Source organism: Engystomops pustulosus, chromosome 1, assembly GCF_040894005.1.
Source record: "Engystomops pustulosus chromosome 1, aEngPut4.maternal, whole genome shotgun sequence".
NCBI lineage: Eukaryota > Metazoa > Chordata > Amphibia > Anura > Leptodactylidae > Engystomops > Engystomops pustulosus.
The window spans coordinates 79,901,549-79,973,637 of NC_092411.1; the positions used below are offsets into that span (position 1 = coordinate 79,901,549).

General features: G+C 43.0%; 1 protein-coding gene across 1 annotated transcript; it reads right to left on the reverse strand.

Annotated features, from left to right (window-relative positions):
- Positions 1-13,225: 13,225 nt before the first annotated feature.
- Positions 13,226-43,286, reverse strand: MAPK1 (mitogen-activated protein kinase 1). Its single transcript, XM_072144556.1, has 9 exons — positions 42,931-43,286; positions 23,157-23,339; positions 22,301-22,490; positions 21,527-21,643; positions 19,699-19,813; positions 19,486-19,617; positions 18,058-18,167; positions 15,674-15,801; positions 13,226-14,097 (listed from the first exon to the last, which is right to left on the reverse strand). The coding sequence occupies exons 1-8, from the start codon at positions 43,059-43,061 to the stop codon at positions 15,691-15,693; spliced, it is 1,089 nt and encodes a 362-aa protein (XP_072000657.1). The 5' UTR covers positions 43,062-43,286; the 3' UTR covers positions 13,226-14,097; positions 15,674-15,690.
- Between the last annotated feature and the right edge of the window lie 28,803 nt (positions 43,287-72,089).

Sequence of the window (72,089 nt, forward strand, 5' to 3'; positions counted from 1 at the left end):
CCATAAATGTGTCAGCACAGGTCAATAAACGGATACTTTTAATTTGCTTATCTATGAGAATAAAGCTGCACGACTGGTGGATGAAACAACAGAAAATAAATGTGTTTATTTCTAACTGAATGCTCCGGAGTAGCTGTGAGCTTGCAGTATTACTAACAGGCAGCAGATAGCAATAGAGAATAAGCAGATATAATGAGCAGGTTACAAAGCGCTTATTACATTACAGAGCAGCTTCCCACATATGGTGGGTTTGAAATCGTGTCTAAAAGAAGGCGGACGAGAGAGATTTTTATAAGAGCTACCAAAGGAAAATGTGTATACACATAATGTACATAATAAAGACAATACCTGAATACTATTGTGTTCAATATACTTAGCATTGAATACAGAGGAGAAGACTCTTAACGGTAATGTTAAGGTTCTAGTAAAGGACTTCATAGCCCCACGTTAATGGGGCCCACAGGGAGTATAAAAATGAAGCAGAATGAAGGAATTGTGTACCCATTGTGTGGCAAAGATGCAATGCTGGATGTTTAACACTTTAAAAGCCATGGCCAATTGTTACTGTGGCACCTAAGATTTAGAACAAAGAAAGGAGGCTCCTTAAGTCACTACAGAGGAAGACCCCAAGACTAAACTGCAGAGCGCTGATGTAATGCTCTAGGCCAGACCCAGATGACCTGCAGCTGAGAAACTGCATATGTAACAAAGCTGCTCCAGTTTTTAAAGCTTCCTTAGAAATCGATTTTTCATTGTTAATGCTTGCCTCATTCTGAGCAGAAACCTAAAAAAAATGTATGTAAATGAGCTTCACATAAATGGGCAGTAAAATAACGGTTACTGCAGCTCTTGTTTCATACCGCACACAACTTTCTAGGTGTCTCTTGACCACATAGGGAACAATAGAAGTTACTCAGCCAATCACTGACTAAGGCCACTTTCATACATTTACAAACTCACAAACGTAAGGGGAACCGATATACAGCAGCACCATTTGAGGCCGCATATTGGTCTCCATTGACTTCTGTTGTACATGTTCACAGTGTGGTGAGCAAACGTCTCACCGCACTGTGACCATACATGGCTAAATATAGGACATATCCTGTATTTCGCCATGTTACACTGCCAGCCCTGCGCTGCCCAGTGTGAACCTGCTTTCATCTGTGAAGAGCACAGGGCGCCAATGGCGCATTTGCAAATCCTGGTGTTGTCTGGTAAATGCCACGCGTCCTGCACGGTGTTGGGCTGTTAGCACAACCCCCATCTGTGGACATCAGCCCTCATTCCATCCTCATGGAGTCGGTTTCTAACCGTTTTACAGACACATGCACATTTGTGGCTGCTAGAGGTCATTTTGCAGGGCTCTATCAGTGTTCCTCCTTGCACAAAGGTGGAGGAAGCGGTCCTGGTGCAGGGTTGTTTCCCTCCTACAGCCCCTTCCACCTCTCCTGGAAGCACCTTAGCCTCAGGACACTAAGCTGACAGACACAGCAAACCTTCTTGCCACAGCTCACATTGATGTGCCATCAAGGAGCTGCACCACCTGAGGCACTTGTGTGGGTTGTAGAGTTCATCTTATGCTACCATGAGTGTAAAAGCACCACCAACATTCAAAATTGACAAAAACATTAGCCAGAAAGCATTGGTACTGAGAAGTGGTCTGTAGTCCCCACCTGCAGTACCACTCCTTTATTGACAGCGTCTTGCTAATTGCCTGTGAAATTGTTTGTCAATCCTTGTTGCTCTCTTAGTGGACAGTTTGATTTCACAGAAGTTTGATTTACTGGGCGTTACATTGTGTTGTCTAAGTGTTCCCTTTATTTTTTTTGAGCAGTGTATATGATTACACCTCCAGCAATGTAAGCAGTTCTTTTTTTTTTTTTTTTAAACATTTTATTTGGTTTTCAGTACAAAACATAAAACATTATGACATAAACGTCGTGCATATCTGAGTACATTTCTTAAAATTGAAAATTATTTCCAACACTCCAGTTTTTGCTGATCTTTGTGCTGTCAGTTTCCGGTTGACAATAAGCCATTAGAGTGTGTTGGCCATGGGGGAGACGGCCCTATGAAACACCCTACTTGATCACCCACGAGGAGGGCATACTCATAATGTAAGCAGTTCTGACTCCTGACCCACACTTTGAGGAGGAATTGTCCTAGACTAAATTTGTGTTATGACTAGATGGTTTGTTATTTTAACCTTGGTTATGTAGATTAAAATAATCGCTCTTTGTTTTTTCATGATGCAAAATGATTTAATTTACTTTTTACACTGAGTGTAGAAGAATCTGTAAACGCACATCTCTCGATTCATAACTAGCGGACTTGTGAGAAGTGCCAAGTCTCACTCCCTGAGAGACCAGCGCATGCACAATCACTAGTCGGTTCATAGCAGCATAGTGTAGTGCGCTCATGGCAATTAATCTTCATTCTAGGGCTGGAATAAATGCTGTGTACCACCTACACTATGCTAAGAATTATATAACCTAATCCATGACCTTTGAGGAAATTGTAGGAAAAACACACAGGGTCAGCAGCAGTGAATCTAGGTAGTGAATAACTAGCAAGTCACTCCAGCAGAGTTTGTCCAGTCATTGCAAGGTAATGAAGTAACTATCTAAAGGGGACTACAACTGAAACAACTCTTCAGAAGAAGCTGAATCCAGTAGCTGAGAGTGCAGTTGTCCAGGGTGAGCTTTTACATAGTATGTCTGTGGTGTGTGGTTTATATGATTTATTTTTATATTTGTAAATGAAAGTTCCTCTTTAGTAACCCTGTAAACGCCTCTACCCTCTGAGTGAAAGAATTGGTATTACACAAATCTATATGTGAGACACAGGGACATATATTAAAAGTGTCAACCAATGAGACCAATATATGGCTGCACCGTTTACTGAGCTCTCAAAAGCTGAGATCTGATTGGTTGTCATGAGCAACTAGACATTTTTGATAAATGAGAGCCAGTGAACTTTTTGACACTATCTATATGTTGCTAAAACGCTGGTACATTTTTGGTGGATGAGGCACATCCCACTCGTGGAACAATGTAAAAAAATGACTTTGTAGATGTGTAACAAGCCATGTAGGCCAGTTATTGGGGCACTCCACCAGAATTATTTACATTTGACTATAGAGCAGATCTAAGAAGTCTTTAAAAAACTGCAGTTCTGTGATTTTAGTTTTTATTTTAAAGAAATGCTTTTCTGCATTATGAACCAAACATACCATGAGAATACAGGAGCTACAATGGTGTAGGAACATATCTTGTTTAATTCCTGAATTGAGTGGTTTTGCTGATAAAACAATTATAAAATCATGAGAATGAGGCTCTGTCGCTCCTGTGGCTGGCTTTTCCTCTTTCATATGTTATGCACTGCACCAGAGAATGATGTAATCACTGTGTTGTCCCTGACAGGCAGAAGTAATCACTCAATGCACCATCCCCAGCTGCTCTGTATGAGTCATCCAGCTCAGGTTGATTAGTCCTGTCTGGACAGTTCAGGAAGCTCAGTGTAATGTGTTTTTGAATGGCAACCAGCATGTAACCCAGCTTTCCAAAGGTCCTGAATTTTATAATTGTTTTTTGAGAAAAACCACTCGGATTAGGGATTAAACAAAATATGTTTCTGCATCAGTGTCGCTACAGCATTCACAAGGTATATTTGGTTCACAATACATAAATACAAATGGTATATTTCCTTTAAGCAGTTTCATAATTTTGCCCTTGTTCATTTTTCAAAACAGCCTGAACAGTGGTAGGGCACTATCATGATGTTAGTGAGTTTGTATGTTGTATAACTGGGAAGGAAGCTCTTAAAATATTTTTCTTGCTGTGTCTGCACCAAGATCTCCTAAACATTGGATTAAAAAAAAGGAACTTGGTGCTGTACATCATCATTCAGGAGGTCATCTGTTGCTATCGAAAGGACGGATTATAAGGTGGGCCCAATGTCGGTCATGTAGGCGATCGCATGGCCCCCCGAATCCCCCACAGTATCTACAGGTCTGGCTCCCGGGCGGTATCCAATAGACTTCAGTCTTTAGTAGAGCAAGAGAACAATAATTTCCCTGCTCGGCCATAAACCATCGGACCGTATTGCACCTGCATTCCCTAGTGGAGCTTCTCTGCCTGTGTGGTACATCCCAATAAACTATTATGTCCGTGAGCCAAAAAAATAAGGACAATGTGTATCTGATTACTGCCCTACACAAAGGGTGAAACTACTGCTACGTATGTAATTATGGCTTGATGCGTTAAATACATGTTTATTACTGAGGTTACCACAGTGTGTTGTAGTGTTTCCTGTGTGAATACAGACGTTAGAGGGTTAAATGAAGACCCTGTAGACACTACTAGAAGCTATAATCTGTGCCTACGGCTTGTTATGATAAAGGACTATCGCAGTGTGGGGAAGTCATTCAAAGCAAAGGCCTGTACCCTTCCCTCTGGCGATTTCTGAAATTGTGATAATCTTTTTCTGTGCTTCAGTCATTGTTGTTTCCTAATTATGATCATGACATTATTTTGCAAAATAATAGGTTTTATGTTGATATATTTTGGTAAGTTTGTAAAACACTGCTTTAGTGTACTATACAATCCATTACATGTTCAGATTACATTATTCCTTTAAAAATAAAGTGATCATACATTTTATCTCCAGTGTATTGTCCCTTCATTTAGACACATCACCGCCTTGATGGTGCACAGTGTTTAGAGGTTTTCCAATGAATTATAGCCACTTGCATATTAGAGAGCAGGATATCTAGTTAGCTGTGATATATACTTGGTTTCTATACCAACAGATTTGCTTCCCACTGCATTTTTTAGCCAAGCTGTTGCCAGCCACCTGTTACATGTATCTTATATATAATCAGATGCCACCGTACGCCTTTCACTGCATCATTTGCGTGGATTTTTAACACAAAAACAATGGAGCAGTAAGGTTTCATTGTAAATGCTATATCCTGCTTCCCATCCACTTCACCCCTTGTTTTGTGCAAATAATAATAATAATAAAATCGGGAGGGTAAAGGTGGGCGGGTGGGGGGGCACTTGTGAATTTATCAATTCTCTCATGCAGCTGCTGTATCCAAGGACATGATGCTGCCACAGCAACAAGTTCTGTGCTACCGCCTCTAGCAACAAAGACTTTTAACCCCGTGTGTTCCGGCAAAGCCTCCAGTATATTAGTCGGTGTTGTAGAATAAAGCAGTAGAGGCGGTTAATCCATCCACAGAAGACTGGGAGGCTGCTTTTCTTCATGTGACAGTTTTGTTCTGCAGCTTGTTGCCATGCCAGCAAACCATTTGTAGAAAGTGGCAGCATTATTTGGTGTAATTCAGAAAACCGCAAGGCTATTGTGCGCTAGCGCCCCCCCCCCATTCTTTTTTTTTTTTTTTAACAACTTAAACTGGTGCCTGTATTAGAGTGTATTCTTCAACAGATTACATAAAATACATCTTTATCTGATATAAGTTTGTGTTTGCCCTACACTTTCCAAATGTTTAGTGCAGCGTATGCTACCGGAAACAGAATTATTGTATCATTTAGGAGATCAGGTACTATATGGCACGTTTGATACCATGAGAACTGATTGATTGTAATTACATTGGCGCATGTGCCATGTGCTGCAAGACAATCAAGATAGTAAAAAAATATATATATATATTGCATATAGAACAGTTGTAAATCAGACGCATAGAAGGACTATAATGTCTTTTTGCAGACTGTACCTAGAAAGCTGTAACATAGTTACATAGTCAAAGTGATTAGACAGGAATATTTTGCATTGGTATTGATAAAGGATATCTTTTAGACTGAATCAACGATCAGTTTTTTACAGGTTAACCCCTTAACACTGACGTAGTACGGCGGGCATAAATCGGCGCTGGGGAGAGGAGGCGGGCGAGAGTGTTGCTCACCCCCGTCGCTCTCCATAGAGTAACATAGGGCCCTGTGCCGTAGAAAGATAGGACATGTCCCATCTTTCTATGGGCTACGGAACGGTACGGTGCCGTATCACTCCCGTTTTGCGCCATCAGGCCATTGAAGTGTATGGGGTACGTATATATACACCACATATACGTCCCCCATACGTTCGTGTGATTTTGAGATTGTTTTCTTGTGACACATTGTACTTCATGTTAGTTGAAAAATAGAAGTGATAAGTTGCGTTCTGAAAAAATATGAAAGTTTGGCAAATGTTGGGAAAAATTAATTTTTAAACTTTGAAATGTTCTGCTTTCCAGGCAGAAAGTTAGACTACCTAAAAAGCTTCAGAACTAACATTTCTGCAATGTCTGCTTTATGATGACATGATTTTTTTTATGTGTCCTTTTTTTTTCCAATGTAAGAAGGCTTCTAGCTTTTCTCATTTTCATGAAAATTGCCAAGATTTCAAGTGACTTTGAGAGGCCTAAATAACAGTAAAACCCCATAAATAACCCAATTATAGAAACTACACACCTCTATGTATGTAAAACAAGTTTTACATTGCCCCTTAACCATTTAAGTGTTTCACAGGGGTTAAAACAAAATGGAAGTGCAATTTATAAACTTTTTTTGGGGAAAATAAATTTATATAGGCCAAAAATTATTCACAATGATGAAATGCTCTGCATTTCTCCTAGGTGCACCAATACCCCATGTGTGGTGGTAACACGCTGTGTGGGCGCACGGCCAGGCATGGAATGAAATCAGTGACACTCAGAGCAGATTTGTATTGTCACATTGTACAGGATATACATTTTTTTTCTTTTTGGTAACGTGAACCTATGAGGGCGTGTTATTTATGGAATGGGGGCTATAGCTTATTCATGAGATTTCATTAACGATGAACGATTTGGCAAGCTCTGTGCAGCGCTGCGTAATATGTGTGCACTATATAAATAAAGAAATTATTATTATTAACTATTTAAAAGGGAGAAACAAACAAACTCATCAATTTTTAGCACTTTTTTTTGCCTGCCCAGCATAACGGAAAAATAATATCTTTATTCTCAGCTTTTCAGAGGCATAACTTCTGTGTTGATGTGCTTTTCTGTTGATAGCTTTTTAGAACATTTTTTTGTCTGGGTATTTGTTGAAAAATGATAGATTTTTATTTTTTTTTTCTAACGCTGTTCACCGTGCGGGTTTAAAATTGTACCGGGCAACAGCAGTGCACGGGGAGAGGAGGTGAGCGCAGCTCACCCCCGCCCCCTCCATAGAGATACATGGCGCACAGCGCCGTATTACGGGAAAAGATAGGACAGGTCCTATCTTTTTTCCGGGTACGGTGCCGCACCGTACCACTCTCGTAGGGCGCCGTGCGCCCATTGCTGTCTATGAAGGATGTATATCGGCCATATATACGCTGGCCGTATATACGTCCTCCATACGGCAGTGTGAATGTAGCCTAAGGGTTTTTCAGCATCTTTTTGTGCTGAAAAACTCTGCTTCCAGTATATACGGTATACTGAACCAGCATGGTTAGCCCAGCATCTTGCAGCGGCATGCTATTCCATCCACTTTGCATTTAGTTGGACCATCATTTATTTTTCAACAGGACAATGAACCCAAACACATCTCCAGGCTATGTAAGGGCTATCCTACAAGATTGTTGGAAGACCATTTCAGGTGACTACCTCTTGAAGCTCATCAAGAGAATGCCAGGAGTGTGCAAAGCAGTACTCAAAGCAAAAGGTGGCTACTTTGAAGAACCTAGAATAGAAGACCTATTTTCAGTTTAACAAAAGTGGGGAAGGAGTTGTCCACTTTAAGCAAATATTTGATATGGTTTGTGTAGGATAAGTTAAACAAGTTTCCAATCTACTCAGTTCCTCAGTTTTCTAGATCTGCTTGCTGTTATGCTATAGGAAACTTCTTTGTTTACTTTCAGTGGATAGAAATCTGTCCACGTCATGGACATGCAGGTGCACAAACCGTCATTATCACAGAGTGTAATAGTAGCTGTTTGATAACGGTAACATAGTATATTGAAAAAAATTGTATAACTTTTCCTTACACAAATCACATCAAATATTTGCTGAAAGTGTACAACCCCTTTAAGTATATAATTCCACATGTTAATTTATAGTTTTTATGCATTCAGTGTAAATTTACAATTTTTATTGTCATGAAAATACAGAAAACTGAATGAGATGGTCTCCAAACATTTGGTCTGTACTGTACATATGGATTAACACCCCCAGGATACCATCATGCGAGGCAGGTTAGTAAGCAATAACCATAATCAAATTACCATTGGCCCGCCTGTGAAATATACAGGGAGCATGTATTCTGCTCAGCCTTATATAGGCAGTCGAATGGTGATTGATTGATTTGCTATTGCTTAGTCACAGGTCTCTTCCAATAGTATCCTGGGGGTGTTAACCCGTATGTAGGTGTGATGCACTGGTATGCACTCCAGGAAAGAAAATTTTAGACAAGATAAGTTTTTCGTTGTATGTAGCGAGCTAAGTGCAACATCCCCACCAGGGCCTAGCCTTTCTTTGGGGCCTGGAGGCATCCGGGGCCCAGAATACCGGAGTGGGAGGCGGTTGCGGCCTAGGCACGCTAGTGACATGGTGCTTGGTATGGGGAGCGGAGGGCTGTCTTACAGCCTGGCAGGTCTCCAGCAGGTGGGGTGTGTAAGAAATATGGAGGGAGAGGATGAGGTACTGGTTATCCCTGGGGCAACCCCTTAGTGTCCGTAGTATATGTCCCTGGGTGATGGATGGGGAGCCCTTGATGGTACAGCTGTATCCAGGGACCAGGCAGAGGCAACGTTGTGCAAAATAACTCACCGTTCTTTATTGGAACAACTGTAGGCAACGGGCCAAAACGATCTCAGAACAGATGCCGGATTGTTGGGGATTCCTGAATACTGGAGTGGTCATGGAGAGTGACCCTCAAAAGCAGTTTCACCAGCCTGGTAGTAAATACAGGCTGGGATGGAGGCCGTAGCGGTTTGTCTGTGCTAGAGGTGCACAGACATTCTCTGTGTGTGGTCTGGAAGATCTGCTCTCTAGGAAAGCCAAGGCCTAAGAGCTGCTCATGTGGTGAGAGCTTGTGCTCAGAAGCGAGGCTCAGGCCTAAGAGACCTAGCCCCTTTCCAGGGCTTTTGTTAAACCCTGGTCAGGTGGTTGCTCACTACCCAATCACACTCCAGTGTACATAAAGGAATACAATTGGACAATAACTCAGATACTGCCTGGACAGTCAAGGGTTAAGTATCTACCGCTGCTAATTACCAAAGTCCTATGGAATTCCCTCTTTAAGAGTTGATCAGACTCACTAGATGGGTTCTATCAGGGTGAGGGCCTCATTCGCAACTACTTCTCTGCCCATGTATTGGCAGGGGTGGTGCATAAGCCATTTCTTTTCCTCGTACATTGGCTTATTTGCATAATATATTTTACAGCTTACTGCATACCATTTCACAGGCAACAAGTTCCTCCAGGTGTTCTATCTTTTAAGTTGGGTCTTGGATCTCATGCAGCTGCAACACTACTGTTTGCCTCATGTACAGTGTGAAATTATTGAGCAAGTCAAATTTCTGAAGGTGCCATGGACATTAAATTCTGTTGGTGACAACTCATACAAACCACATTAGCAGAGAAACCACACCATAGATGTCCACAAATTACACATCTGCAAAGAGAGTGTATGTTCTCTCTGTGTTTGCGTGGGTTTCCTCCGGATATTCCGGTTTCCTCCCACACTCCAAAAACATACTGGTAGGTTGTTTAGATTGTGAGCCCCATGGGGACAAGGACCAATTTGACATGCTGTGTGCGCTATATAAAGAATTATTATGTAATGATGAGAACTGACAAAGGGATAAAGTAATGAATGCACTTACTGAAACATATTACCAAGTACAAAAGCCTTGGTTGGTGATCACTTTAAGGAGCCTCCTGAATGGAGATACTAGCCACATACATTACGCAGGTGTGATTTTGCCCAAGACTTCTAAACATAAAATTCTGAAGAGCCTGAGTATTACAAGAAACCAGACAAGGTGGTGAAAAATTTTCTTTGAAACTATTTTACCTACTGATTCCAGTTTATGTGGATTTACACAGACAGTCCTTGGACAACTCTTCTGATAATTCCTTTCACTCTGTCTTGCATGTGGTCATTTCAGATTCAAACCAATGGAGTCAGTATGTTTTTTTTTTAAATGGTCTGGAGACGGCTTAATGGTTTTACCCACCATGAGATGTTTCTTGTGTGGCACCTAGATAATGAGGCATCAGTTGAAGCAGCTGATCATCTTCACAAAGTGGCTGCACTGCTTTCACATTACTGAGAGATTCCAGCTGGTGTCATGACTTTCCATGGCTTTTTGCTCCTCTCTCCATGTGTTAAATAATGAGAAATAACACACAGAAAAATATTGAAGGACATCTATGGTAGGAAGTATTTGCCAATGTGGATTGAATGAAATGCTATAGACATCTCTTGAGATTCCCATTTCGTACACAATTTGAGATTACTCATGTGCTTCTTGCTTGAGACTTGTAGCTGTATTTGAGCAAAGTTAGAGTTATAGTCATATGCACAGGTTGCCAACATCAGCTATAAAAATATTGCAAAAACTTCATGTGCACACTGCTATGATAATTTTTGCAGCTCCAATAATGTAATTTTTCAAGGTTTAATCACTTTTGACTAACTAGATGTAAAAATTTAAGGAACTATGTTGTTAACAAATACTAAAAAGTAGGTCCGATTAGAGCTTTTTTGGTAATACAGGAATACAATTTTAATGATTTTATTTGCATTTGTGGAGTCTTACAAGATATTTTCTTTTTATCTTTTTTTCTCTTTTTTACACAATTTTAAGCCAGAAATATAGAACATCAACCAATTGAGGAAAAAAAGTTAAATACATCAATAGAATTAACAAAAAAAAAAAAATTATAAACCTTTTACAATTTGTTTAATTGATTAACCAGATTACATACCTTCCACAATAAAATACATGTTCAGCTGTTACATTACATTTTAAAGGAACATACAGGAATTTGTTATAAAATATTTTATCTTAATTTATTCACTGCACACCCATCAGATTCAGCTTCAAATGCATTTTATCGAAACGAAAAAGGAACCGTGGTGTGAGCAGTGAAGCCTCTAAACTTTACAACCTACTTAAATCAGCTACACACATTTTGAATACAAGACTAAAAAGGCACCAACAGTACAAAGCAAGTACAAAGCTCTTTTAGTAATCTGTTTGAGAGTTTGTATATGGACAACACAAAAGGCAATGTAGGGAAAGGGGGGGGGGAATATGTTCTGAAAATCTGTTGCATTTTAGTTAAAATTTGTTGCAAATGCCCTTTATGCAAGAAGAAAATAGAAGGTATAGACTGGAGGTATGAGCAACAGGGGGGGGGGGAGAGAAATAACCCTAACACTGGTGTATGTTATTGCAGGACTATAGGGGAACAAGAGCAAATCCGAAGGCAGTAGGTGAAGTGCATTTGTAGTGAAAAAACCTCTAAAGGGGAAGCAGCAGCAAGCATTTTTGGCCATTTAGATGAATTATGCAATACTTAAAACTGGAATGGAATACATGTTTGCAAAAACAAATCGAAAGAAATGTTTTGTTTAAAAGAAATTTAGGCAACAAACTGAAGACTTTGAAACAATTTAGCAGTACGCTTGTGATATCAAAAGTTTAATAAATTCACATGTCGTTTATGAACAATTCTTTTAACTTTTTTTGCTAATATACTTAAGAAATTTTTCGACATGCCTCTAAAGATTTAAATATGGCTTCTACTTTCCCTGATGCAATTTGCATGACTGAATGATCCATGCATTTCACTTATGAAGGGGAAAATTTGCTAGTGCATAGTACATTTCTTTCCCTGTTCATGCCGTTTAAGCAAAACCAAGTTTTGTTTTTTAATCAGTTTCTTAAAGCATTTTGTGTCATGATGGGAGTATGTGGGGATCGGGGGTCTTGTGTTGAAGAAATGTTTAAAGACTCGTACATGTAGATCTGATAAACAGAACCGTTTTATAAAGCATTAGGTTTTTATAAATAGTAGCCATGATAAAGGAACATTGCCGGCAGAAGACTAGTCAAATAAACTGAATTGCTGGATAACAACTGCAGTGAAGTATGGCTAATGGTTCCTGCAAATACTAAAAGAATGAGGAGACTAGTTCTGCCATCCAACGTTACAAGCAAAGCCATCCCTTTTTCATGTAAAGCAAAAACGAGAGCCCAGTATATTTACCACCTGCCAAATACAGCAGATGCCCTTAGAAAGGTTTACATAAAGATATTTTCCACAACTGTTTAATAAAACATAGTATCTTATCCAAGTAGTATGAGCGATATGCAGGACACAAATTAGCAGGTAAACCCATTCACCAAGTTAACGTGAAATCTATACAAAACCCACGTCACAAAAATCGACCATATAAGCAAAAAAAAAAAAAAAAAATAATGAAGAGTCTTTTCCCAATTAATTTTCAAATTACAAGTGCAATTTTTGCTCATTTCCTAGGCAGTTCAGACAAGTCACTAGAATTTTTGCCAGACAGGAAGAAAACTGAAATAAAAGAATAACCACCAAAAAGGGAAAAAAACAAAAACAAAAAGGGTTTTAAAAGAGCTGTTCCATTCTTATGAAGGTCACAGGAGAAAAATTCATTACACACAATTTAGAGGTAAGAGATCTTGTTTCAACCAGTCATATGCATGTGGCACTTAGACAATCTTTGCACAGAAAAGCTTAACAGTCATGCGAGGGCACGGTCATTTTCAACAAGGCAAAGTCGTTCACCACGGAGAGCAGTGAGGAAAGAGGAGGAGGCACTGCACAGCGACATAACATCTAGTAAACTCCACGGAATACAACTCCAGGAACAAATACCAGAAAGGAGAGGAAGTAATGGATACAGTGTAAAAGAGTTGAGTGCTTGCTGGATTGCTGCTCATTGCAAAGCCAAGAAAAAAAACAAAACAAAAAAAAATGGATTAAACCGCCAGGACTCCGAGCGCTAATCTAGCTGTACGCCCGAGTAATTTCAATAACATGAGAAATACACCCATCATTACTAATCGATGCAGTGTATTGCCCAAGTCATGTGCCATTGTATAAAGGAGGGAGGACTAATGCAAATGCCTCAACAGTCAATGAGCACGGCACCATTCAGGAGAGCACTAGCATGCGGATTCATCGCACAACATGAAGCTTCGTATTAATCTGGAAAAAGGTGATTTTAGGAGAGGTTGAGGTGCTGATTATGCATCTCCCCTGTGTAAATGCAGCTTCCTCAATTTGATCCGTACATGAAAAGCCAGCGCCATGGCACAGTCACCAGTTTAGAGACTTAGATTCAGGTATCTATTCAATAGATGGTATATTGCAGCAGCATTTCATTGCTATGATTGAATGTGATCTACAAAGTAAGCTTTTTTTTTTAATATACCTTGTATATTTATATATATATGGATAAGATCCCTCAAGCACATAAATGGTTAAAATTGCTTATTTAGCTCAAAGTGCTAGAGAAAACAGGAAACTACAATCAATTCCATGAGGTTTTCGAAGCTTTTCACTGCAACTGTTTAAAATGATATGTGTAAGTAAATGGGACTTTCAAAAGACTTAAAGTGCCCAGAATAGCAACTTTCCCAAGGGAAAAAAAAAAAAAAGGAAAAAAATGTACACAAAACAAATAAAAATAATGCCAGTTACCACAGTCATCAGTAACGTGGGATTAGACACAATATGTAAAGCCCGTGAAAAGGACACAATTTTTCCACTTAACAGAAGGGTAATAAATCATTTAAAAAAAAAAAAAACCCTAAAGGAATATACAGGCAGTTAAGGTATCAGCGAGTTTGCGACTGCACCGTACTGCAACTGGGCTTTACAAAAAGGAGTGTCAAGAATACTTCTCCAGACTGAAAGAATTCATCATAAGCATAAAAAGCCACAACTACCAGGAACCACCCTCCTTAATGGCTCAAAGGAGTTAGACTGGACAAGCTGAGATGGGTCACAGGACATGGCCAAAGGAGGAAGAACTGTCAAGAACACAGATGTTGGAGTGCGAAGTCCTTCACAACCTTTCCCTTTAAGAGAAGCAGAAAAGAAACAATTTAGGAGACATGGTCCATGTAGAAATCTCTTCCTTACATCATAAAACAGCAAAAATGAGGGAAAATAAGGACGTAATTGGCTATAATTGCCAAGATACCTTTGTGGATTAGCAATTTGATTACATGAACAGATTGAGGCTCAGTTCACACCCAAGTCTGGGGTTTCCGTTACACACTCCATTTTAGAAGAGTAACGGAAACAATGAACAGAAAGTCTCCATTCACCTTGTGTTTCTCATTGACTTCAATGTGAGGAAGGTCGCCTTCTGCTACGGTTCCATTAGAACAGCAGTAGCTGCTGTGCTATCCTTTCCACTATTTTGTAAAGGAAGTGGGAATGGAACCCGCTGATGACAGGTGTGAACAGAGCTTAGCCACATATGTGATAAAACACACTAAAATGTTATGACCCTCTTTAAGGACAGTCTGCGGAAGGTGTCATCCTTAAAGGAGTTGCATAGTAGAAAACATTGATGGCCAGCATCAAAATAATTGTAATGTATTGGTCCCGTACTCTCAATTATGTCACATTGTTTCAGGTCTTATGGACCAGAACTGAAATCTGCTTCAGCCAGGGACAAAGCAGATTTTTTTTGGAGCAAAAGAGCCATACCACACCATGTATTAATGCATTGCCCCACTGAGTATAATGGAGACTGTACACAATTACTGCATACATTAAAGCCACAAACACAGAGACAGAGGCGTTATGTTTTTACACAGTTCCTGCACATTTTACCATGTATCTGTAGCTCCACAACTTGGGTGTTTTACACAGATAACGTTTACAGTGAATTTCTCACAAGAATCCATGTTTATGCTTATAAGGGAGGGAAAACATGGGACAAAATGCTACTGCCAAATATGATGAGTATTCTACCCACACATGGATCACACTGTCACTGAATTTCACATTTGTACATATTTGTAGCTGTTGGTGCCAAAGAACAAGACTCAACAGTTGGTGAACAAAAAAAAAATAAACAAAAAACAATTCACAAAGCAGAACCGTATGAATAATCATAATGATAAAGATTGAGGAAAATGAATGTGAACAGCTAGAATGTCACAAAGCACTTGTCATGAGGTCCATTTCTTTAGAGTATGTGGGGGTAGAATACTGGACATAAGAAAACTTCACTGCACCAATGCATCATCACATATTGCATGTAAAGATTAAGGCTATATTCACACTGCCGTTGCCCGCCCGCCCGTACCGTACCGTAGCGGGCAACGGCAGTGTACGGGGAGAGGAGGAGGAGGTGAGCGCAGCTCACCCCCGCCCCTCTCCATAGCAACCTATGGCGCACGGCCCCGTATTACGGGAAAAGATAGGACAGGTCCTATCTTTTTCCCGGGTACGGAACGGTACGGTGCCGCACGTGTGCTGCACCGTACCGCTCCCGTAGGGTGCCGTGCGCCCATAGGAGTGTATGGGGGACGTATATCGGCCGTATATACGTCGGCCGTATATACGTCCCCCATACGTTAGTGTGAATGTAGCCTAACACTATACTACAGTCTGCTCGGAAACACATTACGGCCTTACCTGTGGTCATATTACAGTCAGTAACCAGGTTGGAATCTAGCAGTTTCTTCAAAAATTAACTCCTTCAGTGTCTCCTTGGGCAGGTCATCTAACTCCATCTCAAATTTAAAGGGGGCTTCTGCAACAGGCTAAACATGGGAGACAAAGAAAAATTCACACTCCGCACAATAGTAAAAATCTACAATTTACAGATTAACTATGCGACACAGGAAATAATTGTATCCATTTTGTGTAAATCCAAAATCCATATGTAATACATAGACATATGGATGACGGTAATCATGCTCTTCAGATGTCACATACACTTCAGATCACACCAAAAAGATGCTTTATGCAGGTATTGTGTTAGCCATCGGATTAACTCTAATACCAACTCTCCCTGAGCCAATCTGTTTACTTCCAATTTTATTCCTTAGAGCCGCAGCCATGTTACAAACCAATGGTGCAATTAAATCATGATCAATCCAAGGGTTTGAGTTAGGAAACTATTGGCCTTGAGATCTTTTTGTATATATTGGAAATCTGCTTAATTTTACATTTCAGTCGGAGTAAAAAAACAAGACAAATGTTGGAAGATACAGGCATTGCATCAAGTTTCAAAAGGCAGATCACAAATCTTGAAACTTGGAGAAGCTGGTTGTGATCCAGCACATCCCCCTCACAAACTGCTACTGGTAGCAACCACTGCACCAATAGCTTGTGGCTTAGAAGAAGAAGCTGGAAATAGTGTAACTTAAAGCATAATACACAACTCAAGTACGGTACTTGGTCCTTTTCATATTTTATTTTTTTTTTTAAATTCCCCCAAACCCTGGAAAGTTCATAGAAATGAATCAAGGACGAGAACCATGTAACTATATAAAATGGAGCCATTAAAAATAGAAACCTATTCCCCTCAGAAAAACAAGTCCTCACGCAGCTTAGGGCGAATTCACATGACCGTTGGGGGACGTATAAATTTGCAAAGTTACAAATCCAGGGAAGTTTATTGGACAACATAACCATAAACCAGTAAATACTAATCTATTCTATATAGAGGATGTCCATGGGATAGGCGATCAATGCGTGATTGCTAGATGCCCAATTTCTGGGCCCCCTACTGACCAATAAAAAGTCTACTCCATCTTCTCTCACGATGTAACTGTGAAGAGGCTTAGGCAATTTTGTTTTCCGGATTATGGGTGTAATAAATAACCATATACAATCCATCATTTTAGGGTTTTAGCTCCACCACACTAAACTGCAATCGGTGAGTTGTGGGAGGCTCATGAGCTGTGCCAAGGAGTACAGGATGTACTGCGCTTCAACAGAAATATTTGGAGTATGCGCAGATGCCTTATACGGGGTTACATTAGGCTCCATAGACTATGTGAGCAGCATATGCTCAAATCTTACATAGGGAGATTCACACTACAATTGGGCAGATAATTCCAGATTCATTTTAACATGGCAATCCTGATGACAGTAGTAATTTGTGCAAGTGCAACAAGACCCACAATCCAGACTACAGTGATAAAGCAAAGAAACCTTAGATCCCTAGTAACTATCTGACATCTTTCTTTTAGCTAAAAATTATTCCCCTGAGATTCCCATATATTCAACTTTATAGTTTTACCTGTTATCTAAGCATATGTATAGCGAGTCAAGGTGGGCGATTCCTCCTCGGGCTGAATCCAGCTGCTCCTCCCCATCCTCTCTCTGTATGCAGCTGTAATGTCATGTGACCAGGGTGACATTGCAGGTCCTATAGCTTTTGTAGCATTAGAAACTGTACACGAAGCATATATCTCATGAAATCGCAGCATATTTTATCACATGAAATCACTGCAGCCTGAATGGAGAGCAGTAGAAGTCCATGGAAGCTGCTGTGATTGCTTTATGTGGTCAGATATGTACATTGGGTATAGTTTAAGTAGCTTAAGGACCTTTGATTATGTCGCCCTGGTTACATGACATTAGGCCACGCCCTTCGACTCGCTCCAAAGATGCATAGATACCAGGCAAGATTATTACTGATTTTATGGGGATCTAGGGAAACAATTTTTAGCTAATAGCAGGGTTTCAGATAGTTACTAGAGCTCTATAGGAACCTTCCACTGGCTGTATTTGTGAAAAACGTGGTGACTGGTTCCCTTTAATGGAAGAATAGGGCTTTTAACATTATCCTTACTGCCGAGTATCTGCAGTTGCTTCATGACTGTAGTCGGGGTGCAAACCAAGATAGCACATTCCCATACTGCAAGCAGAAGGATGGTGCTGGAACAACACAGTATGATGCTGCTGTCAGTCCTTGTATAGTGGCCAATTTGAACACGCTCTAAAGTTATATTATGGATGTTCATGCAATTTAAAAATGTACATTTATAAATGTATTTAAAACTTACCTCATCACTTGGGTCATAATACTGCTCCAAATATGGATGGGCCAAAGCTGCCTCTACTTCAATTCGTTTGTGAGGATTGAAGGTCAACATTTTGTCCAACAAATCAAGGGCTGAAACAAGGAAAAATAAAGGGATTGTGGGCATAGGAAAGTCTTGAACCAAGAATGACAAAAGCCTTATAGAAACACAGCGTGTCATATTATAATCTCCCTTTTAATATGATATCTGGATTGTGCATGGATGCTTCTCGGAAATGGAGATATTCACTCTAAATTTCCGCGTTAAGTTGTAACTTTAAAAGGGGTTTTCCCACAAAGACAAGTCAGGTCCTATCCAGTGGATCAGTAGGGAGAACCCCACAGATTGCGAAAAACGAGGGGTCCAACTGGCCCCTCACCGCTCCTCAAACTAATGAGGGAGACGGCCACATATGACCGTTCTGCTCTATTAATCTCTATGGATATCGCTCGGCGATCTCCATCAGCTCCACAGACTAATGAAGCAGAACGGTCATACGCAGCCATCTGCTCAATTAATCTCTGAGGAGCGACAAGGGGTTGGTTGGACCCCTCGTTTTGATATCTACGGGGGTCTCAGCACCGAGACCCCCACTGATCAGCAAGTTAGGCCCTATCCCGTGGATAGGGTCCAACTTGTCTTTGTGGGAAGACCCCTTTAAAGTTGCAGTAAAAAAAGATTAGATTTTTATATATAACTTTCTGGGTAGATATCTCTGGTTCTATAAATCATACACAATCCAGATACACAATGTGACAGCCGTGAAGGGGTTAAACTGCACTGGCTGTAAAATAAATATGAAATATTACTGCATATGAACACATTTTCAAAACTAGACCCCTCATCCAGCTTTTCAAAAGGTTCACGACTCATAGGCCAAGAATTACGCAGCAAACACCTGTCACAAACATTAGCAATTATGACAGTTAACGATCACATTCAGTATCAATCTAGGATCTGATCCATAAAAACATGCAACAGCAGAAGCACCAGCAAATACAGGACATTCTAGAGAGCTACTGAGGTGAATAAAACACAAATTGAGATTCAAAGCATACTGTTCTAGGCAGTCACAGAGGCAGATCACAGTCTGGAGCTGGATTCACATCTTTTCACAGGGTACAGAGCAGTACGGTGCCGCACCGTACTGCTCCCATAGGGCGCAGTGCGCTCTATGTGGGACATATATCGGCCGTATATAGGTCCCCTATGCGGAAGTGTGAATGTAGCCTAAAGGTTTCTATACAGACCACTTACATGAAACTAGTATTAGCTGCAGTTTGTTTTGTCATAGAAATACTGAATTCAGCTGAAGAAAGGCAGACAATTTCTCTAACAAAAATTTGAGTTCCGTATTTACTTGTACTAATGAGAGTTTGTTGAAAACTCCAAAAGAACATTTAACCTTACCTTTGGGGTCTGCATTGGGGAAAAGTCTATTCCAGGGCACCTTATTTTTATGTGGGAGTGAAAGCAAGTAGTTTCTAGCTTTCAAATTGATTATACAGTTCAGATCCTCTTGAGAAGGTGATCCAAGAATACCTGGTAGGGAAAACAAAAAAGTAAACAACTCCAACATATCCAACATAATTTTCCTAAATTTTGTTATTAATATGCCCTTACCAAGGATGTGATTAAGTTGATCAAGGTAATGTTTTCCTGGAAATATGGGCCGATTTGAAAGCATTTCTGCCAGGATGCAGCCAACGGACCAAATATCAATTGACTTGGTATACCCCTAAAGAGGAAAAAAAAAAAACAAAAAAAAAAACAACTTTTTTTCAGTAAATTACCTGGCAACTAAAATTGTATATTTTAAGGTTCTAGTAACCCATTTACTATTTTAGTTAGATATAACAAGACAGTCACACGATTAAGGGCCGTGAATATATTAAAGTCTATGGAAACCGAGTCAGCCTGAGCGCCTGTGGGAAAGTTATTATTTCGGCAATAAAGAAGAAATAATATACAGGCAGTCCCCTACTTAAGGACACCCGACTTACAGACGACCCATAGTTACAGACGGACCCCTCTGCCCACTGTGACCTCTGGTGAAGCTCTCTGGATGCTTTCCTTTAGTCCCAGACTGCAATGATCAGCTGTAAGGTGTCTGTAATGAAGTTTTATTGATAATTCTTGGTCTCATTTCAGCTAAAATTTTGAAAATCCAATTGTCACTGGGGCAAAAAAAAAATTTGTTTGGATCTACAATTATAAAATATACAGTTTCGACTTGCATACAAATTCAACTTAAGAACAAACCGACGGACCCTATCTTGTACGTAACCCGGGGACTGCCTGTATATACTCAAGTATAAGCCGACGTAAGTATAAGCAGAGGCACCAAGTAAAAATTATTGACTCGAGTATAAGCCTAGGGTGGTTAATGCATTGGTCACATCCTACCAAGCATATAGCCAGCGCCTGCCCCCACCCTGCCTAAAAAAAACCCCCAAAAAAACTCCATACTCGCCTTTCCAACGACCCCACCTGGTCCTCTTCTGTCTTCAGCTCCCCACACGGCGCAGTCGCATATACCATGACATCAGCTGCTTGCCGACATCACAGTGTGCGCAACACAGAGTGTGGAGACCAGAAGACAGAGCCAGAGCGGAAGAAAGAGGAGGACCTGTAGAGGGCGTCAGAAAGAGGAGTACAAAGTTTTTCATAGGCTCGAGTATAAGCAGAGTTAGGGATTTTCACCACATTTTTTTTTGCTTATACTAGAGTATATATGGTACATGTAAAATCCAGTCCCCCCCCATCCCCTAGACATAAGGAGCAGCCTACTTCGAACACTCTACACCCAGTAATCGAGTGGTAGATGTCCTTTAACTCTTTCCATACCTAGTGAAAATTTCACTTTAAGATTTAGCTCTTGGACTATAGTTATTGCATTAGAATCGTCGCCAGGTTCTTCTCTGAATTGTCAGTTTAGTACAGGAAAGAAAGTCGATTTGCACATATTGCTTATACAAGATAGTACATCAGTAGAAAAAAGGTCACAGGAACATATTTCTAAAGTATCGTATATACTTGTGTATAAGCAGAGTTTTTCAGCACAAAAAATGTGCTGAAAAAGTCACCTCGGCTTATACAAGAGTCTATAAAAAGAAAGAAAGAAGAAGATGACCCGAGATCGGGGAGCAGCGCCGAGCATCGGAAGGTGAGTATAAGTTTAATTTTTTTAAGTGCTGGCAGGCTGGCTGTATAATACATGGGGGCCGGCTGGCTACTACATGAAGGGGGGGGGGGGGGGCTGTGACCAATGCATTTCCCACCCTCGGCTTAAACTCGAGTCAATAGTTTTTCCAGTTTTTGGTGGTAAAATTAGGGGTCTCGGCTTATACTCGAGTATACACGGTTTATTCCAAAGATTATTATATGCTTTATTGACTTGTACAATTCAGTTTTTCATTTTATTTACGTTTTAAAAGATCAAAAGGATTACCTTGGAATTTAACATTATTTCTGGAGCTCGATACCAGCGAGTGGCCACATACTCTGTCAGAAAACCAGTGTGGTCATGATCAGGGTCTGCAACACGTGCCAATCCAAAATCACAGATCTGTTAAAATAAATACATTTAAATGCTTGTTTTAAACCATATTAAAAGTAACAGCTGGAAAAGGGATTTTACCTCAATTGTCAGATTTATATAAACATTTTCTTTCTTGCAACTAATAACTAGTTTGATATACATTAAGTTGCAGCCATTTAAGAAACAGTAACATCCATTGTAAAATATTATTTTAACAATCCAACACCATGTTAATATTCAAACAAAATTGCTGTAAACATATTTACACTACTAAAGATTTAAGTAGTTTCGTTCCAACAAACCCGCTGTGGTTTGGGCAGGATTTACAGGTGCAAACATACAAGTGCTCAATGGAACCAATATCTGCTGACTTTAGCAGAAACATGTTCAGGAGAGTAAATCCTGCAAATACAGAGAGCGAGTTTGTTGCAACAAACTTACTTGTACAACAGGCCAAAGGGAGATATAGAAACTCTGGATGCTCATGTCACCTAAACCAAGAAATAAAAGCTATTACACACTGCAATAAAATGTACGATTTTCTAATTTGTAGGCTATTAGATTTATGTATTTGTCATGTTACCAACTCTACAATATTGTAAAATGCTTTAAAAAAATCTTCACATTGAAAATTATATTGTTTTAGAACATATTAAAATTTTAAGTTGTACAAAATACACAAACCTTGAGATCACAGGTTGTGTTCAGAAGCAAGTTTGATGGTTTAAGATCACGATGTAAAACATTAGCTGAGTGAATATACTTCAGGCCTCTCAGGATTTGGTACAGAAAATAACAAATGTGGTCATTGCTAAGGTGCTGTGTCTTCAAGAGCTTGTACAGATCAGTTTCCATAAGATCCTGAACAATGTATCTGAAGAGGTTCATGTAAGGTAAATTATACATTTTCTACAAAAAGTGGTTAAACATTGGAGTGGATTTATCAAGAGTCTAAAAGTAGGACAGTACAAAAGAGACGAGACAGTCTTATGCAGCAAATGTATCAAAGTAACTGATGATAAAGGGTTATGCCTGTTGGTAAAGGGTCCTCCCCACATCACCTAAAATTAGCAGTCAGTGAGGCACTGTACCTTAATTAAGCAATTTTGCCGTTCAGAAAAATGTTGTAATTGACTATTATTCAAAATATGACTCTTTTCTCCCAGGCTGCTGGTGAACCACACCCCATAAGTCTAACTGGTAGCTTTGAGCCTCTTCAAATCTCAGACATTGCCCTGCCTCCTTGTTCATGAATGATAGGTCTCATTGCTAGGCTACCCTGCTGTATGAAACAAGTACTTAAGGACTGCCTATTGGAACTTGTCACCAGCTAAAAGTCACATTTGTGGAGACAGGTTCAAATTTCTGTACATTAATTTTTATTTTCAATTTAAAAAGGTATAAATGTCTTGCACTATTTCTGGAATGAGAAGTTTTTTTTGCAAATTCAAGAAACCTATTTCACAAATAGACCTTTATTGAAAAAGGCCATAAACTAAATAAATACATTTAAAATGGTAGCACATGAAATTAAGGATACACATCTTTCATCTGCTCAATGGTTGGAGCTCGAATAATGTCATTTATTCCAATAATATTTTCATGTTTGAAACGCAGCAAGATTTTAATCTCCCTCAATGTTCTCTGGCAATAGGTTTGATGCTCAAAAGGGCTTATTTTCTTGATAGCAACTCTGACTTTGTTCACGTTGTCATATGCAGAGCTGTAAGACAACAACAACAAAAAAAGAAATAATTGAAGTAATTGCATTTTACATAATTGAAATTTGCTTTTTAAAAAACAAGCGTTTAATGTCTCTGGGGCCTCTCATCACTTGTAAAAGAAAGTGTCATTGTACATTACTGTGCCTGTCTTACCTTCACATGGTAATTTTACCTTTACAATTTATTAGCAAGCATCTTTTAATAAGACACACATTTAACTTGTGCTATACAGCCTATAAACTTTCAGAGGGTCTCAAGGGTCAGGATAACAGCCTCAATTGTGGCTCAGAAAAGTCTTGTGATTCACTGCCATTTACCAGTAATACTGCAGGTATAATAATTTGACACATTTTTGTCAATAGCACACATTTTGTTGATAGATTTGGTTTGTCTGGCATAGCTGGTATCAATTTTATGAGGTTTCATGCAGTGTACAGTATTTAATGTTATGAAGGCAAAGCATTCTGCCTGCAGTATATTAGTTGAACTCCATAATTGTAGTTGGCTCCCACAGGATTGGCTTCTTTATGGTGACAGCCCTGACTGGGCCAAACCATATAAACTGCAGAGATTTGTACAGAAATAGGACACATGGTGAAGCAAGTGAACTCAGGGAGACAACCATGTGAAAATGCAGTTTTAAAAACTTGTACAGATGAAGGCAATTTCCATAAAACATGAGAATTTGTAAGAACAGCCATCACTTTTATACATTAACAGTTACAGCAGAGATACATATCCTATTTATAAATATACAACATCGGAAAAACGTGTTAAAACATGCTATACGCTGCATTTGAACGTCAAGCATCCAGAACTCATGTGAAGACCTGCTCTACCAATAGGTGTAGCCGTTTCGGGAGGATTCCAGATTATATTGGTCATAAATGAAATTCAAGTTATTAAATCCATGGGAATTTCTGCTGCCTCAGGCGCCATCATAACTAAAAAAAGAACAAACTGCTGCCACATTACTGCAGATTAGACTAAATAAAACCAACCCAAAACACAATCTCATCTCTGGTGACCAGCAATTACTACAGATCACAGTACACAGTCATCTCCAATGACATTACCAGGTGTACTAGCTTCACTCCAAGATCCATCTAATAATGGACAGCAGTCCATTCTACTGAGGAATGAAATACATGTATGTAGGGATATTTATCCATGCTCGTACTGGTAGAAGGGCAGGAATTTCAACTTTTCCCCAGTTTACGCCTTGTCCAAGAGGGCTGGGAGTACCCTGGAGTGGGCCGGCATCGGGACAGTGCATTAGCTGTAGCCTGTGCCAGTCACTGAATAGAACTGATGCTGCTGCAAGTGCCCATCGATGACAGATCGCATTAACGCCTCTACGCATGTAAAGGCATTTTTGCTCCTGAAAAATAGTCCCAAGCGGATAAATCTGCAGGACTTTTCCCCCTCTCCTTCTGTCTGAATCACAGGCTGCAGAGGCTCCTCGATGATAGTCTTGCAGTGTAGGAGTGGGTGCAATGCGGAGGCCAGAACTTCCTGTCCTGCACCACTCTTCCGCCTCCTGGCAGAGAGGGCTCATAACGATGGGGCTCCGGAGGGGTCATCAAGTTTATACTTTCTACTTGACAGTTACCATTTTCATGTGTAGTAGGTAGAGATTGCCTGTACAAGTGTCTATTTCGCCGGATTTTGCCGGATTTGTGGCCTTAAAGCCAGTGCGGCAGATTGACGCCATTTGAAAATAGTCATGACTATGATTGGCAGGATGACACACCTGGTCAATCGTATCCATGGCTTGTTGCAATGGGCATCAATCTGCTGGATTGGCTGTTCAGCCACAAATCCGGCATTATTTCAGGGGCGCATAGCCAAAAGCCATAGTCTGGACAGGAGGGGCTGGGGAGACAGAAATCATTGGTTGTAATGATTTTCTTGTCTAAATATTCTTCTATTCACACGATATATGCCTAGGAGTTATATGCATTACCAAAAATTTCATACTCCGCCTCGGTTAAAAAAAATACTCAAAAATGTTGAAAGGAGTATTATTATCCTTCTGAAAAATTTTTATTGTGACCTCTGGGTGACATTCAGAGGGGGTACATCGAATGGGACTGTAAGACTAGCATAAACCATCTGAAATGTCTGGGATTCTGATTAATTTACAAATTTGTTTGCGGCAGGATTGCTTTAACACCTTTTCATCACAAATGTAATCAAATGCGATGCAAAACACAGTAAAAACCACCCAAGGCTCTTTAAACCTTGTACTTGAAACTCAAGAACTCCCTCAAGTTTCCAGTGTGAATAAAGAACTGGGGCATGATCACTACTTGTGCTCTATGTACTACTATAGCAGTGGGAAGTATGCAAAAACTTTTTCCAAGGTGTTAATGGAAAACAATACCTCCTTTTGCTACCTAGAAAGGCAGCCCCCTTAACACCAAGTATGACTTACAAGAAGTCTAAAGATATGATGTGGGATTAAGCCATACCAGTATATCTATTCCAGAAGGAACAGACTCCCAACTGTAGACAGCTCTGTTTCCACCTGATTGGGTCTCCTCAGTACAGTGTAGGGAACTGGATTGGCTGTGTGAGAGACTAGGGTCACTGAGGACACCCAACCAGGTCAAAACAGTGCTGTCTACAGTTGGGAGTCTGTTCCTTCTGGAATAGATATACTGGTTTGGCTTAATCCCACACCATGTTTTTAGACTAAGTAATTTTTACTTTTGTATTGAATCGTTTATAAGCCGAGGGGACGTTTTTCAGCACATTTTTTGTGCTAAAAAACTCGGCTTATACACGAGTATATACGATAGGTCATTTAACCCTTTCAGGACCTGGCCCTTTTTTGTTTTTTCATTTTCATTTTTCACTCCCCATGATCAAAAATCCATAACTTTTATTTTTCCATGTCCAGAGCTGTGTGATAACTTGTTTTCTGCGTAACAAATTGCACTTCATAGAGATGGTATTGAATATTCCATGCCGTGTACTGGGAAGCGGGGGAAAAAATTCCAAATGCAGTGAAATTGGTAAAAAAATGCATTTGTGCCGTTTTCTTGTGGGCTTGGATCTTACGGATTTCACTGTGCACCCCAAATGACGTCTACTTTATTCTTTGCGTCGGTACGATTACGGGGATAACAAATTTGTATAGATTTTATAATGTTATCATACATTTTAAAAAATTAAAACCTCCTGTACAAAATTTTTTGGGGGGATTTTGCCATCTTCTGGCACTAATAATTTTTTTTTTTACTTTGGTGTACAGAGCTGTGGGTGGTGTCGTTTTTTGCGGATTTGACTGTACGACCTTGTGATCACTTTAATAGAATTTTTAATTCTTTTTTTAAAATGACAAAAAAGAGCCATTTTCGACTTTGGGTGCGATTTTCCGTTACGGGATTAAATGCAGTGAAAAACCGTTATCATATTTTGATAGATCGGGCATTTTCGGACGCAGCGATACCTATTGTGTTTATGATTTTTACTGTTTAATCATATTTTTAACAGTTCTAGGGAAAGGGGGGTGATTTGAGTTTAAAAAAAATTATAATAAAAAACCCCTAAACTTTTTTTTATTTTTACTATTTTTCAGACTCCCTAGGGTACTTTAACCCTAGGTTGTCTGTACGATCCTATCATATACTGCCATACTACAGATTTTACTCCTCATACATTACAATGTGCTAATAGCACATTGTAATGCATGAGTTAACCCGAAGTAGCCTCGGGTCTTCGTGAGACTCGACGCTACCATGGCGACGGATTTCTGCTCCCCGATGACGTCACGGGGAGCGACGATCCTCGAAAAGATGGCGGCGCCGCCATCTTTTTGAAGCCGCCGGCGATCAGCGGGAAAACACAATGTGCAAAGACTTACCGGCTATGGAGAGGGCTCAGCGCTTGAGCCCTCTCCATGCACCGGCGGCCGACCCGTGATGTGCTATTACGTCACGGGTCGTGAACGGGTTAATACAGCACACAAAAATGTAAAAGCAGTAGACTTACAGATGCAACCATTCTGACTACAACTTGAAACTGAACAGTGAGCTGACAACAGCTATTAGTACATTTACATACCCCCACACAGCTCAAGGAGGCAGATCACACAACAAACATCTCTCCTAAATATAGATCAATAAGAGAAGAAAGTGCAGATTCAAACTATCAAAGAGAAGCAGCGCAAAAGTACGGCCATTCAAAATCCTACTGCAACTAGTAGAAATTAAAAAAAATAAATAAAATAAAAGTAACACCGATTGTGTAAATGCTAGGGAGGCAGCACATAATTTTCCAATTGACAGCAATCCAAAATGTAAAACAAAATTCTGGATTCTCTTTATTGTGAAATTTCGGGTTGTAGTTCACGACCCTTCATTAGGTTTAAAATGTAAGAATACTTAATGATGTTGTGTATTCTATTCAGGTATATTACATGTGTTAATTCAAGGTTCTAATGTTTAAAAAGTAAAGTAAAGTAATGACAGACAGCTTCAGGGTTTTCTCTGTATGGGACTTTAACTCTTACTGATGCGGCCTGAAAAGGCTCCAGTGAACAGGTATTTTTAGTGAATTTTCCTAAGCACCACTTTAAGGGTCATAACTTTTGTTTTTTTGCATGTTGCCTTTAAATTTTTGCTGTGTTTTTTTCGGGACACAGAGCTAGTTAAAAAGGCAAGTTTTAACTTTATAAATTTATAATAATTTTTATTCTTATTTTCAAATTAACTCAAAATGAACATAAAACAACTATGTGGACCACCCGCTGACTATAGACATCGCTGCAGTTTTTGCTGCTCCCGCGCTAGCAGGTCTTGGTCTCCAGGTGCTCCTGGTTAACAAGGGATTGTTGGGGAACCACCTGACAACTACCTCAATTCGATAAACTTCAGGTTCTCAGTGACACCGTCAGCCCACTCATTGATGTCACCAGCCTGGAACACAGTGCAGTCAGTACATTCGCAAATGCGAGATCCAAGGTTTTCTAATCTATTGTTGCAACATTACATAATGGTAGAAGACAGTCAGGGATACAGCTTTATTCTGGGATACTGCATGATTGAAATCAACAAGTAGAAGAAAACGTTAGGCTACAATCACACAATCGTATGGGCGCCGTACAAGCGGTTGCAAGTTTTTCGTCCACATATATGTCCCCCATAGGCGCCTATGGGGTCTGGGCTCGGAACGGTGAGCACAACGTGTGGTCACTGTACAGTAGCCGTAAAAAGGATGGAATATGCTCTATCTTTGGCCGTGCGGCACTTTTTTCTATGGAGAGGGAAGGGGTGAGCAGTGCTCATCCCCCCTCCTCTCCAACGCATCTGACGTGTGCCTGGACGCTGGGGACACGTTTTTGTAAATGCAGCCTTAGGCGTTTTTTTTTTTGTGCACCGATACTATGCAGGGTTTGTGCTTCTAAACACGGGTATATAAATAACAACCACAAGGGCTAATGCAGATTTCATGGGCAAATAAAATCATATTCCTACCATTAGCAGTTCATCAGTGCTGTTTTTATTAGTGGTGTTGGAAATAGCATTATTTTACTTTTCTGTAAAAACTACATTTAATGTCACATAATTAACAATCAGAATGCTAAATACCAATCATATGTGGTGACTTGGCATTAGGCTTAATAAATCAACAGCAGCACATTCAAGGTTCTCTAAATCCCCAGCCAAATGTATTCATTTCCAATAGGTAGGGCAGTGGTGGCGTACCTATGGCACGGGTGCCAGAGGTGGCACTCGGAGCCATTTCTGTGGGCACTCAGACCATCACCCCAGGACAGAGTTCACCAAATAGGACCAAATCCACCAAGTCCCAGGCAACTTAAGAGATGCTGCTCTCAGCGCTATTTTAAAGCAACATTTCATTGGCTGTTAGGAACTGTGGGAAAAGTGAGAAGGTGTTGACAGAACTGCAATATCTTTGGAGGTCATCCTGCTGTACCCACCATTCTTTCTCTACAGAGAGTGTGAATTTGCTCTCCTTCTTTCTACTGTATTGGTTGCCTCGGGGGGGGGGGGGGGGGGGGGGGGGGGGGGGGGGGGGCCATACAATTGAAAGATGTGGAAGAACAGGTAGCAATACTTACGGGAAAATAAGCAGATTTTGGTTGTAGTATGGGCACTCAGTCTCCAAAAGGTTTGCCATCACTGAGGTAGGGGGACGAGTGGTTGAGGGAAATCTCTGGCTTACTTCACGTTAGAGCAACAGATCAGGCATGTTAGATAAAGCTAAGATTGTTTTGGCTCTAACAGCAAAGGAGCCGATCCATGCGAGATCTGATTGTTACATAATGGGGTAGATAACCCCTTTAAAATTGTTTAAAAAAAAATAGATATAGAAAAAAAAAAGTACAGACATTCAGAAAAGTCTGTTATAAAGTCAATTCAGGAGCAGCACCTGCACTGCCAAATGTTAATATTTAACATTGTCAAAGTTAAACTACAAGACATATCTACATGCCCTGCCAGCAAACATAAAAGGGTGCGGCAAGCCATTAGAAAACACTTAATGAAACCATTGTATCCAACGATAGAGATAATTTGTCACAGCATAACATTACTTCCACCGGCATTCATTACAATGTCTTATAACACAACTAAACTTTCAACAGCATTGTATAAATCAGAAGTGCAGATAAATAGTAAACTTTGTAATATACTTCTATAAAGAAATATCTTCCTTTGTGAATCTGATGATGAATAAAAGAAGGCAGAACAAGTACAATGTCTTGCCCAGTGGGGGATGGTAAAAAGCATACACACACACATATATACTAGAGTATAAGTCGACCCAAGTACAAGCCGAGACCCCCAATTTTAACACCAAAAACTGGGAAAACCTATTGACTCGAGTATAAGTCGAGGGTGGGAAATGCATTGGTTACACACCCAGTAGTATATAGCCAGCCCAACCTTGCCCCCCCCCAGTAGTATATAGCCAGCCCAGCCTGCCCCCCCCCCAGTAGTATACAGCTAGGCCAGCCTCCAATGCACAGCCCGGCTCCTATTCTGTCTTCTTTCTTCTGTTTAACAGCCTGCAGGGCTGGCAGGCGTATACTATGACGCGGCCACTGCTGACGTCATACTATGCACCGGCCGGGAAGAAACATTGCCGCGCCCTGTAGGCTGTTACGGACGAAAGAAGACAGGCACGGAAGACAGAAGAGGGGCCGCGCTAACATCGGGGGGCCGCACAGGCATCGGGGTTCACCGGAAGGTGAGTATACAAGTTTTTTTTTTTTTTTAAGTGTTGGGCTCCTGTTATTGACCCGTGTATAAGCAGAGTTGAGGATTTTCAGCACAATTTTTTGTTCAGCACATCTCAGCTTACACACGAGTATATACGGTACTACTGAGACACGTAGACTCCGCAACCTCAGCACAAACAGATGAGTGGTAGATTACCGTACCGCTGGTTACGGAAGCCCCGTTGGTAACAATCTATAATGACAACTTTGTAAAATTGCACAATTATAAAATTTTACCAAGTTATTGTCACTATAGATTATCCCCCTCCATGTAAGGAGTGCAATTTTTGTAAAATGGTCAGTCATTCACGTGTTTGGCATGCTGACTATCCCCGCATGGCCTAAATAAAGCCTTACATTTTAAGGCAAGTACATGGTACTCTTGCTTTTCTTGGCTTCAATGTTGTAAAAAAAAAAAAAAAAAAAATCAATTTGTAAACTTCTATGCAAATCACCTGAGACAAATGTCAATGTCCAATTCATGTGTGGGGCGGCTTCTCAGCCAAGGGAATCGGCTCTCACAATCTTGCCCAAAAACACATCCACAAATAAAGATGGTACCAGAATGTCCTCCAAGAGCAACTTCTCCCAACCATCCAAGAGGAGTTTGGTGATCATTAAAGCCTTTTCCAGCATGATGGAGCACCTTGCCATAAAGCAAAGGTGATAAATAAATGGCTCAGGGAACAAAACAGAGATTTTGGGTCCATGGCCTGGAAACTCCCCAGATCTTAATCCCATTGAGAACTTGTGGTCAATCATCAAGAGACGGGTGGACAAACAAAAATCAACAAATTGTGACAAAATACAAGCATTGATGGTGCAAGAATGGACGGCTATCAGTCAGGATTTGGTCCTGAAGTTGATGGAGAGCTGCCAGGAAGAATTGCTGAGGTCCTGAAGAAGAAGGGTCAACACTCCAAATATTGACTTGCTGCATTAACTCCTTCTAACTGGCAATAAAAGCTTCATATCAAAGCTTTGCATAGTAGCAAATGCTAGATTTCCTTTAAATAGGAAACAGTCTTTACAAGCCACAGGATGGTGCCAGTTCCATATGCTTTTTTGATACAGTGGGTACAGGAAGTATTCAGAGCCCTTTAAATTTTCTGTTTCATTGCAGCCAATTGGCAAGATAAAAAAAATTCTTTATTTTGCTCATTAATGTACAATCTGCACCCCACCTTGACAGAAAAAATTACATTTATTAAACAAGAAATAATGAAATGTCTCAGTGTGGCAAGTATTCTGACCCTTTGCTGTGAGTCATTTAACTCACATGCTGTCCATTTCCTTCTGATCCTCCTTGAGATGGTTCTACCCTTTCATTGGAGTCCAGCTGTGTTTAAACTGATTGGACTTGTATAGATAGGAGTGTGACTTTCCTAATGAAGACCTCACAGCTCACAGTGCATGTCACAGCACATGAGAATCATCAGGTCCAAGTAGCTGCCCAAGAAGCTCAGAGACGGTGTCTAAGCTCCAGATATGCAGTAGGGAAATGGGAGGATGTTCCAAAGTCAACTATCACTGCAGCCTACCACCTGTTGGGGCTTTATGGCAAAATAACTTTTCTGATCTTACCAATTGGCTCCAAACAGAGTGAAACATTTAAAGGGGTCTGAATACTTCCTTAGCTACTGTATATATTTACAAACAGTCCCTAGATGGTTTAATCTTCTCGCAGAGCTGAATTATCATGGGAAATATTTTCTAGGTGTGTGGAAAGAGTTAATCATTAGCCTCCTTAGGAAGTGGTTGTACCTGCCAAAATACTCACTTTTTAACAGTATTAAAATATAAAACCTATAGAAATTAGTTAGTTCAATGTTCTCATGGACCAAGGGATAAAAGAATTTATTGTTATGTTATTTTGACTATACTGTGAAAGCTGTCAAAATAAAGCCGACAACAGTCAAATTTGACAGAATTTGCAATACTTTTCCAGTTTCAAAGTACAGTGAATGGAATATTAAATGGTGCCACTAAAAAGCCACACATTATGCCTTTTGAGGTTGGGAAATGCACAACAAAATGTAAAACTCATCTGGAAAGTATATTGTAAAATTTTATAATGTAAACGTGTCCACGCTGAAATAGGAACAAAGGCCCTTAACTTTTATCCCATCCCACCACAACTCCTGCTATATCCATACACAGTGGGTGTCAGCTGTATAACAGCAGTATTAGGCCACATTTACAATGCTATATTGAATTTACATTGTGGGTCCTGTGTCCCATTGTTTGTGGCCTGTATGACATCCATCGAAAGTGACTGCCTGGGATAAAAAGATGGGCAAAAATAAGACCTGCCCTATATTTTGCAGTGCGGCATGTCTGCATGTTCCCAGTGATGGATACATTCACAGTGCATTGTACAACAGAAGTCAAATGGGCCATGAAATAACCGCTGTTTGTGCAAAGAACTCTCAGGAAAGGAACACTTGTGTGCATGAGTATTATGAGGTTCAGAAGCCCATTCCTCTACTGTGACAGTGTTCGATAAAACAAGTCGCACCCGGGCGGGGATCTAGTGACTTCAGTGATAACCCCAGTTTTCCCAAAGAAGCAGACTGGGTTAATAGGCATACAGGGAAGAAGCCATGTGCATCCACTCTGCATGTCTGTGTAACTGGTGACAGTCATCTAATGGGCTTTTCTCAGTAAATCACTGCTACATGTGATATGTATATAAAACAGCAGGGAGCAATGTGCTCCCTGCTAACTCCTGTAAAAATGTAATAAAATGAAAAGTAAATTTTAATAAAACTCAAAAAAACCTGGTCTGGGTGCCTACATAAATAGCCATTTTAAACTCCTATGAAGTATATGTATTATTGAAAAATACAATAAAGCTAAATATACTACTTAATGGAAAGGGGAGTATGTTTCAAAAAAAATTGTGCAACCTATATGTAGCTTTTGCCATAACCATCTGCCAACAGGACCACACAAATATGATTTATTCCAAATCCTACATATAGGAAATGCAGTCACATTTACAACAAGCATGCTTATGTAATTGCTCTAGCGTAAGCAGTCGCTAGGCAACTATGATGCTCCCCAATGGGCTTGATACCTGGAACCATTTTGTACCAGTAATACTTCACTAGTAGTTATGGAATTTCATCTGCATAAGGGAATAATGGGATATTTTAAAATGGGTAAAAATAGGTTTGTAATAGAAGCCACAAACTCAGCAAATCCCTCTGGTCAAGTTCTGATGATAAACAGGTCTCTGCTTTCCACTGAACAAAGTGATCACTTCTTCAGTTTTATGCAATTCTTAGGCTTTGATTTTGGTTTAAGTCTGGGACCACCAGAAATGTCCCTTACCAATTTCCTGAACAACAAATTTAAAAAATGGGCACTTCAGAATTTTACCATGGCAAAATAAGAAAGTTTGTTGAAAGGTAAATGATTGTGAGGATCTCATCCACTCTGGTTTGGAGTGAACTTGGTTTAAAGATTTATTTTCATGAAACACATTGGAGGGCATGTATTAGGCCATACCAGTTTTCTGATCTGCCCGTTAATAACCCACAACATGTGCCATAAACGTCAGCTTGGATTAGAGGTAGGCCCTACTACATCAGGCTGTCAGGAGGGCTTGTGTTTAACTGAAACTACTGACCTAGGCCCTTTCCATTACTCATTACATGGGAGTTATCTAGAAGTGATCATACCATTTTTAAGGGTTGTTTTTGGTTTTGACTCCACTTATCTTTGGTAGCACCAGATTTCACCATTAGTTTTTAGATTTTCAGGACCATTTCCACCAGGGCTGTGGAGTTGGTAAGCCAATTTTTTTGTCTCCATCTCCATAGCCCAGTTTTCTTGGTCACTCAATTGCGGCATATTCCTTCTGTTTCATTTTCATCTGACCTGTAGCGATTGAGATTCTCTCCCGAGTGTGGATGTAAAGTGCAGCCACATTCATCACAGCTAAAAGCCTCGAAGAGGATCCACAATCCACGCCGACAGGCCACATTCAGCCTGTCAAGCCCTGAGGTGCAGTTGCACCCTGCTGACGATGAATGTAATGAAAGCTTGTATAACTGATGGAAGCGTTTATGGGCCTAAACGTCCTTACTACTTCCGCACTTGCTGCTCCTCTTGGGGGTGTCTAGTACCATCTTCATAATCTGCTCTGGGGGGTCTCCAGTGCCATTATCCAATTTCTATGCAGTGTTTAATTGCTAGGGTGGTATTCATTGCTGTCCTGTGATATTTATAATTTCTGGGGTGGCATTTTGTGCTAGTTACTGATGCGGCCCATTAAAGTTGAGCAGTACGACAATGTACAACAAATGACTCCACAGCCCTGGTTCCCAAATAAATACAAATTTACACAGCCGATTCTCTAGAGACGTAATACGGTACCGTATGTACTCAAGTAAAGCAGCAGTTTTCAGCAGAAAAAAAAAGTGCTGAAAAACAAACTCAGCTTGTACTCGAGTAAAGAAAAGAAATAAAGTCACAACTCACCTTTCTGGCGCCCCCCACAGGTCTTCAACAGTGACAACAGTGTGCGCCGGCCAGGCTGCGTTGATGGCCCCATCATTGACCTGAGGACCTGCCCGAGCTGTTGGAATGCTGAGTACTTAGTTTTTTTGTTTTTCTTTTTGCCACTGCACAAACTGGGGGCAGGCTATATAGTACACGGGGGCTTGCTATATACATATATACTCGAGTATAAGCCTAGTTTTTCAGCACAAAAAAAAATGTGCTGAAAACCCCAAACTCACCTTTCCGGCGACCACTATATATCTTCTGTGCGATCTGTCGGGCAGGGGCTGGCAGGCTATACACACCGGGGCAGGGGCTGGCAGGCTATACACACTGGGGAGGCTGTGACCAATGCATTTCCCACCCTCTACTTATACTCTAGTCAGTGCGATTAGGGATATCAAATTTATTAAAATTTTATTAGGTTTTAATATGTAAAAAAAATTAAAACCTATTAACTGTAAATTGTATTTATATTAGAAAATGTATTTACAATGAACGCCCCTCAATTGTCAGGTTCATAACAACCTTGTATAAGAGGATATTGTCTTATTTTACCCATACTGTGGAGGACAAAAAAAAAAATTAAGAATATGAAACTATTATATAAAAAATATTTATAATTTTAGAGAGTGTATAACCTCCAAAAGTATTTTTTTTTTTTTTTTTTTTTTTTAAATCAAAGTCTGATGAAACCAATACAGGCGGTCCCCTACTTAAGGACACCCGACTTACAGACAACCCATAGTTACAGACAGACCCCTCTGCCCCATGTGACCTCTGGTGAAGCTCTCTGGATGCTTTACTATAGTCCCAGACTGCAATGATCAGCTGTAAGATGTCTGTAATGAAGCTTTATTGATAATTCTTGGTCCAATTACACCAAAAATTTTGAAACTCCAATTGTCACTGGGGCAAAAGAAAAAAAATTGTCTAAAACTTCCATTATAAAATATACAGTTTCGACTTGCATACAAATTCAACTTAAGAACAAACCTCCAGACCCTATCTTGTATGTAACCCGGGGACTGCCTGTATAAACATAATCGTATCCCACAAAAATAAGCCCTAATAATGCTCTTTAAAATGAGGAATAAGAAAAAGAAGTGTACATGTTATCACATTTCTTATATTTTAGGGCAAACCACAAATTTAGAAAATAAAACTGCAGTTTTATTCTGCTTCTACACAGGAAATGTTTATCATGATTTTTTTTATTAAAAAAAAAAAATTTAAAAAACCCTCATACGTCATGTAACTAATGTCATGTAAATACATCCATATTAAGTACTGTTAAAATCATGCTAATGATCCCGATTGGTTCTATAGGTGGCGTTTCCAGTTGTTACAATGAGCACATTTCTCACCCACCCACCGTCTCCTTTTCCTGTGTAATCTAGCAGGAAGTGCAGGGGGAGAGGAAACCTGCTCTTCTCATTGTAACAGCCTGTGAAAAACATCACTGAGGGGACCTTAGGCTCATTAGCATAATTTTAAAAGTTTAGGAGGAAAGAGGACATGGATACCAGATATAGGAAGATTACCACAGTCACTGTGCCCGGATCTATGAGTGCCCCTGGTTTATCATGCTGGATTTTGATGGCAGATTTCCCTTTACAGTGAATATCTCTGGTCCTCTTGCACCTAGAAACACAAACCTGGAACCCAACAAAAGGGGAGATCTTTTTTCATATGACACCAGAATTGTGATTATAGGTGGCAAAAATCCAAAGTTTAGGCGTTCAAAAACTAGAACATATCAGAATGAAAGTGTTAAAGGTGTGGTACACCTAACAAACCAGTAATAGCCTCTGACTCTGTAGCACAGAGGGGCTCTGGTAACACTCCCAGGGCCCTTCTGGCTCATTAGCATAATTTTAAAAGTTGCTTTTAGAAGGAAGGAGGCCATGGATACCAAGTATAAGAAGATTACCACAGTCACAGCGCCTGGACCCAACAGCAAGTACCCCTTATCATGCTCGATCTACCGTATATACTCGAGTATAAGCCAAGGCCCCCAATTTTACCACCAAAACTGGGAAAACTTATTAACTCGAGTACAAGCCGAGGGTGGAAAATGCATTGGTCTTAGCCCCCTTGAGTATACAGCCAGCCCCCTTGAGTATACAGCCAGCCCCGTTCGCCAAGCACATAAAAAAAAACCTTCCATGCTCACCTACAGGCGGCTTACTGATGCTCTGTTTCGCACGGCCGGTCTTCTCTGTGTTGTATCAGCCGGCAGATACGTGTCCACGCGATCTGCCGGCTGGGGCACAATATCACGTGGCGGTGTCGCCGCTGATGATGGCATCAGCGGCGACACCGTCACGTGATATTGTGCGCCATGCTGCAGATCTCAGACCACCGGGCCTCCGGAGGGAGAGTATGGAAGTTTTTGTTTTTTTATTGACTCGTGTATAAGCTGAGGGGAGGTTTTTCAGCACATTTTTTGTGCTGAAAAAAAAAACAACAGCTTATACACGAGTATATGTTGATTTTGGTATAGTTCCTCTCATAAAGAGGAATATTCCTAAGGACACTGGTGTCTAATTGGTTATTGTAAACAAAAAAAAAGAAAAAAAAAAAAATCTAAAATCTGGTTGATGGAGACATGCTTTGAAAGGCAGACACAAGTAGGTCTTGCAAGAAAACCAGTGTAGACATGACATGTAGTGCATTCCACAGATCACAAACATTTGGCAAACATTCGGTTCTATAGTTATGAAAACTACAGCATCCCTAACAAACACACCCACAACCAAATTAAAAAAAATTACCTACTGTCCACATATTTAGGGTGATGGCACACGTGGCGGTTTGAACACAGTTTTGGCCCGTTTTTAAGTCGTCCATTTAAAAAAAACCGCATCCGTTTTTAAAGGTTTGACCAATTATCTTAATTCAAACTGGTGAAAAATGCATGTGTGTTTTGAAGGACTGCTTGAAAGCGGGCCAAAACACATTCAAAATGCCATGTGTGCCATCACCCTTATAGACAAGTAAAACCAATTTCAGGTTAAGAACAGCCACTACGGCAAACTGACGCTCCTGGAAACTAACCAAGGCAATGGCTAAGATTGGCAAAGAATTGGCAAGAATGTTTTTTTAAACCACCCAATACCCAGAGAGAACGACTTTTCAAATTTTTGGAAATTGCATGATTTGAAAAAAATTAAAATATACACACACACACAGTCATTTAATTTGTTCTTCATACACAACGGTGCGGTAGGCAACACCCTTATCGGATAAGGCTGGATGCTATTGGGTTTTTCAGAATACACAATTTGAGAAGACCAGGGGAGGAGCAATCCCAATTCGTCAGAACTTTTCAAAATCCCAGCATCAGGACATGACGCTCTAATATTTGCACCAGTATGAGGGTTGTGCTCTTCATGGTTTCATTAAAAAAAAAAAATTCTCATGTCACAATAACCCTAATTCGGAAAGTCTCCAAATTAATAATGCTGAGCATGCTTGTCTAATATTTCATAGAGAGCTGTACATTGGAGATCAGAAGGGATTACCATAGCTACCACTATTGAAAGTTAGCATTCCTCCCCCTATAATAATGGCATATCAACATACTATATGATACAAAAATTTACTAGAACGTTCAACCAAAACAATATTTATGGCACCCACAGCAATAAAGTTTGCTGTGATTAAGTTAAAATTTGAAAAGTATAAGAAAACAGGAAAAAGCTTTACAACACCACTATGCCTATGCAATGTAATAATAATGCAATATTACAATATTTCCCTTAAAAGGAACCAGTCATGATTAACATCCACTTACATAAGTGTTAGGCTACATTCATTTACGTCCCCCATAAACAGCAACAGGCGCATGGTTCCCTACGGGAACAGTACGGTGCAGCCCACGTGCGATACTGTATTATTTAGTAGCCGTGAGAAAGATCGGACATGCCGGAATATGCAGCTGTGCGCCATATACTACTATGGAGAGGGTGGAAGGGCATACTATAGTTTGAGAAAGTTAGTTAAACTTGTTACCTTTCTATTACTATGGCAAATGGGTGGCTCCAATCAATAACTATATATCTGTAGCTATATACATTTAAAGAAGAGGCATGGAGCGGATTCCTAGACAGAGAAAATCCAGGGAAGTTATATGGAATCTTTCCTATAAATTTAATATATAATGCTGTTTTAGCAGTATTGTCCAAAAATCCCCACATCTTCAACATGCAGGAAGTAATAGAAGGTATAGACCAGTGGTGGTGAACCTATGGCGATCGGAGCCATTTCTGTGGACCATCACCCCAGGACAGAGTTCACCAAATAGGACCAAATCCACCAAGTCCCAGGCAACTTATGAGATGCTGCTCTCAGCACTATTTTAAAGCAACACTTCATTGGCCATTAGGAACTGCAGGAAAAGGGAGGTGGTGTTGACAGAACTGCAATGTCTTTGGAGGTAATCCTGCTGGAACAACCATTTTTCCTCTACAGAGAGACCCTGGAGAGAAGTTTCAACGAGAGTCTGAATTTGCTCTCCTTCTTTCAACTGTATTGGTTGATACAATTGAAAGATGTGGAAGAACAAGTAGCAATAAGTTACTGCTAAAATGCCATGTTGGCACTTCACGGGAAAATAAGTGGATTTTGGTTGTAGTTTGGGAACTCTGTCTCCAAAAGGTTCGCCATCACTGGTATAGACTATATGCAGACAGGTCCTAAACATGGACCAAGTCTACAATGATGTAGAATAGACACCTGCTCATATCCAGGCTCATCTTAGTCCAAACCAACAATGGTCACCGAGGCCAGTTAAATGTAAATAACTGTTACATGGGTTCTTACATCTGTAGATTTTCACTCAATATTACATTTGCCTTTTTTTTGTTTAATTAAACTTGGGTAGCATATACTGTTTGTCAATGACAAAAATAAGTACTAATATATATTGACCAGTATTGAAATACTCATTTCAAACCCTGGAGCATGATTGGTGAATATTTGGGTATACTAGGATCTAAAAATTCAAGGTATACATTCAAAGGGAGGTCTTACTCCCAAAGCTAGTATAATTCACCTTAGGGCTCATTCACATGGCCGTTCATGGGGACGTCCCCATAGACGGCAAAGGCAGCCCGGTGGTGGTACAGTGCCACACGTGTGGCACTAACCCGCACCGCAAAAAGATAGGAGAGCATGCGCCGCTGGTTTTTTTTTTTACGGAGGGAGGAGGGGTCACTTCCTCCTCACCTCCAGCGCAAGGCAGGCATACTGCGTGTGAATGAACCCTTAGTGTTCAAAGAACCACAATAAACTTACCTGTACCCTACAGGCAGGTCTTTCTGGCTGCTGCCAGGTAACTTGCAGAGAACACAGCAGCCAATTGTAGGGCTCAGCTATGATCTCTTAAAAGACACTGATGTACCCTGTGTAACCACTTAGGTGAACAATTGGCTGCAGTAGTGACCTGATGGGCATATAACCCATCAACAGTTAAAATTGGACAGATGGTGCCAGAATGAAGGAATCAGGAAAGTTCACTTATAGTTAACATTAAAGTAGTTCACATGTGTTCAGACCTCTTATTATCTTCTGTAGGTAAAACAATAATAACAGAGGTCAAATTAATCTCTTAAAATGTCCATTTATCTCAAGGGAGTTTTCATGGCTTGCATTAATGCTTTAGTGATTTGAAACACGAGTGGGGAAAAAAAATTGCGCTGCAGTTCCCATGCAATTTTACGGACAAATAACAGAAGCACTAACGGAATTGAAGAAAAGACACTAAGGGACCATTAAATGTCCAGTGAAACCAATGGGCATTCTGTTAGACCTCCATTATTAAAGGTTTAGTGACAAAACAAAAAGGAAAAGAAGGTGTGAACAAAGTTGTAAGATGGTCCAATTAAGACCTTTCAGTCAGGAAGTAAGAGTTCTCCTTACGGAGACTGCCAATTAAGGCCACCAGGTAGGTGTGTGGAGTCTTATAGCCATGGATGCTCCACTAGGGGGATTCTGGGAAAACATGCAAAGTTTCCAGGATAGGATAAGGAAAACCACGCCTCTTTCAGCTACCTTGATATCAACCAATTACCTACAAGAAGCCTTATAACATGATTCAGGATTAAAACCAAACCAGAAGGAACAGACTCCAACCTGTAGCAGCACTGTTTCGACCTGATTGGGTCTCCTCAGTACTGTAATGGTTTGGCTGAGTGAGAGGCTTTTAACTAGGGTCGGGAATCGTTCTCCTGATGGAGACCATTAAGGCCACCGTGTAACTTTACCTCCCTTGGACCTTTCAGCACATCCAACTACAACACTTAAGAGGTAGCAATTCACCAGTACCAGCACAACTGGATTTTTTTTCCTCTAGACCCCAGAGCTCCCCAACAGACAGTGATGATAGTCTCATCTTCCAAGATTACAATATGGCCCCCTGCTGTCAGCTGCTAGGTACTAGCCATAACAACTCATCTGAGTGTTAGAGGACTGTGGAAGAGAATCACCAAATTTCACAGATGACCACAGTAAAGGGGAGTGGATTCTGGGCATCACAGTGGTGCATGATACAAGCAGTCCCTGCTTCCCTTCCAGTGTCTAGTTGGGAAGCAGAAAATCTTTGCATCATAAAACCATGATTAGGTTTAGAGTCTTGACCCCTGCACTGTGCTTGGTCTGTGAAACCCATGATTTAAGGACAAACACAGTAGCCACCTGAAAGAGCTCTTAGAGTTGCTGACAATGGTAAAAGATCAGTTTTAATAGGAATCCTCCAGACCATTAGCAGAATCACAACATTTAGCTGCAGAAAGGATTATAATGGTACGAGGAAGAAAAAAATTGCTAATGCCTTGAAGTTGCTGTAAATACCTATAAAATCCAATGACCCCAAAAGTCTGTTGTCCTGAAATTCAGGAATACAAAAAAAAAAAAAAATTCCCCTGCAGGCTTCACGTTCAGTATATCTATAGCCACCATAGTACTTAGTCTTCAAGCCTGTCACCCTGTGTTATGAGCCCACAGACAGTGTGCAGGTGACGCTGCTGAATCTTCACCAGAGCACAGATTAGATTGTGTCAGGGATTATTCACATGCAGCTGGGGAGTAGTGATTTCATGAAAACCTCTGCAGTGACTAACACGCGGTGTGAATATATTCTTATCCATCTGCCAGAGAAATCCGCTGTACACAAATTCATTAGGCTAGATCCCTGGCTGGTTAGAAGGTGACACGGACATAACAATTAGCAACACATTCTAATCCATATCTTGGGTTATTTTTCATAGAACCTGGTAAGAGAATGGACACAACTAATAACCTGGCTTTGATCAGTGAGAATAATACTAAGAAAGGTGTGTTTTACGTCCGTATACAATGAGTCCCTCTATATCCAGTGCTGATGAGAAGTGTCCCTGTAGGCCGTGTACACACAGTGCCGCAGGGGCTGCTGCTGCCTCCACACATACTTCCATTGGGCTTGGCGCACAACGAGGAGACATCATGCGGTATCATGGATCCCCTGCACTGACAGGAGCTCACAAGGCAAATCCCACTCATACATGATGACATTTTACCAGGAGAAGATCAATAACGCTTCATGACAACGGAAGCCTAGCGCCAGTGTGAACGCAGACATCAATCATGCGGTGACAGGCAGCCTGCAGTGCTCCGGGGACTGACCACCGCCGCGCACTGGGACACCCGGAGAGGCCGAAAAGACGCAGCCCCGTGCACAGGAGCCGCGGCAGTGCTGTGTGTACACAGGGAGGGGTAGTGACAGTAAGGGGAGAGGAGGGTGCAGGCCCGGGACTGGCACAGGGACACACCCGACACCCTGTACTCACCACACCATGCCGTAGGCTCCCTCTCCGATGTACGACAAGTTAGTGTACCGCGGGCCCACGTCAAATGCCTGTCCCCGCACCATTTCTGGTCCCCCTCCGGGGTTTGAAGAGGCCCCAGCCGCAGCCGCCATATTTGCTGTCAAGAGAGACTATATCCCGGCGCTGTCCCTTGCAGGGCTGGCTCTCTCTGCCTCCGCCGCCGCGGGTGTTGTCCTGCTGAGGTGCTGAGGGCGAGGTGATAGCCGGGACTCTCACTCTCTGCCGCTCGGTCGGTGGTTGTGTGAGGCGCTGCCTGGCTGACGCCTTCCCGCCCGCTGGGTGTGTGTGGGGAGGGGCATATGGGCGGGGCCTTAGAGGCGGGACCTCCCTCACGCTTTGCTGCAGTGGGTGTGACATCGGGAGTTTTTTTTTCGTCTTTCAATCTTTATTCAAATACGTTTTGTGGACATTTTGCCACAGCGCCATTGATAGCCGAGTCATGGACACTGGCATTAAACACAGATTTTGCATAATTTAGTGTTACCACAGGTTGTGCTTTCAACTTCAAGGAAATGGCTGACACCACTAATAAATATATATATATATATATATATATATATATATATATATATATATATATATGAGACGTGTGTTCAAAGCAGCAACATATTTAGGGGGATTGGTCGGAATGTGGTTTTTAAAAATTTGATCTAGACCCTAGTTCAGTGATGACACTGCTTATTTATCGTGAGGTACCAACCAAAAATTAAAGCAGTAACTTATTGCTCCCTGTTCAACAACTTTCAATCATATTGGCCTTCTGAGGACAGCAACACAGTAGAAAGATGTAAAATTTGCATAATTTTAGCTTCTTTCCAGTGTCCCTCTGTGCATAGAGAATCATGGGGCCAGCAGGAGTTCCTCCAAAAATAATTTTCCCCTGTCTACTCATTCTCCCTCTTCCTAAGTAGCGAAGTAAGTATCAAAATATGACTGAAAGCAGCATCTTATAAGTTGCTTGGAACTGCAGGAAAATTCTTTGAGTCTTGTCTGGTGTGCTGGGCCAATGGCCTAAGTGCCCACAGAAAGGGCTCTGAGTGCCGCCTCTGGCACCCGTGCCATAGGTTCGCCACCACTGCCCTCGTTGGTGAACTTTGGTGCTGTAGTCCTGTTTGGGATCACCACTCTCAGTTTGCCACAGTTTATAGCTGGAGCGCAGTGTGGACATGACCACAATGACAATAATCTTACTGCCCATATATATTCATTTATGCAAATAATAATCGACCCACCATCCAATATTGCATAGCAAAAGTATTGAGCCAAAGTAACTCAAGTAGAATATGAAAGTCAGAGAAACAATGTAACTATGGGGTGTGCTTTAGCTTCACCCATTCACACTGACCATACACTGCTATAGTCATATAATGGTGCAACTTCATTCTTATTATTTTTAAATATTACGGGAATGAGGCTCAGACACTGCCCCAATAGGAAGTCCCTGCCAGTTCCAGTCAGTACATGGTGCGGCCGCTCGTGTACTATTAGTGAACCAGACAGGGCCGGTTCTAGACAAAGTGGGGCCCTGGGCAAAACTAAAAGTGGGGCCCCAAAATAAAACTATTTTATGACCAGTCACAGTCAGACAGCATGGTAAAACAAACTGTTATATGGGAGAATTTTATAGGAGATAGATAATAGGGAGATTGATGGAAGCACGGTGGCTCAGTGGTTAGCACTACAGCCTTGCAGCGCTGGTCAACATCTAAGAGTTTGCATGTTCTCTTGGTGTTTGCGTGGGTTTCCTCCCACACTCCAAAACATACTGGTAGGTAGATTAGATTGTGAGCCCCATTGGGGACAGGGACTGATTTGGCAACTCTGTGCAGCGCTGCGTAATCTGTGTGTGCTATATAAATAAAAAATTATTATTTACAATTATTATGATAGAAGATAAATATGAAAAGATGAAGAGAAAAAGAAGATTGATTAATAAATAGAGAAAAGTGAGATATATAAATGCTCAGATTATAGGAGATAGATAAGTAGACAGATAGATGATAAGCATCTTCACCCAAGAATTCAACCAAGGGGTATTAAGCCTTTCACTGCCAGGCATTTCTGGATATTTTGTCGAGTTATTGACCAGAGCAATTTTTACAATTTTGACGTTTAAAAATAAAATCTAAATTACAGCAAAAAGAATTAAAAGAAAAACCCAACAAACCACATATTTTCTGAAAGCAGAAATTTTCCCCCTTTTCAAAATTGCATTAAAGAGTTTATAGACATAGGTGCCTTCATGCAATTTTGATTCAAAACTGAAATATTTTATTAAAAATACCTAAAATTTTACTGTGATGGCAAAAAATGTGCTCCAAACAGAAAATATTTACCTTCACATCTCCTAAATGTAATAGATGGACATGTGTAGAGGTCACAAATGTCCAATATTGATATGTTCACAAAAATAAATCCACATAATATCACTAAAACTGTAACAACTAGATATCAGCTTTTCAGCCAAAACATTTTAAGACAGTCACAACCTGCAAAATATAGCAATAAAACAGAATAAAAAGTAAAGGTGCCATAAAACCTATAGAATTTTGAAAGCAGACAATCAGGCGATGCACTTGGCAATTAACATTCAAATTTTCCTCTAAAATATGTACAAATCCAGATACTTATATAAAGAAAATATACTTTCCTAAAACAGTAAGATGTGAGGAGATCAAACAGATATCACATGTGTATATTCACCAAAATATGCAGCAAAGGGAATGTTATATCCACAAGAGACACCAAACAATTTTTGCAGAAAATTGCACTGAGCTTCTGGAGGAGGACAGAGGGGTCTGAAGGAGGAGGATCTGTGCCTAACAATTTGCAACACCCCTGCCAATACATAGGCAGGAAGGTAGTTGCAAAGTGCACCATCTCCACGTCATGAGCTTTTAGGGAGACTGGTCACGTCTCTAGGAAGTTTCTAGAACTTGGAGTATTGTGTAATTGCTAATGTAGCTACAGCCTGGCAAGGCATCAGTTAAATGTGATATGTAATTACCCAATGATTTTTCTGTAATGCCAGTTGGAAGGTGATTGGAGAGGTGCTACCACCTGACCAGGGGAGTATATAAAGATATATATATATATAGAGATAGATAGATAGATAGATAGATAAGCAGGTCCAGTGTGCAGCTCCCTGCAGAGTTGTTCTCCAGAACCACTAACAGGAAGAAGAGGTACCTCAGGCTGCTGCCTGATACCTGAGGGCAAGTCAGGAGACTTAAGAGCCCCAGAGCAGAGTTCCCCATCTGGACTTAGCTCGATCTCTACCAGCCCAGCCTGCAGTTCCTATCAGGCTGAGAGTAACTTTGCTGTGGACCATCTATCTCCATGACTCTTCAAGCTTGCTGAAATCTACTGTTCATCGTGTTTGGCCGTTGCCTGCTGTGGAATAAAGAACTGTAAGTTGGTTTTCACAACGTTGCCTCCGTCTGATCCCTGCCTATCGCTGCTTACCACCACGGCTTCCCCATCCATCACCCAGGGATTCATCCTACAGACACCTCAGGGGTTGCCCCAGGGAGAAACCATTGCATCAGCCTCTCCCTCCATATTTCTTGCACACACCAGCCCTCTGGTCCGCATACCAAACACTGTGACACAGCGTGCCCTAGGTCACAATAGCCAGCCACTCCGGTATTCTGGGCCCCAGCTGCCTCCAGGCCACAAGAGAAGACTAGGCCGCGGTGGGGGATGTTGCAAATTCCTTTAACTCAGACTCCTGCGATATAGACAATAATTCTAAGCAGCAGTAGTGTGGGCCCCCAGAATCAACTTTTCTGGTGGGCCCCATGCACCCCAGTCCAACCATGACTGGAATACTATTCAAAGGATAAGTAATTTGTGTCTGAATGCACCAAAGTGCTCCATAAAATTAAAATCCTGGCACACATGCTCAACTAGTGCTCCATTGGGCTGTGGTAGAGAGCTGTCTCAAAATCTGATTAAAGCACCGGTTAGTCATGCACACAAGTGCTCCTTTCATTTAGCTCAGTAAGCAGCGCTTGTAGGTCCCATTCTCTTGATCGCTTAATGTCCCAGTGCCTGTTAAATTTTCCGATATACAGATTGTAGCTGTTGTCATCCAGACCAACATGGCTGTTGGGCTGGATGGGAGAATTGCTGGATTTATAGAAAACCATCCATTGGATCATGGTAAATAAGGTTAGAAAAAAGACATTAGCCCATCACGTCCAACCTAATAATTGACATTATACAGTGTTTTATTCCCATACGATGTGATATTATTGCCTTCCAGAAAGGTTCCTCTTGAACATGTTAAAATTATCAGCCAGTACAGAGAGTTCCACAGTTTTACTGCTCTCTTAGTAAAGAAGCCCTCACTATGTCGATGGTGGAACTGCCTATCCTCTAGGTATAGAGCACGGGTGTCAAACACAAGGACATGTGTTGTCCGGTCCTTCTCCCTACCTCTATAGTCTGGAGCATAGCATAGGGACAGTGTGTCCTTGCTCTAGTGAAGAAGCAGCAGTCTTTATTTACCTGGGTATGACAGCTGTACGTGCCAGCTCTGAAGCTGCCACACGTGATGTGATGACATGATCATGTGTGATGGCTTCGTAGCTGGTGCATGCAGCTGGCGCACACAGTAATAAAGATAACAGTTGCTTCTTAGTGTGAGTGAGAAAGAGTAAGTAAATGTGGCACTCTGACTTCTTTTGGGGGCACTTTTTGCCAGAGAGCTTCACCAGATCCAGAGCGCTTCACCAGAGGTCACAGTGGGCAGAGGGGTCCGTCTTTAACTATGGGTCGTCTGTAAGTCGGGTGTCCTTAAGTAGGGGACAGCCTGTACCTAAAAATCTGATAGATATGAGATAGATTGTCGATGACATATAGATATAAAAAGGCAGCACCGTGGCCAAGCTCCTAATAATGAAAGATGCAGGACCAGGACCCGCAGATCCTGGAAAGGCTTCTTGAATATACATCTGCAACATCCCCCTCCGGGACCTAGACTTTTCTTGTGGCCTGGGGGCAGCTGGGGCGCAGGATACCGGCATGGCTGGCTAGTGTGGTCTTGGGCACACTGTGATCACGGTGCTTGATATGGGGACCAGAGTGCTGACCTACAGCCTGGCAGGTTTCCAGTAACTGGTGTGCGCAAGAATGGTGTGTGCAAGAAATAAGGAGGGAGAGACTGATGCAGTGATTTCTCCCTGGGGCAACGCCAAGTGTCAGGATAGGTCCCTGGGTAATGGATGGGGAAGCCTGTGGTGGTAAACAGCCTTATCCAGGGATCAGACGGAGGCAACGTTGTGCAAATTAACTTACAATTCTTTATTAAACAGTAGGCAACAGCCAGAAACAGGTAACAGCAGATTCCTTAAGCTTCAGCGTCATGGAGAGTTGGTCCCCAGGAAAGGTACACTAACCCTGATATTAGATGCAGACTGGGGAGGTTCAGATGGAACTGAGTCCAAGTGGTGGAAGCTGCAGTTCTGGGCTTAAGTCTCCGGACTTACTCTGTGTGCTAGGCAGTAGGCCTGAGGCACTAGTAGTTCCTGGGATTAGTGGATGTGGCAGCACTGAAGGTGTACTGCTCACTGTGTCCTGACTGACTGACAGACAGACCAAGAGGTTAGACCCTGAGGACTGAACCATGTGCTCTCACCCAGCAGGGGTTTTTATACTCCCCCTGGTCAAGTGGTAGCACCTCTCCAATCATCTTCCAGCTTGCATAATAGACACATCGTTGGATAATTACATACACCAGTTAACCAGGCCCCCACAAACCGCCTGAAAAAGGTCCCATGCGGAGGCCGCTAGCAGAGAGCTCTGCTGGGCCTTTCTCGATGACCCAGGCGCCCATAATGCAGTGTGTTATAGGTCAAAGAGAGAGGCCCGTGTATACTGAGCAGAAGAAAAGCAGTGCGACGAGAAGAGAAAGCAGCTGGGCCAGTGCTGATTTTATTATTTTTATAATGAGCACTGATAACGGGGTCCTATTATGAATTTTATGTGAAAGGGGTGCTGTTCGGAATTTAATATGATTGGGAGGGACTGTTATGAATTTTATAGGATACAAGGGGGGTGCTGTTATGACTTTTACATGATAGGTGGGGGGTATTTAAGAAGTGTGTGTGCCACATATGTGTCGCACGTGACCCTTTTGTGTCGTGGCTGCACTAGACTTCATGCAACACAAATTTCTGCACTGAAAGGGGCGTTCTGAAAATACTTGAAAATGGCTACATAGAGATAGCTGAAACGTTGTATCTTTTCCACTGGTGAAATAAATATCACTATTCAATTTGGAGTGCTGCTTCCCTGTTGTTGGATTCCTGAACGAAAAGGGTTTTTTGAGCCAGATTCCCTGAAGCTTGCACCCACACGGATCCTAATCCAGATTATCACAGTGCCACCCCTTCAACTTTTTTACTTTGGACCTTACACTCCCTATTATATGACCATGATTACTGAAGAATGGTGACTGCTAGAAAATAATTCCAGCTGTGTCAGTATATCAGCAGTGGCGTACCGATAGCGGTCGCAAGTGCAACGAGGTCTAACGGACTGGGGGGGGGGGGGCTGTCATTAATGCCTCTGTCAGTCGTGGCCCAGGCCCCCTGTCATGCATTGGCTGGTGGATTGTACTACTGAATGATTCCCGGGGGGATGGGGGTCGCGGTGTTCTGTATCGACCAATATTGCTTAGATCCGTGACAAAGCCGGAAGTGACATGCGCTGACACTTCCTTGTCTGTCACACTGATGACTGAAGCAGCGCACAGGACGGTAAGCGTCCCAGCGCTGTCAGCGTAATGATGTCATTACGCTGTCAGCACTGGGCGCGTTTCTCCGTGCGCAGAAGAGAGAAGAAGCCAGGAGGAACGCGGAGTCTGAGGTGAGTTTACTTTTTTTTTTAATGCGGTCCACCACGTCCCTTCGTGCATGATAGAGCCACAGGACGGCTGGGGGTGAGTGCATTCATTATTTCTTATCACAAGCTGCTTATTCCTGGGGCACTGTTTAGGAGGCTGCATTATCTAAAATACAAGAGATTAATGTAGGGGAAGGGTGCACTGACTCTAATTGGGAAGTGCTGTCTCTAATGATAGATTGGGAGGGAAATGGCTCTGTGGCTCAGCACTGTCTCTAATATTAGGGGACATTTTATATTATTCATTAGGGGGCGCTGTATATGTAATATAAATGAATTATGCAGAGGGGGGATCTGTATATAGTATACATTATTTATTGCTAATATGATAAAGTGGGTGTTGGGGGAAAAGAAAAAATATTCTCGTACATAGGGGGCAGTATTATAGTAGTTTTATTCTTGTACATAGGAGAACAGTTTTATAGAAGCTATAGTCTTGTACATAGGGAGCAGTATTATAGTAGTTATATTCTTATACATAGGGGCAGTATTATAGTAGTTATATTCTTGTACATAGTGGGTAGTATTATAGCAGTTATATTCTTGTACATAGGGGGCAGTATTATAGTAGTTATACTCTTGTACATAGGGGCCAGTATTATAGTAGTTATATTCCTGGGCATGGGGGCCAGTATTATAGTAGTTATAATCTTGTACACAGGGGGCAGTATTATAGTAGTTATATTCTTGTACATAGAGGGCAGTATTATAGTAGTTATATTCCTGTGCATGGGGGCCAGTATTATAGTAGCTATATTCTTGTACACAGGGGGCAGTATTATAGCAGTTATATTCTTGTACATAGGGGGCAGTATTTTCTGTTACAGGGTTTAATGCTGGAATAACGATTTTTATAACAGGACTTTTGGGTATAATAAGAGGGGGCCCCATTATTTTGTCCCGGGGCCCATTGAACCCTAGTTACGCCACTGTATATCAGTAGAACAAGGTCTATAGTGGAAGTAAAGAGTTGGGGGTTAGTGAAAGGGTCTCTTTAACCGCTCATCTGCAATACCATAGTATGGTTACCTTTTGTTAAGATCTATTGTACTTCTATATTCCTCCTGTGCATATTTGATGCCAGGTAGAAAGCTTTCCTAACTTAATGTCCTGGGAATAAGCTCATTAAGACTATAAATTTTTCCTAGACATCTGAGTTTATTTTGGCTTTGGGGAAGACCTGCCACAGCAAGTACTCCTCTACTGCAGTGATTTATTCAGAAATGAAACAGCAAAAGGGTTCTAGTCTACAAGGAAGTTCATTAGGTCAGCTGCACAGATCTTGGCTTTAGTATCCCTGTCCTTTCCCAGAATCCTGTATATGAAAATGGAATGTTCATGATTGTCAGTTTTTTACAAAATTCGTTCTACAGCAAACTTTTTTTACCTCTCCAAACCAGCAAAAAAAATAAAAAATGTAAAAATAAACCTCTACAAATAGTAATTTATTATAGGCCCATCATCTTGCCTGTAAATGCATAGTCATACAGGGGTCTGTCTCATTTACATAAATAAAACACTAGCTGTACACAAATATCTCAAATTAAAATAGAATTTAAATGAAGAAAAAGCATGTGTATCACTTCCTTGCATTTTATAGCAATATACTGTAAAGTTTTGCTATTTTAATCAGAGAAGGGCTGTATAACCTTTCCTCCTCCCTAGCTAAGCCTAGTTATGAAGATATACCGTATATCCTTGATTATAAGCCCAGTTCCCCACTCTTATAATTGGTTATATAAAAAAATAAATTCCGACGCCACGGTCAGCTCCCCTTATTTCTTCATGTGCGCTGGCTCCAGGTCAGCAGCAGCTCCGCACAAACTATGATGTCAGCCAGCACACATGAAGAAAGAGGAGGTACCACCAGGGGCATCAGAATGGTGAGTTTATTTTGCTGGCCATACTGTGCTGGCCATACTGGAGGCTGGCTGACTATATACTAAAGAGAGATGGCTTGCAGATTATATACTAAAGGGGGCTGGCTATATATCGGGTATATAAAAAAAAATAATAAACTGAATACTCAACATTCCGACGCCTGGGCAGCTCCTCTTATTTCTTCATGTGCGCCGGCGCTGGCTCCAGGTCAGACTGGCTATATACTACTGGGGGCCGGCAATATACTACTGGGGGCTGGCTATATACTACTGGGGGCTTGCTGGCTATTTACTGGGGAGGCTGTGACCAATGCATCTCCCACTCTAGTCTTATAATTCGGTTAATAGGTTTTCCCAATTTTTTGGTGGTAAAATTAGGAGCCTTGGCTTATACTAGGGTTGGCTTATACTCAAGTACATACGGTAGTTAAATTTTTAGTTTCAACATAACTTTATTGATAAGAAGCATAAAGACGCATTACAATAGAACCGCTCCCCACTTGCAGGGAGAAATATATACCCAACCTGATCAGATATATAGCCAGCTACTCTATCAATTGAGCAATAAAGTGGATGGGGAAGGAGTTTGGGAGGGGCACATGGGGGGGGGCTTCAGCAGAAGATTGGTATAAGTGTAGTAAGTGAGGAAGTTTGCCACCAGATATGAGCCATATAGCCCAGGGCACTATAGCCCCAGAAACAAGTGCTGTGCAGTTGGGGATACATATTATTAGTCGGGAAGGTACATAGTAGGCTCTATTTAGTAACCTGAGGAAGTTTTATGTTAGCAAAACCTGTTGGCTACCTTTAGCTAGGGTTGTGCAGCAGTGCCTCCATCTTGACAAAGAGAACTGACAGCCCAGGCGGGCCTCCCACTGTTCCATGAAGCGTGACTTGGTGTCTGGGGAGGAGCATTAAACATAGAAAATTTATACAAATATTTTTGAAAGCTGTACGTGAGTCGAGGTATAGAATGTACAAAATGTGAGTTGATTGAGCCGAAAAACTTCGGAGGGAGGGACCTCATATTTTGCACTAAGTTCATTGCTGGATAGAAATTTGCCCCCGGATATGGTGCTGCACATGGACAATGCCCACCATCTGAAGTTCCCTTGTTTCAGTCCCAGAGGAAAGGCAGGATTTTGGAATAAGGGTAACAATAAGAAAGGGTTGGACTAAAGTTTATGTTGGAATCCAGCAGAGGATCCAGTAGAGGATGCAGAGGATGTGGGTAGCAAAGTGCCTGGCATCCAAAACAGACTTGGTAAAGATACTGGCCGGAGTGATTGGAATTACAGTGCGATCCATCTAGGCATGTTTTGAAATGTGGCTATAGGGGAAAATTGGGCTATTTGAGCTGCTTTATAATAGAGGGCAAAGTTGAGTATGGACAGGCCTCCCAAGAGCCTATGTTTAAACACAGTTGAGAGTGCAATACGTGGGCGTTTTTTATTCATGTTTATACACTAGGACCTAAGAGTTTGAACATTCTTGCGGGTACTGGAATGGCAGGGATCGAAAAGAGATATAAAAACCTCAGTAAGTTCACCATTTTAATGGTATGGATACGACACAAGCAGGAGAGGGTCAGTTTAGGCTAGTTATTTATATCAGTTTGGAATTGCTATAGTAGTAGCGAGTAGTTCCACCATAATAGTGTCATAATCCCAAATAAGTGATATAGTGTGGCTGTATTTTAAAGCCAAAAGAATCTTCCAGGGCCTCCTGTGTCCTATGTGGGATATGTAGACAGAGGGCCTCTGACTTATCCATATTTACCCTTAGCCCTGAGTCGGACTTAAAGAGAACCCGTCATGCTAAATAACCCCCTAAACTAAATATATTTTCATAAACTGCCATTAGAGAGCATTGCCTCTATGCCTTTATTGTCCCTCTACATGCCTGTAAACCTAAGCAATGAGGTCCTAAAGCTGTATGCAAATGACCTGTGAAATGTCCAATGAAGCATTAGCATATTCAAGCTGTCCACTCTATTCATGAGTGGGAGGCACAGCCACACCCCCAGTGCTTGACTGACAGCCTGTATAATGATGTGAGGCTGTATAATGATGTGCTTCCTGGTGCTGGTGGCCACACCCCCTGCAGCCTGTGTGTGTGTGTTTAGGAGAGATACAGCAGCTCCAGGCAGCCATGTTATAGCAGAACATGTCAGATTCATGTGTAGCTGATGTCTGTGTCTCTCACCTGTATATTAGGAGGATGCAGCATGTCAGCAGATACTAGCTATGCTTTACTATACATTACACACAGACATGAGCAGGGGGAGGAGAGGGGAGGGGGAACAGGGGCGACATCACTGCCTCTGACCATGTGACCACCCTCATTTACATAATAAAGAATAGATGATTTTACAATGATTAATGTATGAAATAACTAGATAAAGGCTGCGATGGGAGCCTTGTGAGCTGCTCCAACAGGTAGAGGTGACAGGACTAGTGACACACACCTGATGACAGGTGTCCTTTAAAGCTGTTCAGGAAATGCTGTTCAGGAGATGTGTGTGGGCTAGTGATTGACAGGAACAGGTCATCTGCAAAAAGGCTCACTTTATAAGTGTTGCTGGTATTAGAATAGCCCTGAATATCAGGGCTGGCCCATATCACTGCAGCTAAGAGTTCTATAGCTAGAGAAAAAGAGCAGGTGACAGAGGGCAGACTTGACGCTTGCCCCTGGCAATCTGAATAGGGGTAGGGTGAAGTGTAGGGAGTTTGAGGTATGCTACTGCCTGGTCCTAAACAAGCTTAACCCCTTCCAGGTGTGATTGCATGGAGAGTGCTCACGGGCTGAACCCTCTACATAGCCGGTAAGTCTTATCGGACTTACTGGTGATACCCGCGAACGGTACTAGCTTTGCAGGCAGCTTCAAAATGATGGCGGTGAGGATCGTCGTTTATGTGACATCATCAAAATTTAATAACGTTTTTTTCACTGTGTTTAACCCCGTAATGGAAAATAGCACCCAAAGTAAAAAATGACATTTTTCTGCCATTTTGAAACAAATAAAAAATGCTATAAAAAGTGATCAAAAGGTTGTACTGTCCTAAAAATGGTAGCATTGAAAATGTCATCAAAATTTGCAAAAAAATGACACCCGCAGCTCCTTACACCAAAGTATAAAAAAGTTATTAGCACCAAAAGATGGCAAAATCAAAAACATGTTTTTTGTACAGGAGGTTTTAATTTTTTTATAATTTGGGCGCACAGTGAATACCATAAAATCCAGGCCCACAAGAAAAGGGCGCAAATGCATTTTTCCACCATTTTCACTGCATTTTGAATTTTTTCCCACTTCCCAGTACATGGCATGGAATAATAAATACCATCACTATAAAGCGCAGTTTGTTATTGAGAAAACAAGCCGTCACACAGCCCTTTACTAAAAAAGTTATAGATTTTAGAAGATGGGGAGTGAAAAATGGAAATGAAAAAAGAAAAGAGGGTCAGGTCATTAAGGGGTTAAGGGAAGAGGCAAAATCTGTAGTGTTCCAGGACTTTAAACAAGTATGGCCAAAGGACAGTATGTTCAGGTTTTTTCTAATGCTGTGTGGAGCATGGCGGGATGGGATAAAGCCAACTTGCTCTTTATGGATTAGTGCTGGGTGAAGGATGGATGTAAATAACTTCAAGTCTAAATTTAATAAGGAGATGGGTCTATACTTGCTGGGTTGGAGGAGGTCTTAATTTGGCTTGTGCTAAGTAAAAATGCTGGGACATCTGCTTGCTCTGGATGAGGGCATTACAGTAGGCTCGGATGTGTGGAAGTAGGGTGTTAAGAAATTTTTTATAATAAGCGGCGTAAAGTCCATCAGGGCCAAGGGATTTTCCCATTTGCCCAGATTTTTTACCTTCTTTTTAATTACTTCATCAGTATTTGGGGCCATGAGAATCTCTGCTGCTGCTCATGGGAGTGATTGGAGATTAATTGAATTGAGAAAACTTTTTATATTAGTGGGGTTGGTAGGGTGCAGCATAGAGTGATTGAAAAAAGTTATGGAAAGTGACATTCCTATTCTGTGTCTGGATGGAGAAAACCGTGTTAATGCCTTCTTTCTGTTGTATATGAGGTGCCAATATTTTTCCATCTTATTAGTGTATTTGTAAAATAATGCTTGGGTCCATTTTAATGCTCTCTCGGTTCTCGTAGTGAGAAGGGCTTTTACACAGAGTTTGGTGTTGTAGATATCTTTAGTAAGGGTGAGGTGTGTCAGGCACCAGGGATAGTGGACCCACTCGACCACCACAGATGATGATTTAAGCTGATACCTGGAAGTGGAGTCTAAGTGGCACCCAGTTTTCACCAGCGCCAGGCGCAAAGCAGGTTGGACTTGCTGCGGCATGGTACCAGCAGGTCGCTCCACAGTCACTACTTTGTACATGGTGGCGGCCAAGGGGAAGTACAAAGTCATATAGCAGAATTGTAGTCGGAGACAAGCAGGAGATCAGGACAGGTAGCACAGGATCAGAGTCAGGAACATAGCGGAAGGTCAGGACAGGCAGCACGGGATCGAAGTCAATAACGGAACCGGGGTCACAACTGGAATTCACAATACAAGCGCAGGGTATCAGACAGAGCTTTCTCTAAGGTGATGAGGCACAAAGATCCGGCAGGGTGTGCAGGGAAAGGTGGAGCAGGAACAGGTGAGTCGGGGTGCTGGGGCACGGAGAGGGGCAAGGGTGAGCCTGCGACCCGAGACGTGGTTCGTGGGAGCACCCGTGACTGGATGAAGCTGGTTGGCCAGTTCTAGCCTGTGCAGCTGATTTTCTAATGTATGTTGGAGCTGTGTGCGCGCTCTCTCTTACGTTTTGCTGCTAATTTCCATATGGAATTTGAAATTAATTGCTGTGTCAACTGTTGAAGAGAAATATGAGATAAGTTTACCTTTGATTTAAACGTGGGTTTACTAATAAGGCTTCGTTTAGCCGCCAACTATATAGGGTGGATAACTGGACTCCCAATTTAAATGCTGTGAAAAATGACATACAGACTATAAAATGTAGAAAATGGATAAACAAGCTTTATTAATCACAAGTCATGATAAAACAAATGCGTTAAAAAGTATGGCTACAGGAGAGACCAAAATTTACATAAGCAGCAACATACATAGTACATGAGATCAGTAGTAATGAAAGGCATAATAAGGTAACCAACCATTATTAACCCCTTAACGCTCTGCGCCGTAGCTCTACGGCGCATAGGTATAAGGGATGTGTGAAGAGGGCTCACGGGCTGAGTCCTCTTCATACAAAGGTGGGGGTTTTTGCATAATGCATTAAACCCCCACCGCTAATAACCGCGGTCGGTGCTTGCACCGATCGCGGCTATTAACCCCCCGTTGCCGCCGGCAAAGTCGCCGGCGGCATTTAAAAGACGGCGACGCGCAGGCGCCGCCATCTTTTTTTCGATCGCCACGCCCCCGAACGTCATCGGGGGGCGGCGATCGGTTGCCATGGTAGCCTCGTGTCTTCTTTTGACACGAGGCTATCTGGCAGCTGCAGATTCGTTACAATGAGCCAGTGGCTCATTGTAATGAATGTGCTGCAAAAATGCCATATATTGCAATACAGAAGTATTGCAGTATATGGTAGCAGCGATCTGACTATTTAGGGTTAATGTACCCTAGATGGTCTAAAAGATAGTGAAAAAAAAAGAAAAAAAAAAGTTTAAAAAATAAAAAAAATTAATAAAATATTAAAAATTAAAATCACCCCCCTTTCCCTAGAACGGATATAAAACATAATAAACAGTAAAAATCATATTAGGTATCGGCGCGTCCCAAAATGCCCGATCTATCAAAATATAAAAACGGTTACGGCCGGCGGTGAACTCCGAGGCGGGAAATGGCGCCCAAATGTCCGAAATGCGACTTTTACACCTTTTTACATCACATAAAAAAAGAAATAAAAAATGATCAAAATGTCGCACAGACCTCAAAATGGTAGCAATGAAAACGTCGCTTCATTTCGCAAAAAATGACCCCTCACACAAGTATGAAAAAGTTATTAGCGTCAGAAGATGGCAAAATTTTTTTTTTCTTTTTTGTACACATTTGTTTAATTTTTTAAAATGTATTAAAACACAATAAAACCTATATAAATTTGGTATCACCGCGATCGCACCGAACCAAAGAATAAAGTAGGCGTGTTATTTGGAGCGAAGAGTGAAAGTCGTAAAAACTGAGCCCACAATAATGTTTTCCACATTTGGAATTTTTTTTCAGCTTCGCAGTACATGGCATGTTAAAATAAATAAAATTACGGGAAAGTAAAATTTGTTACGCACAAAATAAGCCCTCACACAGGTCTGTACACGGAAAAATGAAAAAGTTATGGATTTTTGAATTTGGAGAGCGAGAAATGAGCCGAAAAACCCTCCGTCCTTAAGGGGTTAAGTATGCCCATCCGGACCACAAGTGATATTTACCATATCAATACAATATAGTGACACTTAAGTAAGAGCATGAATACATTTAGTATAGAATAATGGTCCGGATCCCTATGACCATGGTTACCTGGCTTGTGAAATCCCCCAACGCGCCGCTCTTTTTTTATTTTTTTTGTGCAATGGATTTTCCTATATAGTTGAGAGGAGCACTCAGTGTCCCTTGTCATAACTGCTTTGTATATTGTTATAGGTTTGATTAACCTCTTTATGAACAATTATTAATATTTATTTGTGTTTAAATGCTGTGAGGACTGTGTGGTGCACTGGAGAAAAATACATATTACCCCATTTGTTTCAGTGAAACTCTTTCCATCTATTGGCTAGGTTATTAGAGATGAGCGAACATACTCGTCCGCTCGAGAAAATGGCAGCTCCCGCCGTTTTGCTTTTTGGCGCCAGAAACAGAGCCAATCACAAGCCAGGAGACTCTGCACTCCACCCAGCATGACGTGGTACCCTTACACGTCGATAGCAGTGGTTGGCTGGCCAGATCAGGTGACCCTGGGATAGACTAGCCGCTGCCCGCGCTGCTCGGATCATTCTGTGTCTGGATGCCGCTAGGGAGAGAGCTGCTGCTGGTCAGGGAAAGCGTTAGGGTGTTCTATTAGAATAGTGTTAGGCAGGAGTGATTCAACAAGAACCCAACAGCCCTGCTTAGGGCTACAATAACGTTATACTTTTTTTTTTTTTTGTTTGCTTGTGGTTGGGCTTGCTGGCACTAGTAGTGCAGCTAGTACCATATTGTGAGGAATTTGCAGGGGGACTTGCTACCGTTGTGTTTAGCTCTTAGTGACACACATATCCACCTCAAACACCAAAGTGGGAAAATGTATTAGGGGTTTGATTTCAATTAGGCACAGTCTGCCATTTCCTTTTTATTTTACGTGTATTTTTTCATGACTCAGCGTCATCTCATCAGTGTGCTTTCATACTTGGCTAGAAAATAGCCAAAGGAGAATCCAAATGGCTTACTTACGCCTACAATAGAGTTATATATATTTTATTTCTGGTTGATCTGCTGGTGGCTGTCCTTGCTGCAGTGCATATACTAGCCAATTGTCAGGAATTTGGAGTGAGACTTGCGACCGCTGTGTTTAGCGCTTAGTGACGCACATATCCATCGCAAAGACCGAAGTGGGAAAATTTATTAGGGGTTGGATTTCAATTAGGCACAGTCTGGCAGTTTCTTTTTATTTTACGTTTATTTTTTCATAACTCAGCGTCATCTCATCAGTGTGCTTTCATACTTGGCTAGAAAATAGCCAAAGGAGAATCCAAACGGCTTACTTACGCCTACAATAGCGTTATATATATTTTATTTCTGGTTGATCTGCTGGTGGCTGTCCTTGCTGCAGTGCATATACTAGCCAATTGTCAGGAATTTGGAGTGAGACTTGCGACCGCTGTGTTTAGCGCTTAGTGACGCACATATCCATCGCAAAGACTGAAGTGGGAAAATTTATTAGGGGTTGGATTTCAATTAGGCACAGTCTGGCAGTTTCTTTTTATTTTACGTTTATTTTTTCATAACTCAGCGTCATCTCATCAGTGTGCTTTCATACTTGGCTAGAAAATAGCCAAAGGAGAATCCAAACGGCTTACTTACGCCTACAATAGCGTTATATATATTTTATTTCTGGTTGATCTGCTGGTGGCTGTCCTTGCTGCAGTGCATATACTAGCCAATTGTCAGGAATTTGGAGTGAGACTTGCGACCGCTGTGTTTAGCTCTTAGTGACGCACATATCCATCGCAAAGACCAAAGTGGGAAAATTTATTAGGGATTGGATTTCAATTAGGCACAGTCTGCCATTTCCTTTTTATTTTACGTTTATTTTTTCATAACTCAGCGTCATCTCATCTGGCATAGCAGTGTGCTTTCATACTTGGCTAGAAAATAGCCATAGCAATAGGATAGCATTGTTTGGTTTTAAAAACTAAAAAACACAAAAAAAAACTAAAAAACACAAAAAAACACAAAAAAAAGTAAAAAAAAAATTAAAGTTATAACTTTCATTTTCAAAATGTTTAACCCGAGGGCTAGGGGTAGAGGACGAGGGCGGGGACGTTGGCGTCCAACTACTGCAGGGGTCAGAGGCCGTGGTCCTGGGCGGGGTGAGACACCACCTGCTGATGAGGGAGCAGGGGAACGCCGCAGAGCTACACTCCCTAGGTTCATGTCTCAAGTTACTGGGACTCGTGGTAGAGCACTGTTGAGGCCAGAACAGTGCGAACAGGTGATGTCGTGGATTGCCGACAATGCTTCGAGCAATTTGTCCACCAGTCAGTCTTCCACGCAGTCCACCCATGTCACCGAAATCGGCACTCCTCCAGCTCCTGCGCCTCAGCCTCCTCCCCCCCAGTCTGCCCCCTCCCAGGAAAATTTGCCATTTGAACTGGCATACTCTGAGGAACTGTGTTCTGGACCCTTCCCACAGTCACAAACCACTTGTCCGGTTGCTGCTGAGCAATTTTCCGATGCCCAGGTTTTCCACCAGTCGCAGTCTGTGGGTGATGATGACCTTCTTGACGTAGTGGAAGAAGTGTGTAAAGAGGTGTCCGACGATGAGGAGACACGGTTGTCAGACAGTGGTGAAGTTGTTGTCAGGGCAGGAAGTCCGAGGGGGGAGCAGACTGAGGGATCGGAGGATGATGAGGTGACAGACCCAAGCTGGGTTGAGAGGCCGGGTGAACACAGTGCTTCTGAGACGGAGGAGAGTCCTCGACCAGAACAGGTTGGAAGAGGCAGTGGTGGGGCCAGACGGAGAGGCAGGGCCAGAGCAGGTGCATCAGCGCCAAATGTGTCACGTAGTGAAGCTCCCGTGGCGAGGGCTCCCGCGGCGAGGGCTAGATTTTCAGAAGTCTGGAGGTTCTTTAAGGAAACACCGGATGACCGACGGACTGTGGTGTGCAACCTTTGCCAAACCAGGATCAGCAGGGGTTCCACCACTAGTAGCTTAACTACCACCAGTATGCGCAGGCATATGAATGCTAAACACCCCACTCAGTGGCACCAAGCCCGTTCACCTCCGGCCGTGCACACGATGAGGAGACACGGTTGTCAGACAGTGGTGAAGTTGTTGTCAGGGCAGGAAGTCCGAGGGGGGAGCAGACTGAGGGATCGGAGGATGATGAGGTGACAGACCCAAGCTGGGTTGAGAGGCCGGGTGAACACAGTGCTTCTGAGACGGAGGAGAGTCCTCGACCAGAACAGGTTGGAAGAGGCAGTGGTGGGGCCAGACGGAGAGGCAGGGCCAGAGCAGGTGCATCAGCGCCAAATGTGTCACGTAGTGAAGCTCCCGTGGCGAGGGCTCCCGCGGCGAGGGCTAGATTTTCAGAAGTCTGGAGGTTCTTTAAGGAAACACCGGATGACCGACGGACTGTGGTGTGCAACCTTTGCCAAACCAGGATCAGCAGGGGTTCCACCACTAGTAGCTTAACTACCACCAGTATGCGCAGGCATATGAATGCTAAACACCCCACTCAGTGGCACCAAGCCCGTTCACCTCCGGCCGTGCACACCACTGCTCCTTCCCCTGTGTCAGCTGATAGTCAGCCCCCTGCCCAGGACCCTGGCACAAAAACCCCATCGTCGCCTCCACGATCCTCCACAGCATCCACCAGCGTTCAGCTCTCTATACCCCAGACGCTGGAGCGGAAACGTAAATATAGTGCAACCCACCCGCACGCCCAAGCCCTTAATGTCCACATCTCCAGATTGCTTAGCCTGGAGATGCTGCCCTATAGGCTAGTAGAGACCGAGGCCTTTCGCAACCTCATGGCGGCGGCCGCCCCTCGGTATTCGGTCCCCAGCCGCCACTACTTTTCCCGATGTGCCGTCCCAGCCCTGCACCAGCACGTGTCAGACAACATCATCCGTGCCCTGACCAACGCCGTTTCTGACAAGGTCCACCTGACCACGGACACGTGGACGAGTGCTGCCGGGCAGGGCCACTATATATCGCTGACGGCACATTGGGTTAACTTGGTGGAGGCTGGGACCGAGTCTGACCCTGCGGCTGGTCATATACTGCCGACGCCGAGGATTGCGGGGCCTACCTCGGTCCAGGTCTTTCAGGCCTACTATGCCTCCTCCTCCTCCCACCCCTCCTCCACCTCCTCCTCCAAACTACCATCCGTGGCCATGCCGCCATCAGTCGGTAGCTCTAGGCACAGCATCAGTGCCGTCGCTAAGCGACAGCAGGCGGTGCTCAAACTGCTGAGCCTAGGCGATAAAAGGCACACCGCCCAAGAGCTATTACAGGGCATCACGGCGCAGACTGATCTGTGGCTGGCACCGCTGAACCTGAAGCCAGGCATGGTTGTGTGTGACAACGGCCGTAACCTGGTGGCGGCTCTGCAACTCGGCAGACTGACACATGTGCCATGCCTGGCCCATGTGTTAAATCTGATAGTTCAGCGTTTCCTCAAGACATACCCCAATCTGTCTGATTTGCTCACGAAGGTGCGCCGCATCTGTGCGCATTTCAGGAAGTCCAGCACAGATGCTGCCACTCTCAGGGCAGCGCAGCGCCGCCTCCAACTGCCCGCTCACCGACTGTTGTGCGACGTGCCCACGAGGTGGAATTCAACATTAACCATGTTATCCAGAGTTTACCAGCAGCGCAGAGCGATTGTAGACTGCCAGATGTCAACTTCCACCAGAACTGGTAGTCAGGTCAGTCAGCTTCCTCAAGTCTACAATGAGGAGTGGACGTGGATGTCTGATATCTGTCAGGTGCTGAGTAACTTTGAGGAGTCAACACAGATGGTCAGTGGCGATGCCGCCATCATCAGCCTCACCATCCCGCTGCTTGGCCTGTTGAAAAACTCTCTGATCAGCATGAAGTCGGAAGCTTTGCGCTCGTCACAAGAGACGGGGGAAGAAGATTCCCTTGTTGATAGCCAAAGCACCCTTAGGTCTGTTTCTCAGCGCATATCGGAGGAGGTGGAGGTGGAGGAGGATGAGGAGGAAGAGGAGGAGAATGTTGGTGAGACACAAGAGGGGACCATTGTTGAGTCCTTCACTGTTCAGCGTGTATGGGCAGAAGAAGAGGAGTTGGAGGAGGAGGAAATGGACAGTCAGGCCAGTGAGGGGAGTGAATTCTTAAGTGTTGGTACTCTGGCGCATATGGCAGATTTCATGCTAGGCTGCCTATCCCGTGACCCTCGCGTTCAAAGAATTTATTCCAGCACCGATTACTGGGTATTCACTCTCCTGGACCCACGGTACAAGCAAAATCTTTCCACTCTCATCCGTGGAGAGGAAAGGAGTGTGAGAATGCATGAATACCAGCAGGCCCTGGTGCACAAGCTGAAACACTATTTCCCTTCTGACAGCGCTAGCGGCAGAGTGCGTAGTTCTGCGGGACAAGTAGCGAGGGAGAGTAGGCGTGCAGGCAGCTTGTCCAGCACTGGCAAGGGTACGCTTTACAAGGCTTTTGCCAGCTTTATGTCACCCCAGCAAGACACTGTCACCTGTCCCCAGTCTCGGCAGAGTAGGGCTGATCTTTACAGAAAGATGGTGAGGGAGTACGTAGCTGACCATACCGTCGTCCTAAATGATCACACAGCTCCCTACAACTACTGGGTTTCAAAGCTGGACATGTGGCACGAACTGGCACTGTACGCCTTGGAGGTTCTTGCCTGCCCTGCCGCTAGCGTGTTGTCCGAGCGGGTTTTCAGTGCAGCTGGTGGCATCATCACCGATAAGCGTACACGCCTGTCGACTGACAGCGCTGACAGGCTGATGCTTATTAAGATGAATAAAGCCTGGATTTCTCATAATTTCCAATCTCCACCAGGTGAAGGAAGCTCAACCTGAATAATTTATGCACTCCTCCTCCTCCTCATTTTCCTCCTTCTCCTCCTCTTTGTACACTAAAGCAGAGGAAACTGGCTATTTTTTTGACAGGGCCCACTGGCTCTAGCTATAGTACTTTATGCATTTAATTTTTCTGGAGGGCCACCTACCCGGTCCTCTGTTTTAAACAATTTTTGGGAGTGCCACATACAGGCACTCAATCTATTCAATTTTTCTGGAGGGCCACCTACCTGCTCCTCTGGTTTGAAAACTTTTTTGGACTGCCACATACAGGCACTCAATCTATTCAATTTTTCTGGAGGGCCACCTACCTGCTCCTCTGGTTTGAAAACTTTTTTTGGACTGCCACATACAGGCACTCAATCTATTCAATTTTTCTGGAGGGCCACCTACCTGCTCCTCTGGTTTGAAAACTTTTTTGGACTGCCACATACAGGCACTCAATCTATTTCATTTTTCTGGAGGGCCACCTACCTGCTCCTCTGGTTTGAAAACTTTTTTGGACTGCCACATACAGGCACTCAATCTATTTCATTTTTCTGGAGGGCCACCTACCTGCTCCTCTGGTTTGAAAACTTTTTTGGACTGCCACATACAGGCACTATCCAAATTAAATTGTCTCCATAGCAGCCTCCACACGTTGTCTCCATTGCTACCTCCAAAAGTCGTCCATATAGCTGCCTCCATACATCGTCCCCTTATCAAACGAGGTGTGTCAGGCAGAAAATTGGGTTGTTTTCATGGATTCCACATCAAAGTTGTTAACTTTGTCGCCACCCTGCTGTGTTATCCACAAAATATACTGGCAAACTTTTATCATTTACCAATATTATTTCAGCGCTTCTTGCGCATCTGTTTACATTCCCCTCACCCGCCATATCCTAAACTTATAAGAACGCTACTACACTTGATCTTATACGAAAGGTTCTTAGAAGTGCTGTTTGGGGAGTAGCCTAGAGACAGGGGCTTGGATTGGCGAAAGCTCGCCTGGCAGCGGAGCGCCAGCTCCATGCGCATCATGCGCTTCTTGTGCATCTGTTTACATTCCCCTCACCCGCCATATCCCAAACTTATAAGAACGCTACTACTCTTAACTTGGTGCAGGCTGGGACCGAGTCTGACCCTGGGGCTGGTCATATACTGCCGACGCAGAGAATTGCGGGGCCTACCTCGGTCCAGGTCTCAAAGGCCTAGTATACCTCCTCCTCCTCCCACCCCTCCTCCACCTCCTCCTCCTCCGAATTACCATCCGTGGCCATGGCGCCATCAGTCGGTAGCTCTAGGCACAGCAGCAGTGCCGTCGCTAAGCGACAGCAGGCGGTGCTCAAACTGCTGAGCCTAGGCGATAAAAGGCACACCGCCTAAGAGCTATTACAGGGCATTCCACATCAAACTTGTTAACTTTGTCGCCACCCTGCTGTGTAATCCACAAAATATACTGGCAAACTTTTATCATTTACCGATATTATTTCAGCGCTTCTTGCGCATCTGTTTACATTCCCCTCACCCGCCATATCCCAAACTTATAAGAACGCTACTACACTTGATCTTATACAAAAGGTTCTTAGAAGTGCTGTTTGGGGAGTAGCCTAGAGACAGGGGCTTGGATTGGCGAAAGCTCACCTGGCAGGGGAGCTCCAGCTCCATGCGCATCATGCGCTTCTTGCGCATCTGTTTACATTCCCCTCACCCGCCATATCCCAAACTTATAAGAACGCTACTACACTTGATCTTATACAAAAGGTTCTTAGAAGTGCTGTTTGGGGAGTAGCCTAGAGACAGGGGCTTGGATTGGCGAAAGCTCGCCTGGCAGCGGAGCGCCAGCTCCATTCCAAGATCCAACTAACATAGTTTTAACTGCAGCACCTTTAATCTACTACTAGTTCACTGCCTCCATACATGGTCCCCTTATCAAACGAGCTGTGTCAGGCAGAATTTTGGGTTGTTTTCATGGCTTCCATGTTAACTTTGTCGCCACCCTGCTGTGTAATCCACAAAATATGCTGGCAAACTTTTATCATGTACCGATATTATTTGAGCGCTTCTTGCTCACCTCCTTTGGTTCCTCTCTGCCACCCATTGGTTTGAAGCCTGAGTCCATTTAGGGTATGTCGCCATGCCACTCTCTAGCCTGCCGCTGCTGCCGCTGCCTCTGCATGCCGTCCCCTATAGTGTCAGGGTCAATTATTGGATGTTTTACATGCTATCTAGCTTCATTCTGTCACTCTGTCATGGCCATGCTGTTGCCCATAATTTTGGCATAATGGTGCAATTAAGCAGCCTCAGAGGCATCCATGCATGCTGCCCCTGCTGTTTCCTGTCCATTTCCGTGGTGTTTCCATCCTTTTCTGAGGTTCCCAGGTGTTTGGCCAAGCTTCCCTGTGCAGAGCCTTGGTCCCCTTGAAAAATGCTCGAGTCTCCCATTGACTTCAATGGGGCTCGTTATTCGAGACGAGCACTCGAGCATCGGGAAAAGTTCGTCTCAAATAACGAGTACCCGAGCATTTTAGTGCTCGCTCATCTCTATAGGTTATGTGTCTTGAGTAATTGAATAAATACATGTCTATCCAGACACGTTGGGGCTTACCTGACAGGTAAACAGGTAAATTGGTTTAACCTGTGTAACAGTGGGGATTTGATGGTTTGGAGGTGCGTAGCAATTTACTATGCAAATGTGTTTTGAATGCAGCATTCCTGAAAGTATTAGGAAGCGACTAGAGATGAGCGAGCACTAAAATGCTCGGGTACTCGTTATTCGAGACGAACTTTTCCCGATGCTCGAGTGCTCGTCTCGAATAACGAGCCCCATTGAAGTCAATGGGAGACTCGAGCATTTTTCAAGGGGACCAAGGCTCTGCACAGGGAAGCTTGGCCAAACACCTGGGAACCTCAGAAAAGGATGGAAACACCACGGAAATGGACAGGAAACAGCAGGGGCAGCATGCATGGATGCCTCTGAGGCTGCTTAATTGCACCATTATGCCAAAATTATGGGCAACAGCATGGCCATGACAGAGTGACAGAATGAAGCTAGATAGCATGTAAAACATCCAATAATTGACCCTGACACTATAGGGGACGGCATGCAGAGGCAGCGGCAGCAGCGGCAGGCTAGAGAGTGGCATGGCGACATACCCTAAATGGACTCAGGCTTCAAACCAATGGGTGGCAGAGAGGAACCAAAGGAGGTGAGCAAGAAGCGCTCAAATAATATCGGTACATGATAAAAGTTTGCCAGTATATTTTGTGGATTACACAGCAGGGTGGCGACAAAGTTAACATGGAAGCCATGAAAACAACCCAAAATTCTGCCTGACACAGCTCGTTTGATAAGGGGACCATGTATGGAGGCAGTGAACTAGTAGTAGATTAAAGGTGCTGCAGTTAAAACTATGTTAGTTGGATCTTGGCATGGAGCTGGCGCTCCGCTGCCAGGCGAGCTTTCGCCAATCCAAGCCCCTGTCTCTAGGCTACTCCCCAAACAGCACTTCTAAGAACCTTTTGTATAAGATCAAGTGTAGTAGCGTTCTTATAAGTTTGGGATATGGCGGGTGAGGGGAATGTAAACAGATGCGCAAGAAGCGCTGAAATAATATCGGTAAATGATAAAAGTTTGCCAGTATATTTTGTGGATTACACAGCAGGGTGGCGACAAAGTTAACAAGTTTGATGTGGAATGCCCTGTAATAGCTCTTGGGCGGTGTGCCTTTTATCGCCTAGGCTCAGCAGTTTGAGCACCGCCTGCTGTCGCTTAGCGACGGCACTGCTGCTGTGCCTAGAGCTACCGACTGATGGCGCCATTGCCACGGATGGTTATTCGGAGGAGGAGGAGGTGGAGGAGGGGTGGGAGGAGGAGGAGGTATACTAGGCCTTTGAGACCTGGACCGAGGTAGGCCCCGCAATTCTCTGCGTCGGCAGTATATGACCAGCCCCAGGGTCAGACTCGGTCCCAGCCTGCACCAAGTTAAGTGTAGTAGCGTTCTTATAAGTTTGGGATATGGCGGGTGAGGGGAATGTAAACAGATGCGCAAGAAGCGCATGATGGGCATGGAGCTGGCGCTCCGCTGCCAGGCGAGCTTTCGCCAATCCAAGCCCCTGTCTCTAGGCTACTCCCCAAACAGCACTTCTAAGAACCTTTTGTATAAGATCAAGTGTAGTAGCGTTCTTATAAGTTTAGGATATGGCGGGTGAGGGGAATGTAAACAGATGCGCAAGAAGCGCTGAAATAATATTGGTAAATGATAAAAGTTTGCCAGTATATTTTGTGGATAACACAGCAGGGTGGCGACAAAGTTAACAACTTTGATGTGGAATCCATGAAAACAACCCAAATTTCTGCCTGACACACCTCGTTTGATAAGGGGACAATGTATGGAGGCAGCTATATGGACGACTTTTGGAGGTAGCAATGGAGACAACGTGTGGAGGCTGCTATGGAGACAATTTAATTTGGATAGTGCCTGTATGTGGCAGTCCAAAAAAGTTTTCAAACCAGAGGAGCAGGTAGGTGGCCCTCCAGAAAAATGAAATAGATTGAGTGCCTGTATGTGGAAGTCCAAAAAAGTTTTCAAACCAGAGGAGCAGGTAGGTGGCCCTCCAGAAAAATGAAATAGATTGAGTGCCTGTATGTGGCAGTCCAAAAAAGTTTTCAAACCAGAGGAGCAGGTAGGTGGCCCTCCAGAAAAATTGAATAGACTGAGTGCCTGTATGTGGCAGTCCAAAAAAGTTTTCAAACCAGAGGAGCAGGTAGGTGGCCCTCCAGAAAAATTGAATAGATTGAGTGCCTGTATGTGGCAGTCCAAAAAACTTTTCAAACCAGAGGAGCAGGTAGGTGGCCCTCCAGTAAAATGGAATAGATTGAGTGCCTGTATGTGGCAGTCCAAAAAAGTTTTCAAACCAGAGGAGCAGGTAGGTGGCCCTCCAGAAAAATTGAATAGATTGAGTGCCTGTATGTGGCACTCCCAAAAATTGTTTAAAACAGAGGACCGGGTAGGTGGCCCTCCAGAAAAATTAAATGCATAAAGTACTATAGCTAGAGCCAGTGGGCCCTGTCAAAAAATAGCCAGTTTCCTCTGCTTTAGTGTACAAAGAGGAGGAGAAGGAGGAAAATGAGGAGGAGGAGGAGTGCATAAATTATTCAGGTTGAGCTTCCTTCACCTGGTGGAGATTGGAAATTATGAGAAATCCAGGCTTTATTCATCTTAATATGCGTCAGCCTGTCAGCGCTGTCAGTCGACAGGGGTGTACGCTTATCGGTGATGATGCCACCAGCTGCACTGAAAACCCGCTCGGACAACACGCTAGCGGCAGGGCAGGCAAGAACCTCCAAGGCGTACAGCGCCAGTTCGTGCCACATGTCCAGCTTTGAAACCCAGTAGTTGTAGGGAGCTGTGTGATCATTTAGGACGATGGTATGGTCAGCTACGTACTCCCTCACCATCTTTCTGTAAAGATCAGCCCTACTCTGCCGAGACTGGGGACAGGTGACAGTGTCTTGCTGGGGTGACATAAAGCTGGCAAAAGCCTTGTAAAGCGTACCCTTGCCAGTGCTGGACAAGCTGCCTGCTCGCCTACTCTCCCTCGCTACTTGTCCCGCAGAACTACGCACTCTGCCGCTAGCGCTGTCAGAAGGGAAATAGTGTTTCAGCTTGTGCACCAGGGCCTGCTGGTATTCATGCATTCTCACACTCCTTTCCTCTCCAGGGATGAGAGTGGAAAGATTTTGCTTGTACCGTGGGTCCAGGAGAGTGAATACCCAGTAATCGGTGCTGGAATAAATTCTTTGAACGCGAGGGTCACGGGATAGGCAGCCTAGCATGAAATCTGCCATATGCGCCAGAGTACCAACACTTAAGAATTCACTCCCCTCACTGGCCTGACTGTCCATTTCCTCCTCCTCCAACTCCTCCAACTCCTCTTCTTCTGCCCATACACGCTGAACAGTGAAGGACTCAACAATGGTCCCCTCTTGTGTCTCACCAACATTCTCCTCCTCTTCCTCCTCATCCTCCTCCACCTCCACCTCCTCCGATATGCGCTGAGAAACAGACCTAAGGGTGCTTTGGCTATCAACAAGGGAATCTTCTTCCCCCGTCTCTTGTGACGAGCGCAAAGCTTCCGACTTCATGCTGATCAGAGAGTTTTTCAACAGGCCAAGCAGCGGGATGGTGAGGCTGATGATGGCGGCATCGCCACTGACCATCTGTGTTGACTCCTCAAAGTTACTCAGCACCTGACAGATATCAGACATCCACGTCCACTCCTCATTGTAGACTTGAGGAAGCTGACTGACCTGACTACCAGTTCTGGTGGAAGTTGACATCTGGCAGTCTACAATCGCTCTGCGCTGCTGGTAAACTCTGGATAACATGGTTAATGTTGAATTCCACCTCGTGGGCACGTCGCACAACAGTCGGTGAGCGGGCAGTTGGAGGCGGCGCTGCGCTGCCCTGAGAGTGGCAGCATCTGTGCTGGACTTCCTGAAATGCGCACAGATGCGGCGCACCTTCGTGAGCAAATCAGACAGATTGGGGTATGTCTTGAGGAAACGCTGAACTATCAGATTTAACACATGGGCCAGGCATGGCACATGTGTCAGTCTGCCGAGTTGCAGAGCCGCCACCAGGTTACGGCCGTTGTCACACACAACCATGCCTGGCTTCAGGTTCAGCGGTGCCAGCCACAGATCAGTCTGCGTCGTGATGCCCTGTAATAGCTCTTGGGCGGTGTGCCTTTTATCGCCTAGGCTCAGCAGTTTGAGCACCGCCTGCTGTCGCTTAGCGACGGCACTGCTGCTGTGCCTAGAGCTACCGACTGATGGCGGCATGACCACGGATGGTAGTTTGGAGGAGGAGGTGGAGGAGGGGTGGGAGGAGGAGGAGGCATAGTAGGCCTGAAAGACCTGGACCGAGGTAGGCCCCGCAATCCTCGGCGTCGGCAGTATATGACCAGCCGCAGGGTCAGACTCGGTCCCAGCCTCCACCAAGTTAACCCAATGTGCCGTCAGCGATATATAGTGGCCCTGCCCGGCAGCACTCGTCCACGTGTCCGTGGTCAGGTGGACCTTGTCAGAAACGGCGTTGGTCAGGGCACGGATGATGTTGTCTGACACGTGCTGGTGCAGGGCTGGGACGGCACATCGGGAAAAGTAGTGGCGGCTGGGGACCGAATACCGAGGGGCGGCCGCCGCCATGAGGTTGCGAAAGGCCTCGGTCTCTACTAGCCTATAGGGCAGCATCTCCAGGCTAAGCAATCTGGAGATGTGGACATTAAGGGCTTGGGCGTGCGGGTGGGTTGCACTATATTTACGTTTCCGCTCCAGCGTCTGGGGTATAGAGAGCTGAACGCTGGTGGATGCTGTGGAGGATCGTGGAGGCGACGATGGGGTTTTTGTGCCAGGGTCCTGGGCAGGGGGCTGACTATCAGCTGACACAGGGGAAGGAGCAGTGGTGTGCACGGCCGGAGGTGAACGGGCTTGGTGCCACTGAGTGGGGTGTTTAGCATTCATATGCCTGCGCATACTGGTGGTAGTTAAGCTAGTAGTGGTGGAACCCCTGCTGATCCTGGTTTGGCAAAGGTTGCACACCACAGTCCGTCGGTCATCCGGTGTTTCCTTAAAGAACCTCCAGACTTCTGAAAATCTAGCCCTCGCCGCGGGAGCCCTCGCCACGGGAGCTTCACTACGTGACACATTTGGCGCTGATGCACCTGCTCTGGCCCTGCCTCTCCGTCTGGCCCCACCACTGCCTCTTCCAACCTGTTCTGGTCGAGGACTCTCCTCCGTCTCAGAAGCACTGTGTTCACCCGGCCTCTCAACCCAGCTTGGGTCTGTCACCTCATCATCCTCCGATCCCTCAGTCTGCTCCCCCCTCGGACTTCCTGCCCTGACAACAACTTCACCACTGTCTGACAACCGTGTCTCCTCATCGTCGGACACCTCTTTACACACTTCTTCCACTACGTCAAGAAGGTCATCATCACCCACAGACTGCGACTGGTGGAAAACCTGGGCATCGGAAAATTGCTCAGCAGCAACCGGACAAGT

Excerpts from the sequence above, each read along its gene's own strand:
- MAPK1 (XM_072144556.1), bottom strand. The coding sequence starts at position 43,061 with ATGGCGGCTGCGGCTGGGGCCTCTTCAAACCCCGGAGGGGGACCAGAA. Across the intron at positions 23,340-42,930 it reads GGAGCCTACGGCATGGTGTG|CTCTGCATATGACAACGTGA; the intron begins GTGAGTACAGGG and ends GTTGTCTTACAG. Across the intron at positions 19,814-21,526 it reads AAATAATGTTAAATTCCAAG|GGGTATACCAAGTCAATTGA; the intron begins GTAATCCTTTTG and ends TTTCCTCTTTAG.